The sequence below is a fragment of the Eleutherodactylus coqui genome, chromosome 2 (assembly GCF_035609145.1).
Source record: "Eleutherodactylus coqui strain aEleCoq1 chromosome 2, aEleCoq1.hap1, whole genome shotgun sequence".
Lineage (NCBI taxonomy): Eukaryota > Metazoa > Chordata > Amphibia > Anura > Eleutherodactylidae > Eleutherodactylus > Eleutherodactylus coqui.
The window spans coordinates 131,885,680-131,957,768 of record NC_089838.1 but is presented as its reverse complement, the minus strand read 5'-3'; the positions used below and the strand labels follow the sequence as shown (position 1 = coordinate 131,957,768).

At 44.5% G+C, this 72,089-nt stretch overlaps 2 protein-coding genes across 3 annotated transcripts in view; one reads left to right on the top strand and one right to left on the bottom strand.

The window, feature by feature from the left end:
* Window positions 1-29,363: 29,363 nt before the first annotated feature.
* Window positions 29,364-63,416, top strand: USP44 (ubiquitin specific peptidase 44). Of its 2 annotated transcripts, none has more exons than XM_066591553.1 (6): window positions 29,364-29,459; window positions 32,521-34,006; window positions 52,232-52,430; window positions 54,453-54,519; window positions 54,721-54,926; window positions 62,546-63,416. In XM_066591553.1, exons 2-6 carry the CDS (start codon window positions 32,591-32,593, stop codon window positions 62,707-62,709), a joined length of 2,052 nt encoding a protein of 683 aa, XP_066447650.1. In that variant the 5' UTR covers window positions 29,364-29,459; window positions 32,521-32,590; the 3' UTR covers window positions 62,710-63,416. The 2 variants fall into 2 exon arrangements, with proteins under 2 accessions (XP_066447650.1, XP_066447649.1); XM_066591552.1 differs by having other exon boundaries at window positions 54,411-54,519.
* A 3,982-nt stretch (window positions 63,417-67,398) lies between these two features.
* The window catches only part of METAP2 (methionyl aminopeptidase 2), a 13,601-nt gene continuing 8,910 nt past the window's right edge, over window positions 67,399-72,089 (bottom strand). Inside the window, exons 8-11 of the mRNA XM_066591551.1 lie at window positions 69,944-70,040; window positions 69,686-69,789; window positions 69,473-69,588; window positions 67,399-68,047 (exon numbers count right to left, since the gene is read on the bottom strand). Of these exons, the coding sequence (XP_066447648.1) occupies window positions 67,795-68,047; window positions 69,473-69,588; window positions 69,686-69,789; window positions 69,944-70,040 (570 nt within the window). The 3' untranslated portion in view covers window positions 67,399-67,794. The remainder of the gene's footprint in view (window positions 68,048-69,472; window positions 69,589-69,685; window positions 69,790-69,943; window positions 70,041-72,089) is intronic.

The following is a 72,089-nucleotide window of genomic DNA, read 5'->3' as shown; positions in this document are numbered from 1 at the left end:
CATCCTTTCCCTGCCCCTTGTCCATAGCCATCAATAGGAGGAGGTGGGACGGCGCTTAACTCCGCCACCTCCCATTGCAAAGGACGAGCAGGGAGGAGAGCAGAGGTGATCCTGCGATGGGGAGGAGAAGGGAAAGGGTCGACAGCAGGGTAGTCTCGGCGTATATGCACTGGGACCTATGCCATCTGAACGGGCGCACAAACGTTTGATTTGTATGCCCGCTCACCAGTTTTATCTCTCCCTACATAGTGTATATCGGACGATTTATGCTCGTGGCAAAGAAGCCTTATGCATATGGCAAAAAGACTGCAAGTAGTATTGCTGATGTAAAAATAAAAAAAAAGTTGTTATGGCTATGACTGGAAAGGCAGGAAGGTAAAAAAAAAAAAATCTGGTTATTTGAGCAAGTATAACACATTATCCGTCAATAAACGTATTAAATAACAAACATTGTGGCATACAGATACTCCTCTACTCCTTCTGTCATACCCAGACATGATATAAAAGTTTTTTTTTCCCAATTGGGTATTTTTGTGGGTGTAGTTAGATATCTTGGCTCATTTTCTGATTATGTCCTCATTTCACACGAAGGCAACTACTCTGGGAACCACAACCTGGAAATTGGATTAAAAAAAACATGTCCTTGCAGCAGGTTAAGGACGTGGAATTTCAATGTGGAAAGTCCGCACAGCAATTCTGCCCGCAGCTCCTAATCCTGGGATTAGCCAGCAAAGTGGACGGGATTTTGCAAAAATCTTGTGCAGACACTATGGCCAATCTGCTGCGGCCAAGCCACATGAAAACTGACATGCGGCGTGGAATTCAATTCCACAGGATGTCAATTCTTTTCTCGTTTCCACAGCGGCCTCTCTTCTCTCTATGGGGAGAGAAAGCCGCAGCTAAATGCCGACGGTGAAACCAATCCAAAACCCGTGGGTTTTGAAGCTTCGCTTATCCTGCGGAAATCTCGCTGTTTTTCGGTGCGGCCATTCCGCGAGATATCCGTCCCGTGTGACCCCAGCCTAGGGGTGAAGGCTGGGGAGATTCCTTACACTTTGCACCTCACTTTAGCTACTGTGAAATTGATTGCAACACAATATTTTTCTATTATATACAGTTATTGCTTATGCAGATTTTAGATTAATTTTTCTATTATGGACCGTTGAAAGTGTTTTCTTACAAAGTAGGAACATTCTAAATAACACTTTCCTTACTCGATAAATTCATATGAGAAGTTCTCAGTTGTGAGTCTACAATCTGAGCATTAATGGTTGAATAAACCTTTATAAATGACATGAGGCTGGAGAGTTCCAGTTCCTGTTGTATGACCGACTCCTTACATCAGTCTTGTAATTTATTAGCTTTACTGTTTTTGCAGAAGATATTAAGTGATTACATAATTGCACCCTCGTCAGTCTTCGGGTACTTAATCCCAGTCAGTACAAGGAAATAGTGATTGTGGAAATTTGTCTTAATTCCTTGCTGTTATATGGCTGGGTCAGTCCACTGTGGTACATCATTGCTAAGATACTAGATGTGCAACTGGACGTACATACTATACGTATGTAATATGTAGAACCATACCTGATTATTAAAGGGGTATTTCTATCTCAGCCAAACATGGCTGAGATAGACATACAGCCCATTCTCTATAGCCACTGGTAGCCAGAAGTACAGAAGCAGCCCAACTGGCTGTTCCAAGCGGTTCCTATAGCTCCCAAAGCAGTGAATGTGAGTTATGGACACAGGGTAGCCTAGTGCTATGCTGCGTCTATGACTATGGAATTGCGTAAACATCAGAGTTCACTGTGTTACGCTGTTTCCTAACTCCCATTCACTTCTATGGGACTTACGAAGGCAGCGTAGAACTCTCAGTTCAGCTATTTCTATACACTTAACCAACAGTGGCTGTGGCAGTAAGCCAGGATGGGGCTGTGAGACCCCTGTTCTGGCAATAACTGTGGGTTGTGAATACCCCTTTAATAAGGGAAAATGGCTCAGACTTGAACTGGTTAAAGACGGTGGTAATGTTTAGCTTTTTTATGCATTTGTCTACGTGATTATTATCTGCACAGAAAACTGGGAGGTACTGGGAGCTCATTCCTGAAGCACTTTGTCATGAGAAGGCATAGAATGTTTTTAAATAGGGTTATTTTTGTATTTGTTTGTTTTCCATGTAAATGAGTAGCAGACATGCATTCCTAAGACTCTCCGGGAATGTAGACAATATCCATGCTGAAATATTATTTTAGACTCCCTCATATCTTAATATGCTTACAAAGGGAAGTAGCTGAAAGAATCCAATGTCTTATGAAACACGAACTGACACAGTATGAAAGACCAGTCTTTAATATTTGTAGACTTATTCCTTGTAGGAAATGTGAGATTACAAGTGTTTTGAACAGTTTTGTGCTTCCTGAACTGTGTCAGACATATACTATGACATAATGATAATAATAATAATTACCGTAGTATAGTGTGCATGTAATGGATCTCATGGTTTGTGATATACCACTACTGCTAGTTTCCATGACTGTTGGAAATAAATCTGATGAGAACATAAGGGCTGGCCTTGAGCTGACGCACGGCAGTGTAGGTGGTACAGCTGTAAGGCAAATGTGTCCATATAGCAGCCCACCCTCATCTAACAGCAACATTTCCTGGAAAATATACTCTTCCAAGTGTTCACTAAAAAGTTAAAAAAGGGTCAAAGATTGAGGATTGGCTTTGTAGAATGGCCCAAAGGACTGAACATTTGCATATATTAGGCCCAGATATTTCTCGGTGTCTCAAAATATAGCATGAAAGGGGCAAGGGGATGAGATGACTGACAGCATAAAAGGAAGCATTGAAGCAACCAGTTTAGATGGTAGCAAAACTACATGCAGATATTTCACATGGGTGTTTTGCAGTGGTGCTGACAGGAGCTTCATCCAGGACCTTACCTCTGTACACCATGAATGGTCCCTGTTCATAAACAGATGCTAATGACCACTGATTGACAAAAGCCTGTTGGGCCAGTGCTTATCTTCATGTACACAGGCAGATTGTCTTCTCTATGGCAACCACAGATCGTTAACACAACTGTTCATACTCATACAGTTGTTACTGATCTGCTGTACATCTACAGCGCTCCTTTCATCCGTGTACACAGGTATTGGCTGCACATCTCCCCATTTACAGTGCTTGTTACCTTCGTATACATGGGCAGATTATCTGCTCTATGGGGATGTCTGATCATTACTACAATCAATTGTCTCCTTTTTTTTTTAAATCAATTTTTATTGAAATTTTCACAATAAAAGACAAAAGAGAATTTTACAGCGTACCGTACATATGTAGAACTGTAGAGAAGGATAAACATATGCATTAACAATCTGCTATATCTAGACATTACCGCGGGGCATGTATAGTATCTTTGAGTTAAGAAAGAGATAGAGGGGATCATCAGGTCTCAACCGAGGCCAGTATTGTGAGTAATTATTGCAAGGACCTGTTCAAACAGAACATACTGTGGAAGACAAAAGGGGGGAATGGGAAGGGTTAAGAGAGGATGGGTGAGGGGGGGGGGGAACGAGGGAGGGTGAGAGGAGAGTGAGCTCCCGAGAGGGGGGAAGGTTATTTCCAACGTTGGGGCTCTCACCAGCTGCGCCCCCAATGATGTTCCCGATGTCAGCTTCGTTCTAAGCCAGTAATGGAGGAGGAGGGAGAGGAAGGGTTAAGCGCAAGGATCCTCTGGAGCCAGTAGGGCTAAGGTAGTACCTGAGCTGTGAGGGATAGTGAGGCTGTCTCCCTCCTGTGTGTGGGCCAGAGAAATATTCCCTTCTCAGCCCGACTGCTGCATGTCGCCGGCACTGGGAGACCCTCCGACCACGTCGCTCCTAATAGCCCGCCATGGGCTCCAGATTTTTAGAAAATTATCATGGGTCCCCTTAGACCAACTGGAGAGCTCTTCCAAGTTCGCCAAAAGATCAGCTCTGTCCCTCCAGAGAGTCAGAGTAGGAGCATCTTGCTGCTTCCACATCAGAGGGATCAGGACTTTTGCTGTATCGATCAAAAGAGCAATCAGTTTGTATTTACGAGGGTGAAAGGCAGGGGATGGCCTCCACAGAAGAACCACCTCAGGGAAGAGCGCCAGATTAGGGGAAAGCTTTTTCAGCACCATCTCTATGCCCCTCCAGAAAGAAGTTATAACCGGGCAATTCCACCATATATGCAGAAATGAGCCAGTAGCAGATTCACATCTCCAGCACCTGTCCTGTAAGGCCAGCTTATGGTCAAACAACCATTGCGGAGTTCGGTACCACCTCGTCAGGAGTTTATAGTGGGATTCCTGTGAGGTGACACACGGAGACCGGCCGAACGCATAATTAAGGATGAGTTTGGTTTCATCTCTGGATAGAGCTATGCGGAGCTCCCTCTCCCAAGAAATGAGGAAGGCAGGTTTCGATATCAGCGGAGGGGAAATGAAATGTTTGCGAATATAAGCTATTCTCCTAGGGGCTACGGAAGCACCATTGATTGCAGATTCGAAAGGGGTCAGAGGCCTGGTCGATTTGTGCATCCCAAAAAAGCCCTTAAAGACTTTCACTATGTGAGTCGCTACTAGAAAAGGCAAGTTCCGGTTTGGGAGGAGGTCTTCCAATAAGGAGGAAGGAGGTTTATGGGAGCAAAAGAGGATGTCCTGAAAGCATTTACCTTCAAGGATCCTCCAAGCACCCGCCGAACATGGGTCTAGGGTTAAACCCATGAATTTATATAGCGCACATAAGGGGGTGCTAGGAGAGGGGCAAGGAGCCAGAGTCTCTCTCAGAGTCTCCCATGTCTCAAGAGGGCCTCTTAATAGGGGGTTGAGTCCACGGCCCCTATGAATTTTCCTGCCGGGAAACCATAGATCTTCTATGAGAGAAGGGCCATACGTTCTTCTAGCTAATGTCTGGATAAGAGGATCTCTGCTCGGACGGGAAAGTTCTATCCAATAATTCAATTGATTGGCAAGGTAGAACTCTCGAACACAGGGGAGATCCACTCCTCCCTCACAGCGTCGTCTGACCAGAAGATAGTGGGCCAATCTTGGTCTCTTTCCCATCCACAAGGACCTCGAGAAAATTGATCTGAGAGTCTTAAAAAAAAGAGGTTGGGATGAAAATAGGAAGGAGTCTGATCTTATATAAGATAATGGGGATGACATACGATTTTAGAATGTTTTTCCTACCTAGCCAGGAAATAAAGGGTAAGTCGTAGGAACTTAGTAAACTTTTAATTTTTGTTATTAGAGGGAGAAAGTTTGCCGTGAAGAGGTCTTCTGCTTTTTTAGTGAAACGTATGCCCAGGAAATCGATGTTTGAGTTAGACCAGGAGAAAGGGGAGTTGCTGCTAAGGACCTTGTATCTGGAGGAAGAGATGGAGATGTTGAGAACTGTAGATTTACTGAAGTTAATTTTAAAATTAGAGAGGACTCAAAATTCCTCTAAGAGTGACGTAAGTCTGGGGAGGCCCTGTTCAGGATTCGTGATGAGAAAGACTATGTCGTCCGCATATGCTGCCACAGACAAGGTCTCTCTGCCAATTTTCAGTCCCAGAATCAAGGGGTCCCTCCTTACCTTTTGAAGAAAAGGTTCCAGAGCCAGTATGAAAAGGGTAGGGGATAAGGGGCAGCCCTGGCGTGTACCATTGTTTATGTTAAAGGGGCGGGGAGAGTGAATTATTGATTTTAAGTCTGGCATGGGGCATAGCATATAGGGATAGGATTGCAGAGACGAATTTGGGTGGGATGTTAAAATGGAGGAGAACAAGTTCCATGTAGAGCCAGTTCACGCAATCGAACGCTTTTTCGGCGTCCGTGCCTACTAGCACCAAGGGAATATTATGGACTTGGGAATATCTTGCAGCGTGACAAAGTCTAAGGCAGTTATCCTTGCCTTCCCTTCCTTTTACGAAGCCAGTTTGTTCCAGGTTGACTAATTTAGTAATATGTTTTTCTAATCTTTTTGTGAGCAATTTTGCCCAGAGCTTCATGTCAAAGTTTATAAGGGAGATGGGAGATAAGAAATTGTCTCCTTAAGCGGGGAACAGTTGGATGCAGAAGGCAAGCGGACCGCTTGTCTTCTGCATCCTCCGCTCGGAGCGCTCGGCTGTATAACAGCTGGGTGCTCCGAGTGGGGAACAGCAGGGTGCAGAAAGCAAGCGGCCCCACTTGTCTTCTGCATCTTCCGCTCAGAGTACAAGGTGATTGCTCAACATTTGAGCGATCACCTTGCACTGTAAAGCAAACAACGATTATCGCTCAAAAGATTTTTTGAGCGATAATCGAATCTAAACTACGGTTTACAAGTGTTGCAGGCGATGAACGAGCATTAGCTCGTTCATCAGGTGATTGTTGATCCCTTTACGTGGCCTAATTGTCGGGCAAACAAATGTTCAGGGGAACCCGCGAGTTTCGATAACTGGCCCGTGTAAGGGCTCCTACACACTTGCGCTTGCGTTTTTTGTTAACGCGATTATCAATGGGACGTTCTAATGTTAAAAACGCAACGCAACTGCCTTTTTGGTGCGTTGCGTTTTTAACATTAGAAAGTCCCATTGACAATCGCATTAACAAAAAACGCAAACACAATTGTGTGGGAGCTTTCAAAGGGCCATTACTATGCTGACTTATCTAGAACTCCAGCTTTAATTTGTTATTGAATCAACTGTCCTCTAATGATGAGATGAATATTCCCGTCTACCCAGCACAGGAAATGTCAGCCTATGCAGTATATAACCTAAAACTGAATCTCTCAAAAACAAACCAGCTCATTAGAGATGAGTGAGCACCCAAATGCTCAGGTCCGCGTTATTCAAGTCGAGCTTTTCGTAAAATTCGAGAGCTCTACTCGAGTAACGAACCCCACTGGTTACAATGGGAGAACCGAGCATTTTTATATGTGGGACGCCGGGTCCGGAGCTTTTTTTTTTTATTTCTTGGTTCTCTCTCTCTCAGGCATGTCACAGTGGGGAGGAGCCAAAAACTGGGGCGGGGTCGAACACTGCGTGATGCTCGTTTGAGTAACGAGCACTATCGAGTACCCTAATACTCGAATGAGCATCAAGCTCCACAGAGTACATTAGCTCCACTCTAGTTGACAATCTAAGCTTTTCTTATCAAACACATTTTTACAGACAAATTAAAAATGCATAATAAATCATAAAAATAAACTGTTTGACAGGCTTTTACAGGGTCAGAATCCCTCTTTCTCCACCTGTAAGGAGCCAGTGGCAGGAATGTTGCATGCAGAAGTAAATACAATGCAGTGACAGTTGTCAGTCTGCTTGCTTCAAGAGCATCTGCTGCCTGTTCATCTGCGATTTCACATGGTTCTTGAGCTCACAGTGTCTTCTTTCATAGGCTACTTGCCGTAACAAGCTGCACATTCTACAGCTCTTTGTATATCCAGCCCTTCCAGATCTGTTAGTTTCTGAGACCTTTCAGCTTTCTTCTGCATCTCCTGTATATATTTCTACAGTATGTGTTTCATCTCTGCTGTTGACAAGCCTTGCTAAAATTGCTCTGGTGATTGCATGTGACTGTAGCAGACATTGGATAAGCTGCATTATCCACTTTCTACATTTAGTTTTTAAATAGAATTAATTCCATTTAACATGAAACCTGCAATTACTTTCCTGTAATAATAATGTAGTTAATGCAATTTCCACATGAATGAGAAGCTAAAAAATATACACAATTAGGCGGTATATTAGATAAGTGTATAATGGGTATTGCTCTAGCAATTACATAGAATTCATTCATCATCTGAGCCTTCAAAATGGTAAGACATCTATGAAATACATTATGCCAGCAGTGATATGCCAGATTTTCCCCTTTTTATGAGAAAATGTAATTTTGTAATACTCAGTGCATTCTATCCGGATGTTCAGACCTTACTGAGCTATACAGTATATGACCGTCTTATGGAGGTGCCTTATGCCTGACAAAGACCTACATACAGGTCGAAATGTCGCATTTATCTGCAATGGAGGAATAAAAATGTGAACATTTTCTTGCATCTACATTTGCTGCCACACGTCTTGATTTGCTGTGTGTACCTTTTTGGGAATGAAGGTCCGGGTCTCCGCTGATGTGGCTTTGCATTTTTCCGGGTCCTGCCTATATGGGGCTGGAGTGAGTGCTACTAGCAAATGTTTTGTTCATTGTTTTATGGAGGTACCTCATCAGCAGGTCCTTTCCTGTATATTACAGTAGTACTTCTATAAAGGCACAATAGGGTGGAAGTGTTTGTAAAGCAGAGCGGTCAACTGTATTATTTCAAAAGTTTATTACTGTATGTAATGTCTGCTTTTGTCTGTTCAAGGTCCCTCTGATTAGTAAAATATCATGCAAAATGTTGACACTATACAAATAAAGATTACTAATATGGAAAAAACTAAATAGCGCAATAGCTGCTACAAGCTACATTTCTGGCTCTGGATGAGTGCCTTTTAGGTCTCCTGCACATGGGCGTATTTGCATTGCTGAGTCTGTGGCGGGCATCCGCCTACGAACTCTACAGCAAATACAGACCCATAGCATTTAATGGCAAAACGCCATTTCATCTCCACGAGTGGAAATCGATTGCGATTACTCACTGCGGAAGTATTGTGGGATACGCGTCAACTCCCCCAGCGCCGGCGGCTACTGCGCATGTGCGACGGAGTTCCGGTGGGCAACAAATATGTCAACTTTCTATTATTTTTTTGTTATAAAACCCAATAAAAATTATTGAAATGAAAAGCGTCTTACAACTTACCGTAAATTTCTGATAAGCGGAGGTGCCACCTCTGAGAGATGGACTCTACTGAAGTCTATGGAAGTTAGTGTGGCTTCACATGGGACAACTAGGTGCTGAAAAATCACTCAAATTAGCAATTTTTACTGATAGTTGTCCAAGGTAGACATGAGTTACTGAGCAACAAGTCGCTCATTAGTTGGAAGTTGTTTCAATTCAGCTCACTTAGCAAAGAGACTAGTGACCGACTCCTCGCTCAGTGAAAACAAGCAATTATCTAATTATCGTGGAACGGCTGGTTGTTCACAGTGAATGGAAGCGATCTTCAGCATGCTCTGCCTCCATTCCAAACTATAAAAACCAAATCAAACATTGTAAAGAACTCGCTAATTGGTCTCACTGAATTATTGCAGTATACTGTATGTGCGATGATGATCACATGATTGCTTGTTCAAGTCTCTTCTGGCCACTAAAAAAAAAACAAAGAAAAGTAAACTTAATAAATCTTTTTTAATTATTAATTTAAAAAATATTTTAGAAGTATAACCTCACTTTTTTAAGTTGGCGCATAAAATTAAATTGTCCATAAAAGTTTAATTTTTTTAAGTATTACATATTAATCCTGTACAGTTAACACTGTCAGAAAATATATGCAATGCTAAAATTAAGTTTTTGGGGTCTTCCCGTCTTCAAGAAAAACTTGATCACAAAGCAACTAAAAAGTCGTATGCATCCCAAGATGTAACCAATAGAAACTACAGCTCGCCGTGCAAGAAAACAAGCCCTCACCCTGGTCCATTGATAGAAAGTAAAAATTTATGGCGGGCAAACGATGGCAACAATTTTTAAATAAAAAAATATTCTAACAAACAATAAAAAAAACTATAAATTTGATATTGTCAGAATCATACCCATCTACAGAATAAAGATAACATTTCATTCTTACTGCACTGCATGTGGCGTAAAAACACCCTCTCCCCCAAAAAGGGATTAATAGCTTTTTTCTTTTCAATTTCACCCTAATTCAATAAAGTTTTCCAATACACTGAAAAATAAAACTCCCCCCCCCCCACAAACAACAAAGCCTTCATGTAGCAACGTCACTGTAAAAGATATTAAAAAAGTTATGATTTTTTTTTAAAGAGGGGGTGGAAAAATGAAAACTAAAAAGGACTGTGGCAGAAAGGCATTTACAAGTACCGTCAAATTCACTAGACTAACTTGGCCTTAATACATAAAGCAATTTTACATCATGTAATGGAACTTTGAATCAGAGATAATAGTAATGCTCATTTTTATACTTTTCTACATTCCATAATGAATGCTTACACTTTGTAGTTGCTCTACATTGTTCATTATGAAACTAACAAACTAATATATAATATCTAAACATTTCAGATATAGCTAAAGAATTTAAATGTATTTGGTAAGTTTCCATTGCCCTAAAATAATCATACGGATTGTGACAATAAAGGTGAACTATAGCTCATCTGGCTGGTGAGGTTATGTCGCCACCTGGTGTTTAATAGTGGTTTTGAATAAAAATTGCAACCTGCCTATGTTCTGCAGATTTCTTAAGTAAACACTCAGATTGTTTATGTTTATTTTAGATCATTTTGAAAGTAAACATTTTATTAAATTTTTAAAATATTCAGCTTTTGGGGAAACTTTATAGAAAATATGTATGGCTACATAAAAAAATTATTTTGTAATATACTTAATATACTTATTAGCAGATTTCAAAAAGGGATCCTGGAAGTCATTTCAACACAAATAGGAGCTGCATATAATACTATTAGCTAGCAGTAGGATGCAATAGGAATTAATCAGAGAATCCCTATAGCCTAACATTAAAAAAAATATCTCCAGCTTTTTTTTTTATGAAAAAAGGTTAAATTATGAAATATAGCAAGTTTTCCTCTTGGTTCACAAGTTGAATTTTTTTTTTTTTATAAATTCTTTATTTGTAATTTTCATTTAACAGAAACACTTGCAATTGGCTATCAGTGGGGTGGCATGCATGTCTAGACAATAAACACTATGAAATTTGTACTTATGTCACAACATTTGAGTAAAATAAGAGGTATATCCATGAATCAACAGAAAAACACTATTTGCAGGCATGCCTATGTTTTCTTTATAGATATTATTTTAACAGTAACCTAAATCAAGAACGATGTATATTGGGGAAGAGTCAAAGAGAATTGAGGTAAAGTGGGTAAGGAAAGGTAAAAGGTTAAGGGTGTAACAGGGCAGAGAAATAAAGTAGGTAGCCAAGAGGACCAGCAGTTATATATACGTATTAGGCACAGTGTAAAGATCTAGATTCGGGGGAGTTTTGGAATTCGCTCCAATAAAACCATGTTTTCAAAAATTTGTCTTGTGTTCCTTAAGAGATGCCGTAAGGTCTTCCATCTCTCTGATTTCCTGTATCAAAATAAACCATAAGGAGAGCCGAGGTGGCCCTGACTCGCGCCAAAGCTTCAGGATACATGCCCGACCCGCATTCATAAGATAACGTACCACAGAGCACTTATAGATGGATATTGGAATGTCACTTAAGTGCAGCAAAAACAACAATGGAGATTTAGGTAATAGAAAATTTGTAAATTTGGGTGTAATGCGCCAGACCTCTGACCAGAGGCCGGCCAATACAGGACACTCCCAAAAGATATGCATCAGAGTACATCGTTCTCTCCCGTATCTCCAGCAAAGTGGAGATACAGAAGGCATCATGGTGTGGAAGTGGGAGGGCACCCTGTACCAACGAGAGAGAATCTTGACAAAAGTTGAATTTTAATAATGATAGCCCAACTTGTGGCCGAGTCCATCAGAATGTTTGCAGTTGTTCTTGTAGTAGAGAGACGAAAGTGAAGCATGGTGTGCTATAGCTGGGAAAGTCCCATTTTCCCCCCATCTTCTTGTAATTTAAGTTGAGACTTGGAGAACTGTATTTACATATGTAACATGTATTATACTAGTGGTAGTCACTATTCTGGTGAATTTTCAGCTCCTGAAGACCTACAGGCACTTCACAGCAATCCATCAAATATGTCATTGTTTACAAAAATTATAAAAGCTACCACTTTTCAAACTTAATTATAAAAAAAGAGTCAGCTTACATTTTTTTCTTACTGATACTATATGAAAGATAATTTTTTTCTCTATAAGATCAGGAAGTTTTCATTTTGCGAAGCCACCTATGCTGTTTAGCATGATATTACCACCTGCAGTGTTATTTGGAATGCCATTAAGCTTTGCATGTGCATAAAAAACCCCATACTTTGACAGAAATTATAACCACACCATAGGTGGCATTGCAAAATGAAAACGTACTGATCTAATAGAGAAAAAAATTAGTTTGGCTTCCCTCCTGACTATGCTACTTGCCTCATCCATTGTGCTGTAAACTGTGATTACTTGTTGCTGACCTATGGCTTTCCATCTGATCATCCCTTCCACCTTATCCATTTGTACTGCAACCCAGACAATAACTCCTGGCTATCCTGACTACCCTCTAGTGACCTGCATGGCTGCTATACCCGCGGCTCCTATCCAGCGCCGGTAAGACATTGCACTTTCCCTCCAAGGGTGCTTGATTTAGTATACTATAGATTATAGAAATACCTCCTCTTTGTAGTAGGTTTTGCAGATATATGGATTCATATAAAGTGAGTTTAGTAAGTGAAGGCAGAAGAGATAAAGAGTGGGTTAAATTAAGTCATGATTTGTTGTAGAGTATATAGCTTTGATCTGACACTAAATTGGAATAGAGTAGTTAGCTGGTTGGAATCCCACCAGGTAGAGAGGTAAATTTAGACTCTGAGGAAATTTGGGATTAGGAATAATAGGAAGCATAGGGTAGGGCAGTGGTGGCGAACCTATGGCACGCGTGCCAGAGGCGGCACTGAGCCTTCCCAGCTGTCACTCGCCGCAGTAGGCCGCTCACCACATTAGTAAATATCGGCAGGGGTGCCGGGATGTCAGTGTGCAGCCGGGATCCTCCTCCCCCTTCCTCTGATGTCTCATACTTGGTTCCGCGAGAGCAGAGAGGGAAGGTGGTGTCCGGCAGTACGTCACAGTGTGCTCCTGGGATCAGTGGCAGCAACAGCGCCAAGCAGAGGAGGTGTGTGTGTGTGTGTGGGGGGGGGGGGGGGGGGGAATTTGGGTCTCAGAGGGGGGGGGCACTATTACTACAGGGGCCACTGTGGGATGTCGCTATTACAACTGGGGGCCACTGTGGGATGTCACTATAACTATTGGCTACTGTGGGATGTCACTATTACTACTGGGGCCACAGTGCGGGGTCACTATAACCACTAAAGCCACTCTGGGGGGGGGTCACCATTAGTGCTGGGGCTGCTCTTGGAGCGAGCATTGCCTTTAGCGAGTACCTGCCCGCTCGAGACAGAAGGTTCGGGTGCCGGTGCGGGGGAGCAGTGAGTAGCGGCAGTCAGCAGGAGGGAGCGGGGGGGAGAGAGAGATCTCCCCTCCGTTCCTCCCCGCTCTCCCCCGTAGCTCCCTGCCCACCGCTGGCACCCGAACCTTCAGTCTCGAGCGGGCAGGTACTTGCTAAAGGCAATGCCCGCTCAAGCAATTGCCTTTAGCGAGTATACTCGCTCATCTCTACTAGCTATTCCTTACTTATAGCTTAGAACAATGGGGATAATGTGCAGCCTTGCCGAGTCCCATTTTTAATATATAATGGTTCAGACAGGAGGCCATTAACCCATACCTGGGCAGTATGGTTATTATATAAAAGCTAAAACTTTACTTAGTAACTTGGGACCTATACCAAGCTGTTCAAAGGCGGCACACAGGAAACTCCAATGGACACGGTTGAATGCTTTTTCACCATTTAGGGAGAGTAGGCAAAGTAGTTGTTTCAGGGAAAGAGCTCTTGCAACCTGAAGAAGTTTTATTGGTGTTGTCCTTGGCTCTCTGCCTGGTACAAAACCGACTTGATCGTTATGAATGAATGCGGGCAGGAGGAAGCCCAATCTATTTGCCAGGATTTGAGAAAGTTTAACGTCAATGTTGATCAGCGATATGGGGTGATAGCTTCCACATGCTGAGGGGTCCTTCCCTGGTTTGGGGATTATTGTAATATGGGCCATCAACGACTGACGGGTAAAGGGGAAGGAGAGGGACAACTGGTTGAAGCTCAAAAAATCTCTACTATTTTAATGGGATTGTGTGTTTTCCACCCAGACCTCTCATTAATAGTAGGTATAAAGGTGTGGCCTCTCCTAACATGTACAAGGAGTGCTAAGAGACGTTCGTAAAAATAATGTTTAAGCAGATCATGGGACATAGGGTATTTTTGATCTAGTATCTTCCGTAGCTCTTCTCTTGTGTTAAGGAGCTTCAATATGTAGAGAAGGCAGCGTCCACACTGCTATATTAAATAAAACCAACTTTATTCACCCCGGTCATCAGTGGCAACGTTTCGACTTCTAACTGAAGTCTTTGTCAAGCCCCTTGTGTTAAGGAGCTTGTTCAAAGCTGATTGGGAGCCAGAGTTATTATGTGGTGTTTCCAGAGCATTGACTTTAAATATGAAAATGTTAATTTTAGGGGAATTTTCTCACCTAAACCGTGCCCCGTGTATAAATAAAGACTCCCCCGTATAACGCATTTTAGGACTTCCTATTGTGTTGGAAAGGTTGTGGAGTCTGAAGAGCGTTGAAGTAGAAAGCACGAAATTGTACAATTGACGATTATCATTAAGCCTCCAGGTCCAGGCCCTAGTAGGAACCTCGGTAATTTTCAGAGTGAAAAGAATTGGGGCACGATCGGACCAAAGCATGTTACCAATGGAGGCCCTGGGGCTTAAGGTGAGGACATGATGACTCAAAAAAAATGACGTCAATATGGCTATATGTTTGGTGGGCAGGAGAGAAATAAGAATACTTTTTTTCCTGTGGGTGTAAGTTACACCAGACATCGATCAACTGGAGTTGCTGGAGAGTCCGATTAAAGGATCGTAACTGGGAAGAAAGAAGATTACTTTTATGTACAGGTATATGTTACAGTTCTAATACCAGACTGGGTGGGTGCAGTGTCCCCCAATGAACGTGACGAGAAAATGATTTTACGGTAAGTTATACCAAAAATCCTGTTTTCTCGTCTGTATCATTGGGGGACACAACAAGACATTGGGACATTCCAGAGCAATACCCAAGGGGGGGGGGGGGGGGGGTGATATACACTTCAACTGCGACTAGTGTTAACGGATGGCCCAGCATCCAGCATGCTCAGAGATGAAGCAGAACGTCTCGAGAAACGGTACCATCCATCCACCGGGGGAGAGCTGCTTACCAGGAGCTTCCGACAAGGCACACGACTTGTGTTGCCAGGAAGACCAGCAGAGAGTTAGTGCGACTGAAGAATGCAATTTGAGGTAATCTATGATCGACGCGTCTCTAAGACGAGCCGCCATCAATAAAAGTGGTGACTGAAGTCTTCATTGAAGTGAATCCAATGACCACTTGCTGTGAGGGAATATGCAACAAGTGGATAACGACCCTGCACTGATGACAAAACAACTGTAGAAAAGTATGCCTGATAGAGCCTCCTGCTCAGAGAGTAGACTGCTAGCCAAGGCAAGCTGACCTCAGGGCGTGCAACAAATTTGGCTGTTACACCTTCCGTATGAATAGGCATCCAGAAAAGAGCTGTGGTGTCATCAGCGGCAATGGAGCTGAAACCTTCAGAGCACTGGGGCCTGTCGATCTGGTTGAACGTCAGCCTCCACCGAAATCCATATCCCATAGTCCCATCATGAAGAAAGAAGCGGACCGATTCCAGATGCCAGAAAAGACTCATTGTGGTTCCCAATCGTGTTTGGTCACACGATGACCATGGCTGGAAAGCTGGAGGGGAGATGCTCACGGTTCTCTGGGTTGACTATCTTGAGGCAGTCGTACAAATAGCTGACTCCTGTCAGATTGTGGGGTACCTAGAACATCGGCACCGCTGTTCGGCCGTAGGCCGCACACCTGAAGCGCGGCATGGCCCTGATGCAGGGTGAAAAGGACTGGCCGTACTACTGTAGAACGGCGAGAAAGAAGTAGCTCACTGAAACTGTAACACTGTCCACAGCGTCCACCTCCTGCATGAAGCCTATGTGTTTTCAAAGAAGTCCAGTCTTAGGAATGGCGACTCCTTGGGTAGTCAACTAGGATTGGCCATTTACAAGATGTCAGAGCAAGCACATGACTCTAATCAGGCACTATAAAAGTTGATGTTACTGAATATTGCACAATACGTGAAACTTGCTGGCCGCCCTTAGAAACATCAGGAGCAGGGAGGGGCGAGCGCTAAGAATCGAAAGCAGTATAAGCGTATACTGTTCCACAGCCTCCTACAATCAACGATGCAGGGGGAAATAGCGCAGGAGGATCGCAGCGTGGTTTCGGATCCATGTGGTTGAAATGCTCTGGTTATCGGACGGCGCTGTATAAGGCGAAGTCCAAAAACTGAACCATACCTGTGCTGAGCGGAAAACTCACACCACCGGTGTCTCCCTGCCACACTGGTTGTAGAGGGGCTGTGCCAAATGAGAGGACCATGACAAATAGCATCTGTGTCCAGAGATGGTAACCCCAGGGCCAGTAACTCCAGAAACTTCCCACACGATTCGTCTTGCGAGGAATAAAAATGACCTGGTCAAAGCAAAGCTGCTTAGGAACCCTAGCAAATCTTCTGCTGATGCAAGGGAAGGTGAGTCAGCCATAGAGCGAATTGACTTACGTCAAATGAGACACCAGAGTATGCTTGCCATTCCAAAGCAGTTGTTGGACAGACTCCAAAGTCGGACCAGAACCCTACATATTGTACCTGCGTAGGAAGAATCCGTGGAAAATGCTCAAGGAGTGTAGTGAGGCCGACTCTTAATTACAGAGTACTCCTTATGGCAACAGTCCGGCCATCCACAATAGAGAATTCATGGCCCATTATGCAACCAAATTTGGTTCCGCATGGGATTCCATCCCAACAGATCACACTCCTGCATCACAGACGCCATGAGTGACCCACGGCCACATGGCTGATGGAACTAGCTGTCCTGTTCTTCTTTAAAGCAGTACATGATGCTTTGGTTGCGAAACTGCCTAGAGAGGGAACGGACTCATAGTGACTCAGCGTCCCAGGCTCCCTACCAGAGGAAGGAAACCCAGACCTACCACTATACGTAGACAGAACAAGGCTGTTCGTCTGAAGAAACAATATGTGATGGACGTCAATCTCGTACTGGTGACAGCCGACAGTATTATGCAGTTCTGGACGACCCCAGCCTGCGCCCCTCCTGTAATTGGAGATTGCGCCAAGCTGCCTGCAAGGGACTGCAGATGGCTCACCAAGGAGGCGGTAGCTGTTAGGTAAGCCTCACCCGTTCCATACCGGAGATGAGGGGCGATGAGTCCACAGAATTCCTGTGCATAGTACTCTTGCCACATGGAAGATACCACATGTGACAGCAATCCCGTAGTAATGCTGACCACCAGTTCGAACAAGGTTATTCGTTAGACGAGATATCTTATATCTGGATGTAATCTCGCACTGTATCAAGAGCGCACATAGTATGTGGCTCTGGCTGGCCTCTGTTCACGTTATCCTGAACTCGGAAAAATGCGCTAAAGTTGCCTGCACGGGACTGCAGAAGGTTGCGGAGCAAAGATGGGGAGCGATGTTTCTGCCGAATACCTGTGCCTAGTACTTTTTCCATATGGAAAGTCCCAAAGTTCTCAGTCAGCCCGGAGCCATACTAACAACCAGTTCGAACACTGTTGTTCATAAGATGTGATATTCTCTGGCTGGATGTAAATCTCGTATTGCAGCGAGAGCGCACCTAGTACGTGGCTCTGCCTGTCCCCGTCTGCATGTCGTGTCGGGCTCGGACACTGCGCTAAAGCTGTCTGCAGGAGACCACAGGATGGTTCTAGAACGGAGATGGGAATCAATATCTCTGCTGAATACCTGTGCACAGTACGCTTTCCATATGAAAGGTACCACAGGTCTCAGTCAGCCCGGAGTACTGCTGAAAACCAGTTCGAACACTGTTGTTCATGAGACATTCTCTGTTTGGATGTAAATTTCGTATTGTAGCAAGAGCACACATAATATGTGGCTCTGGCCAGCCCCTGTCCGTGTGTCATCCTGGACACAGACCCTGCGGTACATCTGGCTGCAGGGAACTGCAGGAGGGGCAACTGGGAAGCTACAGACAGGCAAGGCTCAACCCAGTTCAAAGCACGTGCAAGTACCCCTTCCATTATGGAAGGTATCAGGGGTTTCAGGAAAAACAGATAAACGTTGTTACTAACCGCCTTGCGACATCTAGTTTCAGCACCACACAAAAGAAAAGGGTCCCGGCCACAGGGGTGGTAGGATCGGCAGGGGAACTTGAGCCTGCTGAGATGGGAGACAGTCCACACAGCAGAGCTCACACTGACCGCATTAAAATATTGCGTTACAGCGAGCACAGGCGTAAACCTTGGCTCTGGCTGTAGCTTGTCCAGAACCTCCCAGTCTGGGGTCAGACATAATGTTGGCACAATACTGCGCACAGAGTTACTGGATAGTATTGGTATGAGGGGCTGCAGGAAAGGTACAGCCTAGGGGAAGGTGCCTCAGGTTGGGCCTACCCAATCCCAGGAGGGAGGGGCAGGGATCACAACTGGAGCTTCTGGATCATATCAGGGATTTTCCTATAGCAGCAGCAGCGTCATCTCTGTTCACAGACATTTCACAGGAGCAGAGAGGAATAACAGATGAGTGGGGGGGTTGGGGGAGAGAGCCTGGCCCCATGCAGCACCAGCATATGGGAAGAGAGATGGATGGCCCTGATTTGCAAAAGGCCCACCTCTCCCAGAGTTCCCGTGCTCCTCTAGACCAACCCCCTCATGGGCTTGGCCGGCAGTAGGCTCAAACCGGGACCTCAATTTATAGAAATCGGCTCCCACCTCCAGCATGCAAGGGGGGCATCCGGCGCGGCCCTGCGGACAGTGTCGCAGCTGCCACCTATGCCCACAACTGCGGGGTCCTCCTAGGCGCCACAACTGGCTGGAGAGAGAGCGGACCTTAAAAGCCGGGGGCTACATTTTCAGCAGCGCATCCGGCAAAGCCCCAGGGACGGGGCTACTGCCACCTATGCTCACAGCCGCTGTGAGGTCCCCTACAGCGCCACACTGGCTGGAGATGAGAGCGGGCCTAGCAGACCTGAAAACCCGAGGACTCAATTTTTAGCCGCGGCGCTGCCTCTGGCCGCTATGTCCACGGCGATCCCTTCCCTCAGGAGCTGCCTAACTTGCCAAGTGGCCACAAACTCCAGCGGCATGGTAGGCCCGTAAAACCGGGACCTAGAGTGACGGCACTGGCAGTGAAGCGCTAACCGCACTGCCACCTCCAGTGCGATCCCCGCAGCAAAGGCAACCCCAAGGGCAGCTGTGCCCATGAGGAAGAGCCGCCACTAGAACAGTCCGGCCATAGAATCTGAGGGAGGGGGAAGGCTTTCTCCCCTGACAGCAGCGTGCTTCAGTCAAGGGGAAAGGAGAGTGGGGTGAGGAGAGGGGACAGTGGATTATACTTACCTCCTGTATACTCACCACTCTTCCAGAAGATCCTACGGAGATCAGTCCCCAGTTGTGTCGACCTTCCGTCACGGCGCCCGTTTCCAGCAGTGTTCCCCACCGCACTCACCATCGCGGAGGATGGGAGTTGCTCCAGGTGGGGAACAATATGGCTGGCGGGCAGCGATCTATTGCGCGCAGGCATGATCGAGCCACCTTGTCTTCTTTGGGTTGGGTGTAATCAGCATGGTGGAGACACTGTACTGTTCACCCTTCCCTGGGAGTACAGGGAAAAGCCCTGCCTCCCTGTATTCCCATAAACGACGTCTTCCTTGAAGACCTACTCTAAACATGTCTGCCTCCTGCAGACACTTAGCTAAAAACTGAGCTAGCTTATGCCTGCAGGAGGGGTATAGCTAGTGGGAGGAGTTAACACTTTTATGCTTAGTGTCGCCTTCTAGTGGAAGAAGCTATACCCAAGGTCTTGCTATGTCCCCCAATGATACGGATGAGAAAACAAGATAGATCCAGCAGGACTTGTACAGGACTGCCTCTGAACAACACTGTCCCCTCATCTCTAAGCTTTCGGGAAATGGCCTCTTTCTTTAGATAGTGATGTACTCTGCAGACTTAATCTCAGGAATAGTTAGGATCTGTCGATTTGGAGCTCAGGGCCCTGTGAACTACGTCCAACTCTGAAGGTGTATCTAGAGGGACTCTAAAAAGACATGTAGTGTTTTGGCAAATCCCTGAGCTCTATCATCTCTGGCAGCCCTCTTACTCAAAGGTTATTGCGCCATCCCCTGTTCTTAGCACCATCCAACATATCCCAGAGGTAGTAAGAGTTGGATTGAGTGGGCGTCCAGGGTTGCCTGGACAGCAACAACCTTGTTGCTGGAGTTTTGGATCTCGGATTCAATGGATTGCACTCCATGTTCCATGCCATGGCCTCGTTATGCCGTGTAGTGACACCCTCCTCAACTTCTCTCATAAATTGGCGGCTATTGCCACCGGATCCAGGGTCCCAGGAGTTTTCTTTTGCCCACTCATTTCTTTTGGTTACCCATTCTTTAAACTGGGGTGTTAAAGGTATTCGGTTCCGGAGACTAGTGTAGGAGCTCAGACAATGTGCATCCTTATGCATCCATAGCTAGGCCACCTCCCCAATTTATAATATTTAATTAAGTTATGCAAACCAGATCCTCTGCAGTCACTCCCACACAAGGACTGGCTGGAAACCAGAAGTGATGCACAGGAAAATGGAGCTTTCAGCATATGTCCTTTTGTTCCTCCATGTCTGTCTGTCTTATTCCTTTAATAAAGCCTGAAAACTTTTAACCCATCGCTGGACTTTCTCCATTTTGCTGTGCATTTAATTAAGTTAGGTACAGAAAGGCCTTCCAGTTTGGTATTATAGTACATAACAGTATTTTTAATTCTAGGTCATTTGTGTGCCCAAATTAAACATAAAATGGTGCTTTTTAAAGCTTTCTAGAGCAGATATAGAAACTGGTATAGGGAGGCACCTAAAAATATATAACAAGCATGATAATGTTAAGAACTTTATAGCGTTAATCCTACCTATCCAGGATAATTTTGATAATTCTGATAATTTCTTAATTGAAGGGGGAAAATTCCACTTATATAGAGAGCGTAAAGAAGTAAAGTTCACACCTAAATATGATATGTAGTGTGGCTTATGTTGGAAATTGAAGTTGAAGTTAATTAATTTTACTAAGAAGGTTGGTGAAATAATAAATGTTAGCTCAGACTTATGAAAGTTTACTTTAAGGCCAGAGAGGGTAGCCCAAGTATCCAGCACTGATATCAGGTTCTGTAAAGAAGAGAGTCAATAGTAGATCATCAGCAAAAAGGCTTACTTTATATTCAGTGTTGCCAAGCTGAACCTCCTTCATATTAAGATTCGATCTAAAAGCAGACGCAAGAGGCTGGATGTCCAGTGCAAATAGTGCAGGGGACAAGGGGCAACCCTGTCTGCTACCTTGTCCCATTAGTATGGGGGTGGCCACATTACAAGGAATTTTGAGCAAAGTGGAAGACGAAGAATATAGCGACAGCAAGCCCAAGAGAAAAGGCCATCTGATTCCAATATAATGCAAAATATAAAATAAGTATTTACAAGACAAGGTATCAAAGGCCTTCCCTATATCTCGGGTTAAAAGAGTCATAGGAGCCTTCATCTTGGTAACATAATCAATAATACTTAAAACTTTGCGGATATTATTGGGGGCTTGTCTAGAAGGAATAAATCCTACTTGATCCCTATGAATTAGGGATGGGAGGAAACGGTTCAATCGAATAGCTAAGATAGATGTAAATATTTTGTAATCAGTATTTAATAGGGAGATCAGTCTATAGAGTTTAAGATATTGATGATCTTTATTATCTTTTGGAATGACTGTAAAATGGGAATCTAGAGCTTCCAGAGGTGGAGTCTTGCCCCTCATGAGGGATTAAAACATATCTTTGAATTTTTTTATAGTACAGAGCTGTAAACCCATAAGGGCCTGGGACTTTTCCAAGTTTAAGAACTTTTATGGCATGAGGGATTTCTTCGGAAGAAATATCTGCATTCAAAGAATCTCTTTGAGAGTAAGATAGAGTGGGAATGGGTATTGTTTAGAAATGTAGGTCCCAGAATTAAGACATTACAATCACGGGCTTTATACAGAACATTATAATAGTTGAAAAAAAAAACGTTTTGTATATCAGATGTGGACTGGATGTTGTGGTTCCTTGTGGAGTATTAAATTTAAGGACCATATTGACCCGTTCTCTATCTCGGACCTTGGATGCTAAGAGACTATCTGGCATATTAGCAAATTTGAAGTAAGTAGCCCCAGTCCACTGAAAAGCCCACTACTCCTGCTGGGATAAAATGGCAATAATTTGCAGTTTGGTGTCTTTAATTTCTTTGTTTGTAGCCAACGAGGTGCGTGGCTGGTGAAGGCCTTCTAAAAGGAAGAGTCATCTTTCTAAAGATGAAGGCTGAAAGGCCTTGATTTTTTTCTTGTTTCTTATGCGAGATTAATTTAATTAACTGCCCTCTAATGTATGCTTTGTGTGAGAGCCAGATCCACATAGCAGTAGAATCAGAAGTGGTATTGTCAAAGAATTCAAAGAGTGGTTGTTAAATTTGGAGGAGGAGCAAAAAGTCCCGTAGTAGTAAAGATTTATTTAGTCTCCGTCTAAACCTACGAGGAGGGATAGAAGACCATAGAATAGGCGCAATGTTGGGATCAGACCAAGAATGAGGCAGAGGTCTGCCAAATATGGAAACAAAGAGAAGACTAAGATATAATCTAGTCATGAATATGTACAGAAAATTGGAGAGGAATATGTAAAACCCTTTTCAATATCGTGGAGTTCTCCCCAACAGTCAGCTAAAGAAAGGGTAGATATCAGACCATTCTTCTCTTTGTGTTTTAGTGTTTTATACCACTGACGAAGGCTCTGTGCAGCCGATATGCGTCTGGTCCAGAGATGTGTATACCTGGCAATTTTAAATATGTCTAAATAAAGGAAGATTATATATTTTATTCTGCAAACAAGCGTGGATGACACTTTTTCCTGCATGGAATTCTCTGCTGTTTAAGCCCAGGACCGGGGGCAGGTGAAACCGCTTGAGCAAGCAGTGGATCGTGAGATATATGAAGTGAGCAAGCTGACAGCACAGCACACTATTTTCAAGTGTCTTTTTCTTAGATATCAGACCATTCTTCTCTTTGTGTTTTAGTGAATCTGTCAGGTTTTGTCACTGATCTCTCTAATATTAGAGAGAAACAAAAGTCACCTGTTCAGATTAATTTTGCTGAGGGGAATTGTAGGAGTTTAATACTAATAAGTAGGAGTAAAGTAAAGGATTTTATGAGGGAGCATATTCATTAATAATTGCCATCTGCTGATCATACAATTTTCCAGATAATATACAGAACCTGTCCGCTCCATCAGTATCTACTTGATCTATGTGAAGAGGTAGGGAGTTGTGAAGGAGTCAACACCCCTATGTTTTTTAGAAGCAGAAGCTACATAAAACCTGGAGTATTGTGGGTGAAAATAACGGGGGGCTTATGATTGAGATCAATGGGTTTCCTAAAGACATATGATATCCGGGCAGTGTTTCAAATAAGAAACGTGCCTGCTTCCTTTTCCGGGAAGATTTAAATCATGGAACATTATGGGAGATAATAAGTACCATTAAAGGAAAGTAGTAGGAGCTACAGTTAGGGCCAGAAATATTTGGACAGTAACACAATTTTTGCGAGTTGGGCTCTGCATGCCACCGCATTGGATTTGAAATGAAGCCTCTACAACAGAATTTAAGTGCAGATTGTAACGTTTAATTTAAAGGGTTGAACAAAAATATCTGATAGAAAATGTAGGAATTGTACACATTTCTTTACAAACACTCCACATTTTAGGAGCTCAAAAGTAATTGGACAAATAAACATAACCCAAACAAAATATTTTTTTTTCAATATTTTGTTGCGAATCCTTTGGAGGCAATCACTGCCTTAAGTCTGGAACCCATGGACATCACCAAACGCTGGGTTTCCTCCTTCTTAATGCTTTGCCAGGCCTTTACAGCCGCAGCCTTCAGGTCTTGCTTGTTTGTGGGTCTTTCCGTCTGAAGTCTGGATTTGAGCAAGTGAAATGCATGCTCAATTGGGTTAAGATCTGGTGATTGACTTGGCCATTGCAGAATGTTCCACTTTTTTGCACTCATGAACTCCTGGGTAGCTTTGGCTGTATGCTCGGGGTCATTGCCCATCTGTACTGTGAAGTGCCGTCCGATCAACTTTGCAGCATTTGGCTGAATCTGGGCTGAAAGTATATCCCGGTACACTTCAGAATTCATCCGGCTACTCTTGTCTGCTGTTATGTCATCAATAAACACAAGTGACCCAGTGCCATTGAAAGCCATGCATGCCCATGCCATCACGTTGCCTCCACCATGTTTTGCAGAGGATGTGGTGTGCCTTGGATCATGTGCCGTTCCCTTTCTTCTCCAAACTTTTTTCTTCCCATCATTCTGGTACAGGTTGATCTTTGTCTCATCTGTCCATAGAATACTTTTCCAGAACTGGACTGGCTTCTTGAGGTGTTTTTCGGCAAATTTAACTCTGGCCTGTCTATTTTTGGAATTGATGAATGGTTTGCATCTAGATGTGAACCCTTTGTATTTACTTTCATGGAGTCTTCTCTTTACTGTTGACTTAGAGACAGATACACCTACTTCCCTGAGAGTGTTCTGGACTTCAGTTGATGTTGTGAACGGGTTCTTCTTCACCAAAGAAAGTATGCGGCGATCATCCACCACCGTTGTCTTCCGTGGACGCCCAGGCCTTTTTGAGTTCCCAAGCTCACCAGTGAATTCCTTTTTTCTCAGAATGTACCCGACTGTTGATTTTGCTACTCCAAGCATGTCTGCTATCTCTCTGATGGATTTTTTTCTTTTTTTTCAGCCTCAGGATGTTCTGCTTCACCTCAATTGAGAGTTCCTTTGACCGCATGTTGTCTGGTCACAGCAACAGCTTCCAAATCCAAAACCACACACCTGGAATCAACCCCAGACCTTTTAACTACTTAATTGATTACAGGTTAACGAGGGAGACGCCTTCTGAGTTAATTGCAGCCCTTAGAGTCCATTTTCCAATTACTTTTGGTCCCTTGAAAAAGAGGAGGCTATGCATTACAGAGCTATGATTCCTAAACCCTTTCTCCGATTTGGATGTGGAAACTCTCATATTGCAGCTGGGAGTGTGCACTTTCAGCCCATATTATATATATAATTGTATTTCTGAACATGTTTTTGTAAACAGCTAAAATAACAAAACTTGTGTCACTGTCCAAATATTTCTGGCCCTAACTGTATATAAACCCTAAATGATTAGAAGGATATAGAATATCCACTAGATCTACCTGAAATATGGAGTACTCCAATGACCTAAAAGGTGAATAGACAGTAAACAACCTGCAATTCAATAACAGTAGGAATAGGTATAATGTAAAGTAAACACAGTGCGATCTTAAAACCCAGGATAGGATGACTAGAATCGTTCCTTTGGCTGCCTGTCCGCAGGTGTTGCGGTATCCCGCGGTGGATCTTCGCCGCCAGGGAGCCAGCAGACAGATCTCCGCGGTAAGCCTATCTGACAGCCTATCGGAAAATCGCGGCAATTCTCAGCCTGCTCCAATTTGCTGCCCGCGAGCGGAGAATCGCTATGATTCTCCATTCGTGGACAGGGGGGCTGCCCTTTCCATAGCAACGCCCGTGGACAGGCAGCCTTAACATCATGAGACTAACAGTCATCGTATGTAAAACATGGTAAGCCAGGCCAGATTAGTGCTGGTTACAGTATCATTGATAAGCAACTCAATTTAATTATACTCATGGACTTTAAAAGCTGTACTTACTAATGAGAACATAAAGTAGTTCACATAAATGTTTCAAATTGTTTAAAACTAAGACCTCCTGTCCACGGGCAATTCTTCACTGTGTCTCCAGCGGCGATAATCCGGCCACAGGAAAAGCAGTGAACACTTTCCATAGACTACTATGGAAAGCGCAGCCCCGCTGTCCATGAGCGGAGAATTATAGTGATTCTCTGCTCACGGGATTTAAATCGCAGCATGCTGCGATCACCCGCGATGAGACTATCTATCAGATTGGCTCAGCGTGGAGAACCGTCAGCTCTCCTCTGCGGCGGCTGCCACGGCGGAGATCCGCTGCTGGATATCGCTACGCCCGTGGACAGGCAGCCTAACAGCGCCAGACAAAAAAGGGGGAAAGATCAAACTGAGAGATCTCTTGAAGGAGCCATCACACCCATATCGTTGAAGAGCCCAACAGTTCAACAGACTCAGAGATCCATCACAGGTATTGGTCATCTCAAAAGACTGGGGCCGTCAGTCCTAGAGTGGTAGAGAAAGCAGATCTGGATATACGTCCAATTCACGTAAAGCTATGCCCCCTTTCTGGACTTACCAAACAAATGTTGAAAACACATAAATGTGGTGAAAAGCATGCAAGACAGTTTTCTGAGGAAACTTGTGCTAGAACCTGGCCCATTTTCAATAGGTTTCAAAATCTGCTCTACTGTGTAGAGTTTTGGGCACCGGTGCTTAAGGACATATCAGAGCTTGAGCGGGTACAAAGCGGGCAACTAAAGTAATAAATGGAAAGCGGACTACAATACCCAGAGAGGTTATCAAAATTACACTTATTTCGTATAGAAATAAGACTGTTGAGGGCAACCTAATAACTGTATGATCATGTGAGGGATCATGATTTACTGGACTGCAGTGTAGGGGTATGATCAAAAGGCAGAATTTTACCACCGATCTGCTGTAGAATCTGCACCCCATTACTTTCAATGAGAAGAAACTACGGTGCAGATTTTTTTTAGGGGAATCATCTGAGAACCTACCATAAGTATAGTGTCTGGAGGGTAGGAAATGCACTGTGCCAGTTTGCTGAGAGGACTACCTGAATTGCGAATGTGCAGCCCAAGTGTGCCCAGTGTTGCTGCCGCCCCCCAGTGTGTATTGTATACCTCAGTATTACCACCCAAGAGTTTGCCCTTTTGTTTGTAACAAAATGTGGCATCAACTCATTTTCCTACCAGTAAAACCAGTATTGACTCACATAGAATCATGGTCTGGCAGAAAGTAGATGAGGCCTGATATCCTGCGTGGTCTTAGGGCCCTTTTAGATGGAATGATTTATCATGCGAATGAATGAACGATGTCAGAGTTCGCTCGTTCAGCCTCTTTATACGAGGGGCTGCTGATAAGTCTTTTGCTTTGTGTTCTTTTTTCTTTCAATGGTAACAACTGTTACATCACACAAAAGCCTTATGTGTCTAATATAGGTTTTCAAAATTTTGTGTTTGTAGCTTATGGCAACAGTGATCTCGGCACGCGGGAAAACAAAATGGCGGAGTCTAAGGCGATATTCACAGCAAATGAGAGCAGAGGAGTGATAAAATTCTTGTTTCTGCAAGGAAAGTCCGTGAAGGATATTCATGGTGATATGCCGCAGACATTGAGGGATCAATGCCCTTCATATTCTACAGTTAAGAACTGGGTTGCCAAATTTAAAACGGGTCACTTCAGCACCAATGATGAGGAACGTCCTGGACGACGAGAGGTTGTTGTTCCGGAGATTGTCAATGCTGTGCACAACCTCATACTGGAGAATCGGCGAATTTCAGCTAAAGGAATAGCAGACATTATGGGGATTTCTCGTGAACGTGTTTGTGTCATTATCCATGAACTGATAAGAACTTCCTGGATCGACTGGTCACTATGGATGAGACCTGGAATTATTTGTATGACCCTGAAACCAAGGAGCAGTCAAAAGAGTGGAGGCACAGTGGTTCTCCTCGCCCAAATCAGCCACTAAGGTGATGGCGTCTGTTTTATGGGATAAGGAGGGCGTGCTGCTAGTGGACTACCTTCAAAATGGTTCCACCATCAATGCAAGGTATTACATTGAACTTTTGGACCAATTGAAGGCAGCTCTGAAGGCCAAAAGGCACGGCAAGCTGTCCAAAGGAATCTTGTTCCTGCCAGACAACGCCTCCGCTCACACTGCACAAGCGACCACGGCAAAACTGGTGGAGCTAGGCTTCTAGCTGGTTGACCACCAACCTTATTCACCAGATCTAGCTCCCTCCGACTATCATCTGTTTCTAAACCTGAAGAAACACCTCAAAGGTACCAAATTTCACACCATTTCTGATGCTATGGCTGCTACGGATGACCGGTTTAAGGCACAACTGAAATCCTTCTTTTTGCAAGGCTTACAGAACTTGGAATACCGATGTAAGAAGTGTGTTGGCATCAGTGGAGAGTATGTGGAATAAATGTAAAGTTTCATCTTCCTATCTCGTTTCTTTCTGGGTAAGACCAAAGACTTATCAGCAGCCCCTCGTACATCGTTCACTCGTTAAGTCATTCATATTGGCTGTATAAGGATGGGCCTACTGATGTGTATGTGGTGCATCAATGCCATGATCAGCAAAGATTAAATGTGCCAAGCTACAATGGGGCAGAGGGAGCAGTTTTACGCCTCTTGGGGTGACCATGACAAGAGAGGTGGCAGAGGGACCACTATTAGTTGGGGGAAATGCATAGATGAGCCACTATCAATTGGGGGGGAAGCACACTCAGACTATTACTTTATGAGGGTGCAGGGGGCCCCTATTACCTTCTCAGGAGCCCAAAGTGGATATTACTGCAGGAGGCCACAAATCTCGGCCCTTACTGTGCTGCACAGAGGATTCAATATTTAGTGGTTGGAACTACTATGGGGGGTGAGCGGAGCCGCTGTACTACAATAGCCGTCATATAGACATGGCGACGCTGATGTCACATGTCTTGGGACCCCCGGACATTTAGGCCCCTAGCACTGACCCTGGCTCACTTTAGAGCCGCAGCAATGTGACTGAGAGGGGTTGTCCGGCTAAGAAGAAACATGGCTGCCTTCTTCCAGACACAGCGCCTCCCTTGTCCAGGGCTTGTGTGTGGCATGAAGTGAGTGGCAGCTGAGCTTCAATACCAGACACAATCTTAAGACAAGGGTGGCGCTGTGTGTGGAGGAAAGCAGCCATGTTTTTCTAACCCTGGACACCCCTTGAAGGGCCGTGAAGCATTATGTCCCAACAGCCTCCATCTACTAGCTGTGGCGTCAGTCCTCCCTTGTGTGACTAGCTCAGGGCTGACAGGTCGTCATGGCTGCTGAAGATGATGCCGCCTCCTCCCGGGGACAGCAGCAGAAGCCCTTCATGAAGGTGATAGGGCTGCGGCCCCCCCATCGTATGCCGCCAGCGCTGCCCGGTAACGGCAGCTTCCCCTCAGCGCCGCACGCTGCCCTCACAGAACATGGCGCCGTGTGAGGTAGCCCGCCCTTTCTGTCCGCCGCACCAATCAGCGCTGCGGTGTGTTGTTGCTCGGCCTCATGCCCCGTCCCCAGGCGGCAGCGCTCCCCTCCTCCGTCCCCAGACGTCATCCTCCTCGTCCCCGAGAGCGGCGGAGTGTGCGCCGCACGTTGTTGTTATTGTGGTCCCTCCCCGGGGAGCTGCGACACGTCCGCGCGGTGAGTGCTTATATGTGTGCGGGCCGGACAATGGGGCGGATGGCGGCGGGCACATGTCACCCGGTGCCCGGGGGGAGCCGCTGCGGGGTCACACGGACAGACCCGGGGAGTGAAGTTACCGGCCAGCCATTGTCACCAGGCTGTCCCGGATGTACTGTCCCCATCATACCTTGTCCTTGCCCGGACTGCTGTGCTCTGGTGACCTGTGATGGTGATCTCCGCTCCACAGTGGGGCTGTAGGGGGCATTGTTTGTCTTGATGGCACTGATTGCTACAGGATACGTCCACAACTCTACGGGGGTCCCCTGTGTGGTGAAGGAGGTAAATACCTCCCACTTGGGGACATCCTATACACGCTGGGCCCCATCTATCTGGGGACAGCCCTCCAGCGGGGCAGCGTTAGGGGGTCCCAAGTGTGGAGATGGAGGTAAATACCCCCCACTTGGGGACATCCTATACACGCTGCGCCCCATCTATCTGGGAACAGCCCTCCAGCGGGGCAGCGTTAGGGGGTCCCCTGTGTGGAGATGGAGGTAAATACCCCCCACTTGGGGACATCCTATACACGCTGTGCCCCATCTATCTGGGAACAGCCCTCCAGCGGGGCAGCGTTAGGGGGTCTCCTGTGTGGAGATTGAGGTAAATACCCCCCTCCTCGGGGACATCCTCTACATGCTGCGCCCCATCTATCTGGGGACAGCCCTCCAGCGGGGCAGCGTTAGGGGGTCCCCTGTGTGGAGATGGAGGTAAATACCCCCCTCCTCGGGGACATCCTCTACATGCTGCGCCCCATCTATCTGGGGACAGCCCTCCAGCGGGGCAGCGTTGGGGAGTCCCTTGTGTGGAGATGGATGTAAATACCCCCCACTTGGGGACATCCTATACATGCTGCGCCCCATCTATCTGGGGACAGCCTCCCAGCGGGGCAGCATTAGGGGATCCCAAGTGTGGAGATGGAGGTAAATAACCCCCTCCTCGGGGACATCCTCTACACGCTGCACCCCATCTATCTGGGGACAGCCTCCCAGCGGGGCAGCATTAGGTGATCCCAAGTGTGGAGATGGAGGTAAATACCCCCCTCCTCGGGGACATCCTCTACACGCTGCACCCCATCTATCTGGGGACAGCTCGCCAGCCGGGCAGCATTAAGCGGTCCCATGTGTGGTGATGGAGGTAACTAACCCCCTCCTCGGGGACATGCTATACACGCTGAGCCCCATCTATCTGGGGACAGCCCCCCAGCGGGGCAGCGTTAGGGGGTCCCATGTGTGGTGACGGAGGTAGATAACCCCCTCCTTGGGGGCATCCTCTACACACTGCGCCCTATTCATCCAGGGACAGCGTAAGGGGATCCCATGTGTGGTGATGGAGGTAGATAACCCCCTCCTTGGGGGCATCCTCTACACACTGCGCCCCATCTATCTGGGGACAGCCCCCCCAGCGGGGCAGCGTTAGGGGGTTCCATGTGTGGTGACGGAGGTAAATAACCCCCTCCTCAGGGACATCCTCTACATGCTGCGCCCCATCTATCCGGGGACAGCCCCCCAGCTGGGCAGAGTTAGGGGGGAGGGGGTCACACTTATGTACAACACATGTAACTTATAACTGAAGTGTAGCAACCGCCCAAAAGATGCAGCCAATGTATCGGAGGGCTTTGGCCACTTGGCGCAACTTTTGGCCAACTTTACTTACATTGGCGTGTGAAATGGCGCCCAAGGTAAATACGATCGACGTCTTCACTGACGGCATGAAATAGGAATTTTAATTCTCCTCATCATTCTGTTGTATGCAATGGAAGAAATCTGTGTTCTCCACGGTCCGGCTGCCAGGACGACGCGAACGGCATCTTCGGTCTCCATACTGTTTCTGGACTCCCACGGGTCGCCCGTACTGATTAGGGCTCGGGTTACGTAACGCGATTGTCTAGGTCTGTGGTATTCGGAGTATCGGCGACTGCGCTGTTGTATTGTCTAAAAATACATCGTCAGGCTGTATTTACACGGTGAGTGCGATGTAGGTCCGAGAAAATCCGATCTATATTGTGCTCGTTTAGAGCTGACCTTCAAGCGTGTGCGATGCACTTCACGCTAAAAACACAACAGATGTATCTGCGTTTTACACATTGTTGCAATTGTTAAAATGGAAAAATAAAAATCACACTTGGCTCTGATAGACATTAATGGGCATTTTTTTTCCTCTGTGGAACTGCCCAAACATAGGACATCCTGCAATTTTTCTTGCACTTAAAACACTTGGGCTCTAGTCACGTGCGTGTTCTCTCCGTCTCGCGGCACGCAAAACTCACGTAAATACAGCCTTAGGTTAGCTTCAGACGGGTAAGTGCAATATTGGGCCGTGAATCTCAGCCCGATGGCGCGCACGCCAACATGCAATTTCCCCGCAGATGCGAGACGTTTTTTGTCTCAAACATCTCGCATCACTTTGGGCAGGCAGCGATCCTCCACCATGGCTGTCAGCTGCGGTGGAGGATCGCGTAGTGATTCCCATGGGAAGCATCGCACTCGCGTGCGCCTAGCATGTGGTGCGATGCTGCCGCCAGCCACATTAAATACAATGGACGATGAGGTAGGACGTGCCACGATTTGTTTCCTGCATCGCATCACGGGAAAACATTGCTCATGTGTATGACCCCATTCAAAAGAATAGAGTTCGTATTCGTGCGAGATTTGTGCGTCTCGCAATGCACAAATCGCGCATGATTTTCTCGCCCGTGTGAAGTCAGCATTAGGCTACATTCACTCAGGTAAGTGCGATATCAGGCTGAGAAACCTGGCCAAAGCATTGCTGTAAAGTCTAGGATGATAATGCTGCGGCCTCTGATTGGCCGTAGTGGTCACCTGATTTCCGCCAAACATCCGTATCGGGAGCTGATGCCAGGGCTCAGCTGTGTCCTGGGGATCTGTAGAGAGGGCAGTATAGTTTTTTTTTTTTTTTTTTGCCAAGCCCGGCTGTTATTTTTTTCTTTAATAGTTGATCTGTAGTGCTGTATTGCCTTTATTATATGTCTGCACCAATATAACATGTCATTGTTGACTTGTAGGCCAGAATGTACACACAGAAAGCCACAGAACGCTTGCAACGCAGCTGACCCTTAAATCTGAAAAGTCAAGATGGATAAATGTAGGCACGTGGGCCGGCTACGGCTTGCTCAAGACCATTCAATATTGAACCCTCAAAAATGGCATTGCGTGGATTGTAACACTACAGAGTCCGTGTGGGCCTGCCTGAGCTGTGCCCATGTGGCATGTGGCCGATACATCGAGGAGCATGCACTGCGACACTTTCAGGAAAGCAAGCATCCTATGGCACTGGAGGTGAATGAACTTTACGTATTCTGTTACCTTTGTGATGATTATGTTCTCAATGACAATGCCACTGGTGACCTTAAACTCTTACGGAGCACACTGAGCGCAATCAAAAGTCAAAACTATGACTGCACAACACGTAGCGGTCGGACATTGCGGTCAATGGTAGCTGTGGAAGACTCGTATAGTTCTCATCAATGTGCTAAAGCACTTCTTCAAACCGAAGACCTCACGTTTACAGCTCTTTGGCATCGAAGACACGCTCTCCTAGGGAAAGTGTTTCGATCGTGGTTGGCTTTGACGCCAAAAGGTAAACATAAGTTAGAAGAAGAACGCCTCAAGGAAGAAGCTGAAAGAAAGCGGGATGAAGCCAAGAAAAGGCGCCAACTGCAAAAGCACAAATTAAAAGAAGAGATGGAAAGTACCCCCCCAAGAAAGAGTTCTCGCTTGCAACAGCAAATGCAAACACCTCCTAAGATGGTGCCACCAACAATGCAGAAAACGTACCAAAAAACTGTACCTGCCACAAAACAAAAAACATCACAACCTACCTCTAATGATGTCGGTGATTCTCCAATAAAAAGGAAACCCACTGTGACCCCCGGGGTGACAGGACTGAGGAACCTCGGGAACACTTGCTACATGAACTCTATTCTTCAGATCTTGAGTCACTTGCATGTGTTTCGGGAATGTTTCTTACAACTTGATCTCACTCAAACTCAGGACTTATTGGCAGCAGCAGCCAATGGGAAAACACGATCCTCCAGCCAAATCCCTCCTACTGCAGACTTGACTAGAATAGCAAAAAAGCACACAAAAGTGGAGAGGCATTTGGTAAAGCGCCAAAGCTCTTCGTCTGGCCTTAGTGGCGGGGCATCCAAGAGCCGAAATATGGAACTCATTCAGCCTAAACCTAGCTCAACGCACATTTCTCTTTGTCACGAGTTGCATACTCTCTTCCAAGTCATGTGGTCGGGTAAGTGGGCATTGGTCTCCCCCTTTGCCATGCTGCATTCAGTCTGGAGGCTGATACCGGCCTTTCGTGGATATGCACAGCAAGATGCTCAGGAATTCCTATGTGAACTTTTGGACAAAGTACAACAAGAACTGGAGACAACTGGGACCAGATACCCAACCCTGGTTCCCTGCTCTCAGAGGAAACTCATTAAACAAGTCCTGAACGTGGTCAACAACATTTTTCATGGCCAGCTTCTCAGTCAGGTATGTTAATTAGCAGTGACCTAATTAGCAACATGAGGTGAACTCGGCTTACTGTGGACAGTAGTTGAGATGTTGCGTCTTGTCTCTCCATAGTGCCACATGCATCGTCTTAGTGCATGGGCTTTTTGAGAACATAGAGTATTTTGTTCTTGGCAAATAAAGCTTCGTGATCGTGTAATGAAAAGTCAGAGATTCTTCTCATATGTTGTGTAGTAATTCCTCACCATTCTCAAGATCTCTGCTTGCTTTCACTCAGTAGGAAACCGAAAATCTCCGGTACGGTGTATCAGGGCTATTCTTTTGTAATGACTTGTGTGATCGGCAGAATAGATTTGTGGAATTAAACATTCTTGGTTGTCCTACAAAAAGAACTTATGTGGATATAGGATAAGTATCTGATCAACAGGATCAGACCACTGAGACCCACGCAGAGCTCAAGAACTTGGGTCCTGAGCCACCCTTGAATGAATGGAGCGGTAGTCACACGTGCGCACTACTGCGCCATTAAAGGGGTACTCACATCTCGGCTTTTCATGGCTGAGATGGGAAAACCTGGAAAACAGCTGAATGCCTAGTACAGCGCTGATTTTGTAGCACTCATTACAGTGAATAGGGGCTAAAGAAATGGCGCTGTGCTAACCGCTTGGCTCTTTCTGTTGGCTCCACCCAGGTGACCAATAGCAGTTTCTTAACTTGCCTATGAAAAGCCGAGATGGTAATACGTCTTTAATTTTTTGGGGACTTCTGGAGATGGCCGAGCATTTATACTCTATTTCTGACAGTCCTATAAAAATGAAGGAAGTGTAGTGATCATTCCACCTCCCAAAAATGAATAAAAAGTGATCAAAAAATTGTATGTACACCAAAATTGTACTAATAGAAACCTCAACTCATTCTGCAAAAGATTTGGCCCCACGCAGTTCCGTAAGCCTAAATTTAAAAAATATCTAATATATAAATCTAGGTCTCTGTATATAGCGATGCACAAAAATACATTTTCAGTGAAAAAGGCTCTTAATCTGCAAGCTTATTAAAATAAATTGCAAACGATATAAATTCGGAAGCGCCATAATCGTACTGACCCACAGAAAAAGTTTGATATGTCATTTATAGCACATGGTGACTGGCATATGAAAAAAAGTTAGTTTTAATTTTTCTTAGCTCCCAAGAAACATATAATTAAAAAATTATCAAAAAGTCGTCAGTTCTCCGAAATGGTACCGATGAAAATGTCAGTTTCACCTGCACAAAACAGGCCCCTCTACAAAGCTTTGTAGACAGAAGAATAAAAAAGTATGACTCTCTAAATATGGTGATGCAAAACAATATTTTTTAAGCATAAAACCGTTTAAATTGGGTATAACGTTAAGTCCTCCAGCCCTGAGTGTGAGCTGCACGCGGGAGGTTCAGTCACAGCTCACAGGTTTACATAGAAACGGCACATTGACATACATTGGCATGTCCTAGTTCTTGTTCCTGAAATGGATGGATGAAGGACATTCCATGAGTCTGTTTTTTAAAAAGTTGATCTGCACAGCTTTATAGGCGCATACTAGGGCTTTGTGCTGTCCATGGATTAACACGGGCAGTATACGGTCCCTAATATGATGGTGTGCGCCTAGCCTAATAGTACTGACCCACAGAATTATGGTAGCAGGTCATTTACTCTGTGGTGAATGCCATAAAAACGAAATTCATACAATGACAGAATTGTTTTCTTTTTTTTTAAATTTTTTCTTTTTGAATCCCTCCTCATCCAAAAAAAATGCCATGATGTACTCTGCACAGTTTACCTATGCCTCCATATTATAAAGTGACATGCAAGTAAAACCCTAAACAAAACTACTACCGAGGCCCAATGTCCACGGCACGCACGGATTTTCAATGCGGATCATCTTAAAAATGATTTTTGAATGGCGGGTGATCGCGCACTGTGTGTTTTTCATCTCCCATAGAGATGAATGAAGTCACATCTGCAATAAAGTAGAGCATGCTGTGACTTTAGATCCGCGCAGGGCATCCGCAAAGCACCTAAAATTCAAATCCACAGGGTTTAGTTCAGTTGCGGGCGCCGCATTGTTTCCAAGGGGTGGCTGGAGCTGCGGATCTCCTGCACGGATTTAATAAATCAAATCTGTACGTGGACATCGGGCCTTATACCCCTAGATGAATAGGCCAAGGGGTATAGTTTTCAAAATGGGCTTTCACCGTATGGGGAACTTAAGAAGCTCTGCGAATGCAACATGACATCCAAAAAGTATTCCAGCAAAATTTGTGCTCCTCATGAAAATGAAACCTTTAGGTCAGGTTCCACCAAACCTCTGTGGGGTCTAAACGCTCACTGCACCCACGAGGTATATAGCTTGTTTAATTACTTGAGGGCATAGTTTCTAAAAATAAGGGCACTTTTTTTTTTGGGGGGGGGGGGGTCCAGTGTCCTGGGTACCTGAGGTGCTCTGCTAATGTGACATGATGCCCGAAAATGATTCCCACATAACCTGCACTCCCTCCACTCTGAGCCCTGCCATGTGTCCAAACAGCAGTCTATGTTCACATATGAGGCATTTCCGTGCTCTGTGGGAATTGTAGTGTGCTTCCTTTTTTTTTTTTCTGTCGCCTTTTTATGAAAAGGAAAAACTTGAGGCTAAAACTGTGTATTACTGTAAAAAGTGTAATTTTTTTCATGGTCCAATATTTTGTTGTTAGCCTTTTTTTTTTTTTTTTTTTTTTTTTACTACACTCTGCGACCCTAAAGGTGAGCTCCCTCCCATGTTTTTCGGTTTTGCACGGCTTCTCTCAGTTATGTGATATCCATGCCAGTATCAGTCATCGTGTTCTTCGGCGGCCGGGTCTTCTTTTGCCATGGATCTGTCCAAGCATTATAGATTTTTCTAGCGACTCTGCTCGCATTGCATATAATCCGTGAGTCTGAGCCCGGTCATCTTACCCTCCAGTGATATATCGGGTCTTATACAATTCAAGACTTCTCTGTTGTTACTCTAGCTGTCCAGAGCATATGCAGCAGCTTTCACCAGCACCACAGCTCAAACGCATCAATCCTCCTTTTATCAGCTTTTTTCGCAGTCCAGCTGTCACATCCATACATGGCTCTGGGGAAAATGATGGTCTGCACTATCCTACATCTGGTTGCTATACCAATATCCCTGCTTTTACAGATTTACAACTAATATCTAAAAATTAAAAGAAAACATCCGCTCAATGAGGAGAATAAACAGCCAAATAAAGATAAGTGTATTCTGTGCACCGACTAACCTGGGACACGGCAGAGAGACATCCAAATAATACAAACAAGTCCAGAAGCAGAAAAGGTAATGACAGGCGCTTTATTAGTCCTCTAAAAAGATTTCCAAAAACGTTCTCCTATGTTATGAATAAGGACCTGCATCTAAACAGACCCATCTCCATTATGTGAAAAACCTCTGAGGATTAATAAAGCGCCTGTCATTACATTTTCTGTTGTTTGACTTGTTTGTATGGTAACTACTGCCAAACATCTGTAGGGTCAAAATACTCACTACACCCCTAGATGAGTTCATCTAGTTTCCAAAATGGGGTCTTCTGAGGCGAGTGTCTTATGTCTTGGCACCTCAAGGCCTCTACAAACCTGAAATGGTGCCTAGAAAACGTCCTAATAAAAGCCCCAAAATCCACAAGGTGCTCCTTCATTTCTGAGGTCTGTGTTACGGTGCTCACAAGGATAATGTGGGATATTTCTGAAATCTGCAGCTTCAGGGCAATAATAGAGAAAAAACCTTTATCTCCGGCTGTTACTGAAAAAATGGTTTAAAATTTGCAAGAATAAAAAATGAAATGTTCAAATTTCACCTTTACCTTGTTTTAATTCCAGTGAAACACCTAAGGTCGAATGCCCACGACCGGGTCGGATTCTCCAGCGGAATCTGATCTGGTGCCCGGCCGGTGACCCCATTGTACTTGTCCGCAGTGTTCTTGATCGGTAATGCGGATGTGCCGACCGGCGCAAAGCGTTGGGTCTAAAGTGTTAACAAACTTCCTAAATGCCATTTTGAGGTGTGCAGTTTATGAAAAGGGTCTTTTTAATATATGGGCCTCTCGAGGTCACTCCACGACTGAATTGGTCTCTAAAACATAGGTTTTGGGAAATGCTCTTCTAAATTCGAACATTTCTTACTAAACTCATAAGCCTTCTAGCATCCTGAAGGGATAAAAGGATGTTTAAGAAATGGTAAATGTTATTTACTGCTTTGTAATGTCTGACTTCTCTTACAAATAGACATTTAAAATTTATAAAAATGCTAATGTTTCCAAATTTTCTGTGTTCATAAAAAAAACTAAAAAACTATATTAACTAAAACCACTAAAATAAAGTACAATGTGTCTGGAAAAAACGTTTTTAGAATCACTTGGATATCTAAAAGCAATATCCAAGCTATGAACAAGTAAAGTGACAGGACACATTTGATAAGAGTTCTTAAGGGGTTAAAGGTAAGCACAATTAGCAATGTCTCCCTTGCCGTGCAAATGCCTCTGTTCTGTATGGGGCTGACATGGCGTTCCGCGGGTTCCTGTAGGCCTGTGATTCGCGCTCTACCACGTCTTCCTTTATCACAGCGCTGACGTATTGGGATGTGCGGCCTGCTTTGTGGACAGGTTCTCTTTTGTCGCTGCTTACTGCCTGTTGTGTGATGTCAGTTTTGCTGTCCATTCTGTGATGTAAGATATGAGGACGTGTTGCAGTGGTTCGGTTCTGGTGTAGCATTGCCCCCCATTCGGGTACTATGGCAGGCTGGCTTCTGATGGATATCCTTATCACAGTGGTGTTTTCAGTAATGTGTCATCATTGAATGGCTTGAGACCCCTCAGGACAGAACCTACAGGCTATACCTCCCATTTATGTGTGTTCGCCCTGTTTTATATGTTGTATGGTCCTGGCCTTTTATTTCTCCCCCAGCAGCAGTGGATTTTAATTGTTTAACCTTTTCCTTTTGATAAATAGCTCAGTGGAGTCCCTTCTTTTGTGCCAGAATGGTCATTGGGAAGAAAGTTGTTCACATGCATCCAAGCATAACAATGGAATCCCACAAAGGGCAGGCTAAATCAATGCAAGTATTCCGAACAATATGCCAGTATCTCCCCCTTTACTTTGTGACACTGCTGGAGGGGGGTGTGAGCGCCACTTTGATTTCTAGTACTCCTAAATCATGTATAATATTCTCTCTGGGTCCTGTGTATAAACAAACATTAACTTCACACACTTTCAGGAAACTTTAAATTGATACTTCACACAACAAAACCATTGAAAAAAGTTAATGGGGATTTCTAGTCCAATACTATTGATGAGCCATCATTGAGATAGCTCATCAATAGGTGATTGGCTGGGGTTTGTCACTTGGTACCCCGACCGATCAGCTGAGCAGGCGCATGCTGTCAGTGCCGCAATAAGGCTGGGTTCACACGGGGCGGATTTGCTGCGGAAATTCCGTCCGGAATTTCGCCGCGGCAAAACCGCCTTTGGCCGCTAATCCTGGGATTAGCCAGCCATGTGGATGAGATTTCTCAGAAATCTCGTCCACACGGGACGGCAAATCCGCCGCGGGAAAGCCGGCAGAAGCCGGCACTGCGGCGTGGATTAGCCGGCCGCAGCATGCTCATTCATTTTCTTCCTCCGCTGCAGCCGTGCTCTCCTCTATGGGAGTGCCGGCCGAAGCGGAAGAGCGAGCGGCCGGGCCGCTTCAAAACCCGTGGCTAAGTGCCGCGGGTTTTAAAGCAGCGCTTCTCCCAGCAGAAATCTCGTGGTTTTTCGCTGCGGCCAAACCACGAGATTTCCGCCGGGAATCCGGCGTGTGAGAGGCTAACAGAGGTCAGAGTGGAAGCCTCTGCACCGACTTACCATGTAGTGGCTGATGCTTGTAACTGCAGGCACGGCTCTCATTGAAATCAATGAGAGCCGAGCCTGCAGTTACAAGCGCCAGCCACTACATGGGTGGTTGGTGCAAAGACTTCCGCTGCAAATACAGAGGTCAAAACAGAAGCCTCCGCGCCGACCTCCTTATAGTGGCTGTGGCTTGTAACTGCAGGCACGGCTCCCATTGATTTCAATGAGAGCTGTTCCTGCAGTTATGAGCACCGGCACTACACCGAGGTCGATGCGGAGGCTTCTGCTCCGACCTCTGTGTTATTGCAGCACTGACAGAATGCGTCCACACAGCTGATCGGTCGAGGTCCCGAGCGATGGACCCCAGTTGATCAACTATTGATGACCTATCCTGATGATACGTCATAAATAGTATTTAACTGGAAAACCCCTTTAAAGGGGTTGTCCCGCGGCAGCAAGTGGGCTTATACACTTCTATATGGCCATATTAATGCACTTTGTAATATACATCGTGCATTAAATATGAGCCATACAGAAGTTATATACTCACCTTCCCTGCGCTGGCGTCCCCGTCTCCATGGTGCCGTCTAATTTAAGCGTCTAATCGCCCGATTAGACGCACTTGCGCAGAAGGGTCTTCTCCCTTCTGGTCAGTCCGGGCAAGAGCGGCGTTCTGGCTCCGCCCCTTTCTACACGTCATCGCGTAGCTCCGCCCATCATGTGTGCCGATTCCAGCCAATCAGGAGGCTGGAATCGGCACGCGTGACGGGGCGGAGCTACCTGATGACGTGTAGAAGGGGGCGGAGCCAGAATGCCGCTCGTGCCCGGACCGACCAGAAGGGAGAAGACCCTTCTGCGCAAGCGTGTCTATCGGGCGATTAGACGCTGAAATTAGACGGAGCCATGGAGACGGGGACGCCAGCGCAGGGAAGGTGAGTATATAACTTCTGTATGGCTCATATTTAATGCACGATGTACATTACAAAGTGCATTAATATGGCCATACAGAAGTGTATAAGCCCACTTGCTGCCGCAGGACAACCCCTTTAACTTAGTTTGCTGCAGCTGTGCTTTTTAAGTGTGAAGTATCAGGTTGAGGTTTGCAACATCCGTATCATATAGGACGGATTGTATCCATTTTTTTTTTTTTTGGGTCTTCTTTTTTCTGCCTTTTACTTGCAGATTGAAATAACTATTTTGTTTCCCAGAGGTACCTTTTGCTTGGGGCAATTATTGCCCAAATTATTGCTGGAAGTGGCCGCCAACAGGGCAACAAGTGACAAAGAACTCGTTTGTTGGAATCACTTGGTTTAGCTTTCCTAATTACCAAGTGACTGTTTGGCCGTGTACGCAGGACTTACTCGATCTTCGAGCGACTGCCTGTCTGTTTACTGTGGTTGGAGGCGGACTGGATGGAATGATCTCCGGACGCTTCGCCTCCATTCACAGAATGACTATCACTTCTGTGGAAATCATAGCAGCGATAGTCGCTGGTATGGCTGTCGGATGTTAATGCGCCCGTACAGTGTGCAGTAACCTGAGGGTTCATTAGAGGAAACATAATGAACTGTCTGAGCAGCAGCCAAACAAAAAACAGTTCAGTTCCCATTGAGATCAAAATAAACCTAAAACCAGAAGTGCTTTATTGCAGCTCCGCTCCATTTTATTTCTGTTTATTAATTGGAAAGAATAGTGCAGAATACTATGTTATTGCTTCTGTGAAAAAAATGAAAGAAGGTGGTTAAAAAAGGATACAAAACAGATTCTTTAAAAATGGATGGAAATGGAAAGAAGCGGATAGAAACTGTCCTTTCTTTAACTGATCCGTCCATTGGGTCTGTAATAAATAAAGGAGCCGGCTGCTGTGAAAGATCCCTGACATCATACAGCGGTTAGATCAGGCTAGAGCGGCCGTATGCTGGTCTGTACAAGAAGTGTGTCATATTCTAGTGTATGTAGAGCTTTAGATCAATGCTTGTTGCTTACTTTTTTCTCTAATTTTTCTTTGTTTAGAGGGAACCTGCACCGTAAACTAATTTATGAGGCTGTAAGTTGATGTTTGATTTTGTTGATGTTTTTTAGTTGATGGTGCTGCCGTGTGGGGACGTGACAGGTTCCCTTTAAAACAGGAACTAATAACCTTAGTTAAAAAAACAAACAAACATGAAAACTGTCACCAAACTAGCCAGATAAGTGTGAAGAGCAACATAATAAAGAAGTGTTTTAGAGGAAATGCATGATTTTCCCTGTGCAGTAAGATAATTCTGCATGGCTAAATGACTTTTTTTTGTAAAAAGGTTGTCAGCGACCATCTGGAACCCCTACAAACACATTTCCCACTGTCTCTAGGACACTGATGATCTCACACCTTTTACTCCCAGTTTCTCGGCCTGATACCGCGCTCGCCTGTGTGAATGAAGCCTAACAGGAATTCCAGAGCGTTGGGGTTCCAAACACTTCCTAGTGTAGCTACTGGGGTACATGCACGGGCTTTAACCCCTTGAGTGGCACGCCCGGAAATTTTCCGGGGACGAGCTCCACTGCTCATAGTGACATAGCCCGGAAGATTTCCGGGCTATGTATCACTATGGGAGCTGCAGAGCACAATGCCACAAGCTGTGACAGTGTGCTCTGCCTGCACAGACCCACATAGAGCAGTGCAAGGGCTTTGAAAAACCAGCAGAAGATATTGCCGGCATATCGGCAACCTCCTGCTTTGTTTACAGGTTGCCATAGAGACCATCGGCTTGTCAGAAGCAAGCCGATGGTCTCTGTGACAGGGAGAGCTTGGTGCTTGGCTGTGAGAGGACAGCTAGGTACTAGCTCTTACAGCAGAGATCAGAGAAAACCTCCGATCTCTGCTGTGTTAACCCTTTACATGCTGCAGTCTATGTGACTGCAGCATGTAAAGGGCTGTCACTGCAGCATGTAAAGGGCTGTCACCATCGGACCCCCAGAATGTGATCAGGGGGTCCTGATGGGTCCCTGTGGAAGTCCCCTAAAGGGACAAAAAAAAAAAAAAGTTTAAAAAAAAAAAAAAAGTTAAAAAATTATTTAAAAAAAAATTATAAAAACACTTGTCTCCCTTTACTTTGTAAAAAAATCAAAAATTTAATCACACATGTGATATCTGTGCGTCGTAATGACCCAGAGAAGGAAGTTAATACATTATTTAACCCCTTAATGACATGGCCCCTTTTTTTCTTTTTTCCCCCATTTCTTTTTTTCCTCCCCCCTGTTTAAAAAATCACAACTTGTCCCGCAAAAAACAAGCCCTCATACGGCCGTGTCAATGGAAAAATGAAAAAGTTATGGCTCTTGGAACACGACTTCAAAATTAGTTCAAATTCAATGATTAGACCATTTTAAAAAACCTGCCCTGGTGGGCACGACAGGGTGGTAGGAAACCCGCCACTCAAGGGGTTAATCTGCAATCGTTTGTTGTTAGCCATTTATTGGCTCAGGCAGCAGGCTGTGTCCTCCTTCAGTCATAAAATGATGATATATGATGTGGAAGAAAAGTTAGTCAACCTCAACCGCTTTCATCTCCATGGGGCTGTTGCTCATTGCATGAGACTAGGCATGGAAAATTGTCTTCTTTGCATATAAATTAACTATGCATGCAGTCCTCTTTAGTGAATTTGTGATTTGGCCATTTATATTTGTGTGTGTATGTATGTATGTATATATATATATATATATATATATATATTTTTTTTATTTTTTTTATTTATTTTTTTTATTTTTTTTATTTTTTTCTGTGGTCTCTAGCTTCTGAAAAGCATTATACTAGCAGAATCACTCCGCCTCACACGGGTCGATGTTGTGTCACTGCTGTTTGTGTATGTGGTTAAAAACTTTGTTTGCTACAGATATGAAGCCAACATAATAAAGTACAATGTGTTCATGGCGAGTAAACAAAAATGTCTGGATTGTTATGTGCGGAAATTAGATGTCTCACCAGTGGCGTCCTGAAGAGATTTTTAATTAAAGGCTTTGTACGGTTACTTGAGACCCCCGCTTCAATAGGACCTCCTGTAAAAAAGAAAAAAAAAAGTGAACTATACTTACCTCACCACTGAGACCCAGTGCTGCATCCTTGCTGTGCTCCCAGTGATTGCTGTGACAGATGATCCCGGTGGCCACAGAGAGAGTAAGTATAGTTCACATTATTATTTGAATACAGGTTGTCTTATTGAAGCGAGGTCGCCCAGTAACCGGAAAACCCCTTTAATATTTGTATTAAATATGTGTTGACAACTGTTGGTCCTAGAGAGCTGAAACTTCAGAAGTGACTGATATTTTCCTATTTCGCAAATTTGGCACACATTGGTCCAGTCATTTAGCTGTCCGTAAAGAACAGACAACAGATACATTAATAACTGCATGGCATATAAAAGCCCTTTACGTGGGTAAGGTGGCAAAAGCAATGGGCGGCGGAGATGCTACTTTTTTGTTCTAATGGCCTTTTGAAGACTGACGGCTTGACTCTGACTACAGTATGTGTACGTCTATCATCTCTGGGCAAACCGACTGCAGAAGTTTGTCGGTACAAATAGCGAGATGCTGGGCTAAATCTAAACTGTCTTTTGCCCTCCACATTTGGTAAAGAATCATTTTGGAAGTACCCATTGGTGAGCAGAGAATCTGCCACTCTTGGGAAACCCACGCCTCAAGAGGTTTTTATTTAGTTTTTTTTCCAACTCCATTGGACAACACATTTCACATTTTTTCAGCATGACTAGAAGCATCAGGTGTATCTCATATTTTACCGCAGGCGTAGGTGCTCAATGAATATTTATGGAGCTATCCCAATTAATTATGGATAAACCGCACACTATAGCGCTCGTGGATATAGGCCTAGAGGAAGCTGGCAGATTGCACTCCTCCACATCTAAAGCTTCGTTTAATTATTGAACATTGTTATATAATGACCTGCAACATTCCCATAATATATAGTCCAGAGGATTGGGAATACCTAACATAAATCCCAGCCCGCCTTAGGATGTGGCTGTGTAGTACAATGTAGAGCAGCTGGAAGTGTTACTGTTCATACTATTTGGTGGAATCCCTTTTATTTAAAAAGAAAAACAAATGGAACGACATGAAACGCATGGAATTACATTATACATTGCCAAACCGTGAGGGCCAAGATGTGTCCAGACGCTTAGAAACAAAACTGGAGCAATAAAAGTACATGAAACCAACAAAAGGGGTCTGGAGGAAAGTCTGTCCGCATTACTAATGTACCATCTGTTAAATGTATAGATTCTAATACAAACAGTATAAAGTAATAAAACACATAGCTGGATGTATCCACTCACTAGAATTGGCAAAATGTAGCCTGAAAGTGGATATTTTTGACTGTTTTCAACTTTTCTTATGTTTATGTATTCTATTCTTTTGTGGTAAAGAAAAGCATTACATACCACACTTTTCTGTCCCACCAAAAGAGTATCGAGATGTTTAATGTATACATTTCTTGAACCCTTTTTTTTTCCTTACATACATTTGTTAACAACTACAAGGAAGCTTATTGGAAAGCAGGAGTGTTTTTAACGTGCAAATAGACACCTATAGAAACGTATGGCTATCCATTTAGTGTATGTGTTATAAAATGTACAGGTGTGCTTAGAATGGTATACGTTTTGTATAAGTGTTTTTCATTCATGGTTACGGACACATTAAACGTGCATGCAAACTTTTCCAACTCTTTCATTTCTGCAAATATTGAATTCCTCTATAAGGCCTTCTGCACACGACCGGGTTTGATCCGACATGCGGGATCTGACCCTGTGCCCGGCTGGTGACCCTGCTTAGCTGTCCGGATTCTTCCTTATCTGTACTGCGAAAGCGCCAGCCGTCGCGCATGCGCAGTACAGATAAAGCCGTGCCGTACCTATGCTATGACGCAGATCCCGCAGCCTTTCCGCAGGGATTATTGCGGGCTGGACGCTTCCATTGACTTAATTGAAAACCGTCCAGGTGGAAACTGCACAGAAATGGAGCGTGCTGCATTTTTTGCAGCTGCGGTAGATTTCCGCTCGTATGCAGGAAGCAGCAGTTCTCCATAGGAGGCTATGGGCAATATTTGCTGTGGAATCCAGTGCACCTGCTGGCCCCGAATTCCGCAAATTAAATCCGCCCGTGTGCAGGAGCCCTAAGGGTATGAAAACTATTGATCAAATAGTGAAGTGTAAATGAGGCTTTCTACAAGTTCTAAGTGTGCAAGTGTAATGAAGTTGTAATCTAGCGCCTATAGACTTCTGTGATGCCCTACTGTACCTCTATATGCCTCAGATTTTATATAGAGGCCTAAACAGATTTTTTTTTGGCGAGTGACATTACAGAGCTATTGTTATCATTGTTTCAGCACATCGTGGAGCACTATATGACAGCACATAGTGTCTTGGAAGGACTGGATGTGTTCTTCACTGCTCTGCTGTAAGCATGGGCCTTACTAGTGACCTGGAGGTCTGCACCAATTATGTTATCCTCTACTGCAACTAGAAATTACTGTTCAGTGTAAGCGAATTATCGCTTGTTATTCAGTCGGGGCGTGCAATTGGTTATCATTCGTCGTTCAGCTTATGCATACGTGGAAACTGAATGACGATCGGCTCATGTAAACAGGCAGGCTTTCATTTATGCACAACTGCCTGTTTACTGTGAATGCAGTCGGGTGGGCCGGAATTAACTCCATCCCGCTCTGCCTCTATTCACTCAGCAATGTAAAAGCACATGGACGATTATGGCTGGGACAACCAGAAATGGGGCTCATCCCTATTAAAAGTCATCTGAAAGTGCGGCAACGCTTTTGAGTTTGCATGTGATTATGAAGTTGTGCCCTGAAGGCTGGAAATTAGATGAAGTTTCTAACCTGTGCTCCATCGTAAGTCTGTCTTTTGTTGCCCAGCTCTCCTAAACCCCTTCTCGGTAGTAAATGCGGCACAGAATCTGCATGGGGTAAAAATCTGAAAGTTGTACGCTGTTCCCTATTCCATGCACGGGGCACCATGTTGTGAGGCTTCATTGACACAATATGAAATTGCATCTGAAAAGTTCAACATGGATTTCACTGTAAATATGCAACAAAAATCCACAGATTTCTGACATTGATTTTCATATATACCTAAAGGGTACATTTATTTACACACGGCGGAAATGCTGTGAAATGTCCACAGTGGCAAATTTCGCAGCATTTTTGCATTCGAAATAGAGCCCAAATCCACACCATTGGTGCAAATGCCTGTAACTGATTTCAGCAGATACAGCACTCCTCGCCTCACAATGCTTGTGCTGATTTTGAGTCAAAATTTGCACCAATGGTGGATGTTGAATTTGCTGCGGTATTCCTGCCCCTTGTGAACCTACCCTAAGGGTAAGCATACACGGTCAGGTTAGGATGTAGTTGTGATGCGGCCGAGTCAGTTTTTGTATTGTTTGCTATGGTAATTTTGATGTGCAGCATGGACGGAGCTCAGGGTAAGATGAATGTCTACATTTTCATCAACTCTGACCAGTCTCTGCTTCCAAGTAAAGGGTTTTTCCACGGAGCCCGGTGTGGACCGGACAGTTGGAATACGTTACTGTGTTGCAGGCAGGGTGTAATCGGTGCTCCCTGATGTTACCTGTTCCTTGCTCTGGAGTTGGTAGTGTGCGGCGTCCGTCTCCCCCATGTTGCTATGTGTGACATTTTGTTCTGTCATCAGAAGTATCATTTTTCCTTAAAGTCTTGGTAATCTCCTTGGAAAGCAACAGCTGGTGTTGTGCAAGGCAGATAGGAGTGAAGTGTTGGGGTGTGAGAATGCTGCCGGTCAGCTGTTGTGAGGTCGTCTCTATCCTACTTGACATTCAGGGATATGTAGCAGGATGACTACCGCTGGAAAGTCAGGTCTTCCGAAATAATGCTCTCTGCAGCACATCTACCAGTCTTCTCTGATGGCATGGGCCTTTTAGACATGTTTCACTCGTTCATTACATCAGCTGAATGTCTTTGCCAGTACATCAATATGCTTCATTTACATCTGTGGCAGAGGTTCTCTTTATTTTGGGGGTCCCTGTTGATTTCCTCTGGGTCCATTGATAATTATCGCTACAATTTAACCCTTTCCACTCCAATTTGTATCCTGGTTTTCCTAGGGGGGCTTACTCTTTTTCTGCCGTTATACAACAGCGCTATCTGCTGGATAAAATAAGTACTGCATGAGGTGACACATTGGATAGGCTCCGACAGCAGAGAGGCTGGCAATATACAGTAAGAGAACCCCGACGGATGTCTTCCAACATCGGAGCTGTACAGCCTTAAATTGTAATGTATTCAGAGGTCAGACAGTGGAGTGGAAAGGGTTTAATGAAAAACCCAACTGAAATCTAGGGTGGAAAAGTAAAAAAAAAACAAACAACTAATAAATAATGTGGTCACATAAATATGCACACCCTAAGGCTCCCTGTCCACAGCCGAGACGAAATATCGCTAGCGGTATTCCGCCGTGGGGGAGGAGGGGGGAGAGCTGTCAGGTCTCTGCGCTATCTGCGGAGAATTGCAGCATGCCACGTTTTTAATCCCACGAGCGGAGAATCACTAGGATTCTCCACTCGTGGACGCCGGCGCTTTCCATAGCAAAGCTTCACACCGCGTGATCCGCCGGTAATTTATCTCCGGCGAATCATCGTCCGTGGACAGGAGCCCTTAAACTAATACTTTGTTTATGTACTGACTTTGTCAGCATTCAGTATTTTTGGGTAGGTGTCTATCAGTATGGCACATCTTGACTTGGCAATCTTTGCCCACTCTTCCTTGCAAAGTGCTCCAAAATCTGTCAGATTGCGAGGGCATCTCATGTAGTGCCCTCTTCAGGACAAGCACAGAATTATCAATGCGAGTCAGGTTTGGGCTCTGGTTGGGCCGTTCCAAAACTTTGATCATTTTCTGGGGAAGCCATTCTTTGGTGATTTGAGGGTATGCTTTGGGTCGTTGTCATGCTGAAAGGTGAAATTCATCTTCAGCTTTTTAGCAGAGGGCTGAAAGTTTTGTGCCAAAATGCACTGATATTTGGAACTGTTCAAAATTCCCTCTTGGCTTGCGAGAGGCCTATAGACATGCATTAGGAAGAGTATGGTTTCTCCTTAGGGAGAGCACATAGAAAGTGTTTGAGGTGACTTATAGGGCTATGCATGCTTTTCTGGGGAAAATGCAAATGGCAAGATGAAACAATACCTCTGCAGCGCCACCTATTGGATGGCAGCATTCCTGGAAGTCAATGTCACTAGCCAAGCCAGAAATCTACTGCACACTGGCAAAAACCCTGAAACAGCTGTCTGTGTATAGATTCTGGCTTGGTTTACAATTCCCAGTCATTGTTATAAGGCTTATCTAAAAAGCCTGACATTGACTTGCGGGAATGCTTCCTTCCAATAGGTGCAGCTGCAGAGGTGTTGTTCCATCTTCTCATTTGCATATTTCCCAGAGGAGCATGGATTGCCTTATAAGTCACCTCGCACCTTCTAGATGCTTGATTTTTCTGACAGAGTGTAACACTCACAAACCCTTTAAACTGTTAACCACACAGGATGTACAGTGACAGTCTGTACATCTGGGGATTGTATGGAGGGGGATCAGGAGCGGAATCCGCTGCATACAACACTGATGCCGGCCGTTTCTTACAGCTGATACCTGCCAGCAACAGAAGCTATCAGCGTGAACACTCATGACTAGGGATGAGCAAGTATACTCACTAAGGCACTACTCGCTCGAGTAGTGTGCCTTAGCCGAGTATCTCCCCGCTCGTCCCTAAAGATTCGGGGGCCGGCGCAGCTGACAGGTGAGTTGCGGCGGGGAGCAGGGGAGAGCGGGCGGGGGAGAGGGAGAGATCTCCCCTCCGTTCCTCCCAGCTTTCCCCCGCAGCGCCCCGCGCCGGCCCCCGGATCTTTAGGGACGAGCGGGGAGATACTCGGCTGAGGCACCTTACTCGAGCGAGTAGTGCCTTAGCGAGTATACTCGCTCATCTCTACTCATGGCTGCTAACCCTTTAAATGCTGCTGTCAGTTTAGACATTGACTTTTAAATCCCCCCTATTGAAATTTGGATGTCTCAAACAGCTATATCCCCCCGCGATGCGTTTGCTAGGTACTGTCCAGTTGCAGCCTGTCATGGCTTTTTGCCTACCAAGCCATGCTTGTGGTGTGGCTTGGTAGAATGCCTGTCAGATTGCAGTATAATGTAATACTATAGTATTACATTACTGTATGGGCGATCAAGCAAACGATTGTAAATTCAAGTCCCCTATTGAGATTTAAAAAAAAAAAAAAACTGTAAAAATTAGTAAAAAAAACTTTTTATTAGAAAAAATAAAAGGAAGTAAAAGCTAAAAAAAAACTTTCCCCATCTTTTTATAATAAAAAATCTAAACACTTAAAGAAACACACATATTTCGTATCACTGCATCCGTAAAAGCCAATCTATCAAAGTAAAGTTTTATTTGTCCCACACCGTAAACCTCGTAATAAGAAAAAAACAGCACCAGAATTGCACTTTTTTTTTGGGTCACCCTGTCTACAAGGAAAAATGTAATCAAAAAGTTGTGCATGTGCTCCAAAATGGTACCAATAGAAACTACAGGATGAGCCCTCACACAGCTATGTCGACGGAAAAATAAACGTTATAGCGATCAGGAGATGGTGGCAGAAAATATATATATATTTTTTTTTATTTTTCTGAAGATATTTTTTTTTTTTTTTTTAAGTAGTGCAGCAAAAATAAAAAGTGTAAATTTGGTAACGTCTTAATCGTACTGACCAAATAAAGTTATGTTATTTTTGCTGCAATATGTACCCCATAAAAACCAGACCCACCCAAAGATGGCGAAATTGTTTTTTTTCACCCTATTTCACTCCACTTAAAAAAAATGTTTAAAGTTTTTTTGGAACCCTACATGATACATTAAATAGTACTATTGAAAAATACAATTCCCTCTGCAAAAAACAAGCCCTCCGATTACATCGATTGATAAATAAAAGTTAAGATTTTTTGAAAGTGAGAGGAAAAAACAAAAATGAAAAAAGGGCGATCATTAAGGTGTTAACCACACTTTTCTGTTTTCCCTAAAAGTTTCTGTTCCCTTCAGTTAATGTCTAATGGGGACTAAGGCCTCATGTCCACTCGAAAAATACAATCCGCGCAGAATTTGCTGTGGATTTGCTTTAAATGGGTTTTTTTTTGCATGCAGATATTCGCACACATTGCTATCAATGTGATAGCAATGTTGCCAATCCGCTGCAAAATGGATTATGCTGCGTTTTTTCTCCCGCGCGTGAAAAAACGCAATTCTTTTAAAATGCCACCTGCGGGTGCAAAAAAAAAAATTTAAAGGGGTTGTCCCGCGCCGAAAGGTTTTTTGTTTTTTTTTGCATAGGCCCCCCCGTTCAGCGCAGGACAAACCCAAGGGATGTGTTGAAATTTAAAAATTTTACTTACCCGAATCCCCTCTCTGCAACTTCTTCCTTCTTTTCCTCCAAGATGGCCACCGGGATCTTCATCGACGATGCACCGCGGGTCTTCTCCCATGGTGCACCGTGGGCTCTGTGCGGTCCATTGCCGATTCCAGCCTCCTGATTGGCTGGAATCGGCACACGTGACGGGGCGGAGCTACGCGATGACGCCGCATAGAAGGGGGCGGAGCCAGAACGCCGCTCGTGCCCGGACCGACCAGAAGGGAGAAGACCGGGCGATTAGATGCTGAAATTAGACGGCACCATGGAGACGGGGACGCCAGCGCAGGGAAGGTGAGTATATAACTTCTGTATGGCTCATATTTAATGCACGATGTACATTACAAAGTGCATTAATATGGCCATACAGAAGTGCTTAACTTAACTTGTCATCGCGGGACAACCCCTTTAATGGACCGCGGATGGCCAATGATTCCCTATGGGCAAAATCCACAATTCCATTTAGCTAGTGGACATGAGGCCTAAAGTGATCTCCAGTTGATGCATTAAAGTCTGTGGTTCCGTCCAGGTTCCATCTCAATACTGTTTTCGACCATTCTGGCAGAACCCTGGAACAGAAACCTACAGTGGAAACCAAAGCGCTGCATGAAGCGACCATTATGTGTGTTTACTGTCCTGTTTCGGGCCTCAGTCACACATTGCAGTTCTGGTTAGTATTTCACATTGGGATTTGGTAGCCAAAATCCGGACTAAATACATACATAGTGCAGTGGCCGAGCATGGTATTTCTCAAACTACTCTAAGACATAAAATCTGATTGGTTGCAACAAGCACAGCCTCACTCTTAAACGGTTTTGATAAATGAGGCCCAATGTATTTCTTTTTCTGTTTTTCTATAGGTCACTTGTCTTGCCTGTGATAATAAGTCTAATACAATAGAACCCTTCTGGGATTTGTCGCTGGAGTTTCCTGAGAGGTATCACTGCAATGGCAAGGAGACCGCCTCCCAGCGCCCTTGTCTGCTGACTGAGATGCTGGCCAAGTTCACGGAGACGGAGGCATTAGAAGGAAAGATCTACGCCTGCGATCAGTGCAACAGTGAGTAGCTGCAGTATGTATTCACAAGGGTATTCTGCTCCTAACGTTCTGCACCAGATGGCGTCCCAGGAATTCTACTTAATTCCTTGTTTTCTCTCTGCATTCACACGGGCGAGAAAATCATACAAGTTTTATGTATTGCGCAACACACAAAACTCCCGAAAATACAATCCTTTATTTGTAATGGATTTATTGACATGAGCGACTATTTTCTCTCGCAGCAAAATCTTACAGTATTTGCTATTTTTGTGCGAGTCTCGCATGAGGATAGAACATGCTGATGTGCAGAGAATGTCCGTGTGCAATGCGAGCCGCACCTGAGAATGTGTAGTGCGGCTTTCACCTTGAGGCCGCTCTCACACAGGCGCTTTTTACCACGATTAATGCAGCATTTTGAACGCTGCATTAATCGCGGTGTAACGATCCCACTGAAATCAATGGGGCCTCGCTGACATGCCGTTCAATCGCGGCACTGGACGGCACTTTCCAGTGCCGTGGTTTTTGAGTGCTGTCTGCTCTATCTTTGGTTGTTTAGTGCACCTCATCACCCATCACAATGATGGGATCCGCTAAAACAGAGAACTGCGGCCGAAAGCTACATCGCAGCGTTTTGCCGCATTCATGTGTGAGAGGACCCTAAACCTGTGACGGAAATATAGCTTCAAAACTAAAGGGCTTGTTCAAAATTCGAAAAACATGGCTACTTTCTTCTAAAACCAGTCTCTCTTTTGTCCACAGGTTGTGTCTGGTATTGGAACTTGGTTCCATTGTAGTAAACAGGACTGAGCTGCAATACCCCACACAACCTGTGAACAGGTGTAATGTGGTCTTTGTAAAACGTCGGCCATATTTTTTTAATGCTGCACATCCCCTTTTAAAGGTGATTTGCCAATAAAATAGAAATCTGTGACAAATATTGTGACGATTATGAAGGACAACACAGCTGCATAACTCATTGAAGAGGCGCTAATCAAGTCGTCTGCTGTAAAAGACAGTCGTGTGTATTTAAACAACTTGCGAATTAATTTGCATGAAGATCCACCTCTACGATCAATATGTCAGCAAAGAAGTAATGAAAAATCATCGCATTCAAACAGCTGTCATTCATACACATCCGTGACATTTCTGAGTAACTATCTGAACGATAGTTACTCAATTTAAAGCTGCCCCAAGGGTACGTTCACACGTGGCAGATTTGATGCAGATGCACCGCAGACTTAACTCCTTCAATTGTGTGAAGTCTGCTGTGGATATGCTTCAAAATCCCCACCAGCATTGCAGATTTTTACGTGGTTTCTGATGTGGATTTTCTGCTGCAGAATAGTGAAATGTCACCATCCAGTGAATTGGCAACTACTTAGGGGCACCAGCCCATCCTTACGGGTGATTGTGCCCAATGCTGCAGCTTGTCCATTCACTGGAGCTGCTGTACCTGTGTAAACCATCACCTGGTAGCACTTGGCGAAGAGCTCTGACCCTCACGTGCTGATCGGCGGAGGTCGGCTCCTCGCTAATCAAGCCTTGATAGCCTGGCCTAAGTCCCGGAAAACCATTTTAACAGACAATGAATCATACTACTGAAATGGGATATAGAAATTGTCCTAATTCATGTGGGTACGTTACAGAAAATGTACTGAACATAGTTTTTTTGAAAGTATGATACTTTCACTATCAAAGTGAAGAAAAGCGTTGTGTGCTGAAGGGGTTAAGCACATCCATTTGCTTTAGAAGATGCTTGAAAATAAATATTCAGCACTTTAAAATCCCCGTTTGGTTAGTGTGAAGCACTTCAGAGATTCTGTATGTTGTAGTACTGCAGGTCACTGATGTGTTCGGTATGCTGTCACTGGAGGGATGAGACTTCTAGCTGCCGCCTCACCAATGAATGAAATGACATCCTTATTTTGCTGTCATATGGGAGGAAAGTGTTCTTGTATAAGGCATGCAATATAAAATGAACATATTTCATGTAATTTACAGCAAAACGCAGGAAATTTTCATCCAAACCAGTTGTCCTTACAGAAGCCCAGAAGCAGCTGATGGTGTGTGGACTACCTCAAGTTCTGAGACTGCATCTCAAGAGGTTCAGGTAAAGGAATTCATAAGAACGACAGTCGACATCATACTTGTGTTCGACTACCTTGGTCCTCAGTCACTGACTCGGGGTCCATGCTTATTTTCATCCTTGGCAATATAACCTTTAAACAATTTCCGTTTTCCCTATTGATAAAAAATATTATGTAGGAAAAGCAAGACCGATGACATTGTGCTTTTTTTTATTTTCCCTTAGGTGGTCTGGTCGCAATCATCGTGAGAAAATTGGGGTGCATGTCCGGTTTGATCAGATGCTAAACATGGAGCCATATTGCTGTAGAGAATCTACTGCCAGCCTGAAGCCAGAGTCTTTTATATATGATTTGTCTGCTGTAGTGATGCATCATGGGAAGGGATTTGGTTCAGGACATTATACAGCCTTCTGCTACAACCCCGAAGGAGGTAAAGTGAATGCCCCCTGTCTGTCCTCTCCAGTAACAGAGTACTTGGCAGGATTTTGTTACACTTCATACAAAGTATACTTCACACATCTGTCTTGTGTCTTCTAGTGAACTCATTCCATATTCTGACATTTTTGCCTTCACGATCATCTCTATAGCAAATTGTCTGATGATAGAATTAGACTCACAAGAAATCTTTCAAACTTTTAAGAGGTGTTCCAGGACTTTTCAGAAACTGGCTATGGCCGAGGAATGGAACAAAGTTAGTATCCGGTACTCCTCCATTAAAAGTCCTGCTTCTCCAGCGCAGCTGTTCTCGTCTCCGCAGCATATACCATTCATCATTTACTTGCCTAGACTGCCAATTATTGGCCTCAGCAGGCACATGTTGTACACGATGCCACTGAAGCCAGTGATTGACTGCACTAGTCATGGCCTGTGACTGCTGCTGGAGTGTTGGAGACTAGAATAGCTGCGCTGGAGCACTGGGAGCTTTAATTGGCGAGTATTCATTTATTCCATTCCCTGTAGACCGTTTTTGAAAAGTCCCTGAAAACCCTTTTTACGCCTCAGATTTCAAAAAGCAAGTCTGTCCACATTACGTTCCCTCCCGCTATTGTAAACTAGCAAACCAAACATTGTTATAATGATGCACATACTTTGGTAGCAGTTTCCTCTCTCATTAACCTTTTTAGTGACCAGGCCAAATTTTGCAAATCTGACATGTGTCACTTTAGCATGGAAAAACACCAGAAAGGTTTTGCATATCCAAGCGATTCTGACATTGTTTTTTCGCCACATATTGTACTTCATTTAGGTGGAAAAAAAAGACCGATAGAATTTGTGTTTATTTATTAAAAGCGCCAAAATTGGGAAACTTTTGAAAAAATCGTCATTTTTTCACATTTCCAACTGCAATATCTCAAATATGTGCAAACATAATATAGAAATTTTTGCTAAGATTTATATTTCCATCTGTTTACTTTATTTTGGGGCACATTGGAAAAACTTTTTTTTTTTTTTTTTAACCATTTAGGAGATGTACAAATGTAACATTACTTTTCAGCATTTTAAGGAACACTTTGTTTTCCTACACCAATCCAAGATTGGAAAGGCTCATAGGAGTCAAAATGATAGATACCCCCACAAGTGACCCCATTTTAAAAACGACACCCTTTAACGTATTCACTGAGGGGTGTCATGAGTGTTTTAACCCCACAGTTTTTTTTCAGGAGTCAATGCAATTTAGAAGAGAAAAACTAAAATTTCATATATTTGCAAATATGTCATTTTAAAGACAGGACTTTTTTCTATAGTACACATGAAAATTAGGATTTGCACCCCAGAATGGATACCCCTGTTTGTCCCGTGCTCAGAAACATACCCATTGTGGCCCTAATCTTACGTCTGGATGCACAATGGGGCCCAAAATGAAAGGAGCAACCGGTGGCTTTCGGAACAGAAATTTTGCTTGAAGGAGATTTAGTCCCCATTGCCCACTTGTAGAGCCATTGAGTGACCAAAACGATGGAGAACCCCCACAAGTGACCCCATTTTGAAAAGTATACCCCCTAACGAATTTATCTAGGGGTATGATGACTTTTTTGGCTTCACAGTTTTTGAATGAATCTAAGCCAAGCAGAAGGAAAAAAATTATGATTTTTCATTTTTTTGGCAATTGTGTCAATTTAAAAACTGTTTTTTTTGGACAGTGTACATAGGAATGAAGACGTTCACCCCAAAATGGATACCCCCGTTTGTCCTGTGTTCAGAAACATACCCATTGTGGCCCTAATCTACTTAAAGGACACATGGCTAGGCCTATAATGGAAGGAGCACCCATTGGATTTTAGGGTACAACGGAATAAATTCCAGTCCCCATTGCCCACTTGTAGAGCCATTGAGCGGCCAAAACGATAGAGAACCCCCACAAATGACCCCATTTTGAAAACTAGACCCCTTAACAAATTCATCTAGGGGTGTACTTTGTATTTTGACCCCACAGTATTTGAATGAATCTAAGCAAAGCAAAGGGAAAAAATTACGATTTTCATTTGTTTGTCAATTTTGTCAATTTAAAAACTGTTTGTTTTTTTACAGTACACATAGAAATGAAGACTTTCACCCCAAAATGGATCCCCCGTTTGTCCCGTGTTCAGAAACATACCCATTGTGGCCCTAATCTACTTACAGGACACATGGCTAGGCCTATAATGGAGGGAATGCCCATTGGATTTCTGGGCAGAACTGAATAAATTCCAGGCCCCATTGCCCACTTATACAGGAAAAAATTGACATCCTAAAAATACCCCCCCCCCCCCCCCCCCCCCCCCCCCCCGCCATCCCCATTTTTTTGGCATTCCCTAAATATTAGATAAAGGTAATAATATAAACTGCGTTTTATTTCTGAAGACAGGGGTAATTACGGAGGCTGCTTGGGATGGGCACATGGGGCAAGAAAACCGGGTATCCCCCCCTCCTCTCATGTATTTTGGTGGGTATTTCGTAACCTCAGCGGCGGGTATGGGGTGTAAAAAGTGGCGCTCTGTGAGGCTTTGTAATTTTGCTGCGGTGCGGTGGTCTCACAGACAAGGCGCACAACAAGCTGCTCCTGGAACTGCAGGAAGGCGAGCGTTCCCGGGGCTTCTTGTAAATTACGTATTACAGGTAGCGGTCTGAATAACGCCGGGCTCACGCAGCCTTAGGCGGAATCTGCTTGCGGAGGCGCACAGCGGATTCCAGCTGTGAGCCTGGCTGTGACCCTGCGTACGGCCACGTAATGTACTGCGCATAACTGCCTACTCACACAGGCGGTTTTTTGTTTATATTTCCCGTGCCGTCGCTTAGAGATGACCCGGGTACCCACAGCCCGTACACAATGTGTTTGTATATGGGCTGCGGGTATATCCGCGGTCATAGAGCACAATGGGCTCTAGGTCGCGGATATTCGCGGTAAAATATAGCATGCCGTGTTCTGTTTCTGCGAGTGGATTACGCAATTCTGACCCGCTAATTAGGGGGAATTGTGTAATCCAATGCATGCGGTTGATCCGTGGATTACCGCTGATCAAGCGCATGCAGAACCCGTAATTCCTCTCCGGTCATATGTGACCGGCCTAATGTTAGTTCGCTACTTTATCACGTGACCGGGGACCACTCAGCGAGGCCGCCGGTCACTGCTCCAAGCACTCAGCGACCGTTGGTCGCTGGGAGCAAGGAGATTTAACATTTCCTGGGCTCCCCAGCTCCTGCGAATGTGTCCGGCATTTTGCCGGCGGGCGCATACCCAGAAGCTGTCAAGATCCATGGAGGATAATCGCATCTGGATTCAAATGCGGAAGCCTCCGAGAAGATGTTTCATCTCCCCCCACCGATCGCATCGTTGAGGGGAGATGAAACTGCCACTTTTTAAAGAACTTTTACGTGATCGCCATTATGCATTGGATAACGGCGATCACGTGACCAGTAACCGCATACCGCGGCTCCCCGTGACATCTCCAGGCTCTTGGCTACCTTTGGTAGCCAGCAGCAGGGAGATTTTACATTTCTTGGGCAAGCTTTCACTTTTGCGCATGCGTCCGCCATCATGCTGACGGGCGCATGCGCGGAAGCTGGGGTAAGGTCCACGGATCAATATCCCACCAGGGAACAAATCCGGGACCTTGGGTACGTAATTTCATCCCCCTTACGGATACGATCCGTAAGGGGAGATGAAAGTTTAACTTTTTAAACTTTTTTTTTTTTTTACTTTTTAACTTTATATGATAACGGTGATCATATGACTGAAAACCGCATACAGCGGTCCCGAGTGATATCTCCCTGCACTCGGCTATCTGTGACAGCCGGGTGCAGGGAGATTTTGAATTTGCTGGGCTCGCCGGCTTCTGCGCATGCGCGGCACATCGCAGAAGCCAGCGGGGGGTCCCGACACCGGCCGGAGGACATCGGCGGACCTGAGGTGAGTATTTTCACCTCCCCTCATGGATCCGATCCATGAGGGGAGGTGAAACTTTTCTTTTTTTTTTTTTACACTTTTTTGCACTTTTCCGCGATTGCCGTTATCCATTGTATAACGGCGATCGCGGTCCCCGCTGACATCTCCTGCCTCCCGGTTACCTACAGGAGCCGGGAGCCAGATTTTAAATTTCCTGCACCGCAGGGCCTTCTGCGCATGCGGCTGACGTAATGCCGCCTGGCGCGCATGCGAAGAAGGATGGCTACGGGGCCCGAAGCGTCGGGACAGCAGGGAGCCATGCTGCGGACCTCGGTGAGTAATTTCAGCTGCTCCCATGGATCCGATCCATCGGAGCAGCTGAATCTTTAACTTTTTGGGCACTTTTATTTACTTTTTTGCGATCGGCGCTATCCATTGCATAGCGCCGATCGCAATGCCGGGCGGGGGGGGGGGGGGGGGGGGGGTGTCCCGGGATGACAGCTCCATGCTGTCAGCTACCTGCGGACACCGACAGCATGGAGCTGTCACGTCCACAGCCCGAGGGGCTTTATTCTCTGCAGGACACATGTTTTTACGTCCTCAGAGAATAAAGCCCACTTCGGGAGGACGTAAAAACACTATGGCCCGGTCGTTAAGGGCTTAAGGTAGAAGCTCAACAGGCTCTGGCAGCACATTCTAGTTGGATTTCTAGTTTATTATGGATCATGTGGGCTTACTGAGTTGAACAGTAAGATTTTGATAGGAAATATCCAGTGATCTAGACTAAGTCAGACCCTGGATATACATAAGCAAGAGCACTGCAAACTTTTCTATCATCCAGAATTGGGACTTTTTTTTCCCTTAGTGATGAAGCCTGTTTGTGCCTTAACCCCTTTCCTCCCCATGACGTAAGAGTACGTCATGGGAGCGGGGTACTTCCCGCAAAATGACGTACCCTTACGTCATAGGGATAGCGCGAGATCACATATGATCTCGCGCTATCCCGCAGCGGGAGCCGGCTGTCTGTCATAGCCGGCCTCCCGCTGCAACAGCAGGGGTGAATTGGAGATGCGCCCCCGGCTGTTAACCCCTTCCCTGCCGGGATCTATGTAGATCGCGGCATGGGAAGGGTTCACAGAGGGAGCGCGCTCCCTCTGAAGTTGCCTGGCTCTCGTGATATCGCAGAGAGCCCCACCTGTTGCCATGGCAACAGGACGCCAGACACTGGCATCCTGTGTTGCCAGTGCCTGAGATCGTTGTATAAGCGATAAGGCATGGCAGGGCAGTAGCCCTGCCATGCCTTATCACAGCGATCATCAGGGCAGTTTTGTAAGTCCCCCAGAGGGACACAAATTGTGCTTTAAAAAAAAAAGTTAAAAAAAACCCTTTTTTATGCTTTTTCTCATATTAGCATAAAAAAGGTTAAAAATTAAAACCCCACATATTTGGTATGGTTGCGTCCGTAACGATGCGTACAATAAGCTGCACATGCTTTTGACTGTGCACGGAAAAAAGCGTAAAAAAAAAAGCTAAAAAACTGAGGCAAAATGCTAATTTTTAGCTTTAGCAATACAAGTGATCAAAAAAGCAGTATGTACCCCAAAATGGTACCAATAAAAACTACAGCTCGTTTCTCAAAAAATAAGCCCTCATAGAGCTCCGTACATTAAAAAAAAAAAAAAAAAGCTATAGGACTTTGAATGCAGCGATTTAGAAAAAAAAGTTTCCAAAAAAAGGGGTTTTATTGCAGAAAAGTGGAAAAACCTAAAAAAAAAGTAAGAATTTTGGTATCGTTGCAACCATACCGACCCGCAGAAAAAATGTATTGTCATTTATGCTGCATGATTAACTCTGTAAAAAAAAGAAAATCTATGGCAGAATTGATGTGTTTTCTCTCCCTGCGATCATTAAAAAAAAAAAAAAAAAAGGTTTACAATATAGTCAATATACCCTACAATATACTACAGTCCGCCACGCAAAAAACAAGCCCTTATACGGCTGCGTCGACGGAAAAATAAAAAAAAGGTATGACTTTTGATAAATGGAGAAGAAAATCCGCCAAAAAATCGTTGCGTCCTTAAGGGGTTAATGACCAATAATTTTTCAGTTTTTGCTTTAGCATTTTTGCCTTTTTTGTGTGTGTTTTTGAACTATACAGATTAAATAATGTATTAACTTTTTTTTCCCTCTGGGTCATTATGAACACAGCAATACCTGTTCTTTTAGGTTAGTAAAGGAAGAAAGTAAATTTTTAAAAAATACACTCTAACTTTTTATTTTTGTCCCACTAGGGGACTTGATTATTATCAGCATCTTTGGCTGACGCGCATAGGCCACTGTAGCTGGCAGACCCAGAGACTATATTCAAGCCTCCAGGTGTCCTAACAACCCATCGGGACCCCGCGATTACATTGCCGGGGTCCGATGGGTGATAGTGAGCCCCCTCCCTCTGTCAGCATTTGACATGCTGCGTTCGCACTGACGATGGTGTGTAAAGGGTTAAACACCGGAGGACCAAGTTTCTTCGGTCCCCGGTATTAGATCAAGTGTCCAGGCTGTCATCCGACAGCACGGGAGGCCCGTATAGGCTTCTGATGTAACCACCGTCAAGGCATATGGGCAGTCGTTAAGGGGTTAAGTAAGCATTCCAAATTATCAGGGTCAGAATCGGTACACATTTAATATTTAGTAATTTCAACCCCCATCACCACCGACCTAATTTTATGTTGGTGAGAAGTTGTGTGTTCAGGGATGCTTTTATGCAGACTGCGATGATGATGGAATTTCTTAAAGCTGGGTAGTAAAATGATTTTGCTGTTTGTTAGGAAATAAACAAGCACATTCTTTCTGCTTACAGTGAACGGCTCCACGAGAAAATGAAATTCAGAACTATTATTGGACGATATTTGCATCAATATCCAAATTGGGAAAAACCTTTGTCAGTGAACCTGTTCTGGGGAGAGTCTCCTCACTCACCGTCTAGGTGCTCTCCCTAAGGAGAAAAGATAGCGTTTCTGACCCCAGTTTCGCTGTAGCACACTCAGAGGGAGGGATACAACAGGTCTAAGAAGTGGAGTTGTGTACCCAACACTGAGATGAGATGGCTAGCAGCACTGAGTATAGGGAGAGGGGTACAGACAGATTTCTATAGGCAGCAGTTGGAATTCCTCAGTGCACGGACCATCCATCTCATCACTCACTGAGAGCGAGACTGGGCTCAGATGGCCGTAACTTGCTGCCAATGAGAAACACAGCAAGTACACAACGACTGTGTACCAACATAACTATCTTGGCGTGTATGCCCGCATAATACACACCAAAATAGAACATGCGACTTTCCTTGCACGTGTATTTTGGCCAACTCGTGTGAGTGGCAGCCTAGGGCAGATTGATGCAACATATTAGAATACGCTGTAGCGATACGTGAGATCGCCCTGGGTCATCCGTGCAGGAGGGAGGCATTTTTCTGTAATAAGATATTACAAGGTTCCTTATGCTGAGTTTGTTAAAATAAGTGACTCTTTAAAAGGGAGGGGGACACTATGACTCCTGTGTCAAAACCCTTACTAGGCTACACCCTGACCTATTTAACTCTGTCATAACCATGTATGTTCCCTTTGAGCTATATATGTATAGATTACACAGATAATCCTTGATAATGACAATGGTTTCTTTTTCCCTATCAGGCTTCTGGGTCCACTGTAATGACTCCAAGTTGCACGCTTGCACAGTTGAAGAGGTCTGCAAGGCACAAGCTTATATTATATTCTACACTCAGCGTGTCACTCAGGAGAATAGGCCTTTGGGTCGTGGCAGCCCATCGACCAGTCCACCGTCCACACCATGCTGAGATAATGTCTACAGGAAACTGAACCTAATGGCAGCTTACAGTCTGTGTTGTGTGTAATGAACTTTACCTGGGCACGTGGGAGAAACAAAGTTTAAAGGGTTGTCCAGCTTTAGCCTGTTGATGGCTTGAATTCAATGGGAGCTTTGCCAGCAGTATCAACCCGGATCACTGCAGTGAAACTAAAGCTGCAACACAACAACTCTGTGCAGCAATGTACCATACCAGCAAACAGCTGACCACTGGGGGTCCTGGGTGGTGGACGCCAACCTAACGCCATGAAAGGTCATCAACACAGTAAAGTTAGACAACACCTTTAACAAATAAATGCTGCCCCGTATGATCTGGGCTGAACAAATATTTGAGTATTTTAATACTTTCGAGCATTTTTGATATAGTAAATGCAACAAAACCACCTTAGCAGAAGGTGTCGGCACCACAAACGGAAGAATGTGATATTTCTCATGTACAATATGTTTATACATTTTTGTATGGTATTAAGCACTCTAAAATAGAACATAATTTTAACATTTGTATATTGGCAATGTATAACTTTTATCAAACTTTTTTACTGTCCCCATGTAAATTTTATAGTTCATACCTCAGGCTGCGTTTTTTCACTTTTATGTGATTTATGAATGTCATTTTCTGGTTTTAGAAGTTTTATTTCTCATTTTCATTAATACATCATGCATTGTATTTTTACAATACCTGTGCTCCTGTCTGTTCTTGCGTGAAGTCCAGTCTGATAACTCACTTGTTTCACAGAATCATCACTTGTTGGGAACTGGATCCAGCCAAGACATAGTTTGAATTCTTATGACAGATTGTAGTCAGTCCCGATGCACACTGACAGGTTACAGCTCTATCGTATGGCATCCATAGCCTGCAGGGTGTCCATATTATACATCTATGTGCTTATGACTTCTGCAATGAAACATGGGGGTTTTTTTCCACTGGCAAGTGAGATATCTGGCTGCAAATCACAGCCCCCATGTCGCCCTTGCCATCCATGTAAAAGCTCAGTGGATGCAGAGATGAAGGGAATCTCCCACCGCGGCAGAGAATCACAGAGTTCTATTGTTTTCAATGGGGCTGGCGATTGAAAACAATATGGCTGCGCTAGATAGAACATGCCATAATTTGTTTCTCTCATCGCAGGGCCGTGCACGAAAACACTAATATGTATAAGCCCATTCAAAAGAATTGGTTTCATATGTGTGTAAGTTTCATGCCAGTGTTAGGGCAGCCTTAGGGTAGTTTCCCACGGACGATTGCAATATCAGCATGGCAAAAAACTTTTTTTTTTTTTTTTTTAAAACAATCACTTCCTGTAATTTTTGGGCGTCGGCGCTGTTTTCTCACAAACTCTGGCGCCTGTGGCTTTTTCACGCGAAAGTCAATAGGACTGTTTAATGTTAACATTCATGCTTTGTAATGCGATCTATATAAGGAAACATGGGAGATAAAAAATAGCACAGCACAATAGAGCATGCCATGAGGTTTTCTTTTCTTGCAACATAGCATCAGTAAAAGCATCACTAATGTGAAGGAAAACATTGAAAAGCAAGGGTTGCACAAACATGTTTTCTCACGCTATCGCATCACCAGAAAACTGCGATTTTTGACGCCTGTGTGAAACCAGCTTTAGCGTGCTTGCTAATCTGAATACATCAAACCTTAAATGATAAAGGCAAATTAACCTTTTATGGCAGAAAGAGATTACTTTGTTATGAAGCCAGACCGTTCGATGACAGTGCTAGCGAATGCAAGCGCTCCATGCTGCATGGTCGGAAGCCTTCGGTTTGGCTGTGATCATCTTAAAACACACAAAAAGGTGCCATGTTTATATAAGGCAGTGGTTTTTTTTCTTTTAGGATCAACTTCTGTCTTCTATTTTACATTTACATAAAGTTAAAAAAAATTACGCTGTGGCAAAAGTAGCTGAATCAAACCGTTATTCATAAAAATTAGAATTCAACATAGAGCCAGGTTGAAAAACTTACAATGTGTGCATTTCAGAGAAATGTAACTTCTACCATATATGTACAGTGCGTGTGTGTGCGTGCGTGCGTGCGTGCGTGCAGGCCTCATGGAGTGGGGGCAGGAGCAGAGTCCACTCCATACATGGCTGATTGCTGGCAGTGTTACACAGCTGACAGCTGGGGTCGGTAATAATTCCACTCTGTACAAGGAGATCACAGACCTGTTCTAATCACGAAGTGTTCTGGATATTTTTTTTTAAACCTCAGCGCAGGGGCAGCTTAGTATACGGACTTCTTCCACAAAACTATATCAAGCTAAATTTAAATTACATTCTAAGTTTTGCATTTATTCCAGCATAGGCCTGTTCCAAGTGGGTGAGGCTTGTCAGGAGCGGCAGGCGAGCCTCAGCCTAACTTTTAAGTATAGTCTACGCCAGAAAGCTCCTACAGCTCAGAGCTGGCATCTTTTATTGTTTAAGGCACACAGATCGCCCAAGATGTGTATATTCATGCATGAGATGCGCCTTGTGCTTTTTGCCCCGTTTTTGAATTTTGTTATTTCTAAACCTAGGAGTCTCATAATGGCCCCCTGCACATGGGCGGAAATTCTCGCAGAATTTCTGCCCGGGCCCGCCTGTATAGGATTGCATTACAAAACGCAATCCTATGCAGATGGCCGCGATTTGTCTGCGGAAAACAAACTGCGGCATGCTCTATTTCTGTGCGGGTCTTGCAGAAGACCGCACAGAAAGGTCACTCCCAGCGCCCCGGCTCAGCTCATGTGGCGACTGGCCGGCACATCACGGAGCTGCGGGAGAAGGTGAGACCCGCACTGGTCCCTGCAGGAACGTGGGTCAGGTCCCTCTGCGAGATTTCTCGCAGGGGATCCAACACGGCTGTCTGCAGGCAGCCAATGTCTTATTACCTACTTTTCAAATATTTTTAATCTATATATTCAAGATTTTCACTTTCCCCACTTGGCCTTCCATGTGACTCTGGCTAGGTTATCAGTTGCTCGATAGGGGTCCATGTCCATTAGAGGATAGTCCGGCCTGCTGGCAGAACACTGCTGGCCTCACTCCCCTTGAAGTCAATGAGAGCGCCGTACTTCTATTATCCATCTGTTCTTTATTTCAGAATAGGATAGCTGGTCAGGACCACAAGAGGCGCAGGAGGTGTAGAAGAGTGGCACTCCCACTGATTTTTATGGACATGGGTCCTGAGAACTGAATCGCTGGTGATAAACTACTGATGACCTATCCAAAAGGTGCAAACTACCCCTTTTAATTATAGATACAAATCAGAGTGCACACCCTGAACACATGCTCTGAAGGACGCCTGTTATGTCTGAAACACACAAGTCCACTATCTTTTTTTCCCCCTTCAAATTATGGAGTTTAACATTTTCTACCAGTAAAGGTTAGATTAAACTACTCCTAACATTGGATGAAAGTTTCAAAATTCCCATATTACCCATTATATATGCTTGGCAAGGAGAAGGGCTTTGGCACCGGTACTGAGGCTTCATTAACTGGTTGTTTTCCTTTGCGACTGTATAATGTATGGTGCATCTTTAAAAGGCAGTATCTATACACCTCTGTATAAGCAATACACTAGTGAAAGCTCTTCCTATACCTTTATTATGCCTGGATGTACAGACACTAATTTATAAAAAAGAGCACATTCATACTTTCCTGGATTAGACGCGCTTGCGCAGTCTGCCCTTTTCTGTCCGGCTCCGGCATACTCGCACCGCAGAGGTCTTCTGCGCATGCGCAGAAGACCTGTCCGGCGCGAGCACGCCGGAGCGGCCCCTTCAGCGGGACAGAAGCAGCAGACTGCGCAAGCGCATCTATTCCAGGCAGAAGAAGGCTTCGGTCGGCGCCATGGAGACGGGGGCGCCAACACCGGAGGGGGTAAGTGTATAACTTCTGTATGGCTCATATTTAATGCACGATGTATATTACAAAGTGCATTAATATGGCCATACAGAAGTGCTTAACCCAACTTGCTTTCGCGGGACAACCCCTTTAAGGTGTAGTAAAAGTAGATCATAACAGATGCATAGGTTACACGCTGATCAACACCCTAGCTTACCACAAGGTATAGGCAGACATTTATCCATCAAACTACTTATTATAAACTATAAAATCTTTATGAAATGGAAACGCATATTTTACATAAAGTGTGTGACACACAACTGGGAAAGGCTGGGAGCAGTTTTTCAAAAAAACGTTAAAAAAAATTTTTTTTTACATATATTAATTACATCTTTCTATTTAAAAGGGTTTACCAAGCAGTCTGTGATATAGTAGCGGAAGGAGTTAGATATAGAAACAAACACACTAATAGTCACACTCACCCACCCTCCTTCATTGCCATCTGCTCCCCCGCAGCCAACTCCAGTCTTCTAGCTGCAGCAATCACATTAGTCATATGGCCAAAAGGCAGCCTGACCGACAGTGATGTCCCAGTAACCTGCCCATGGATTCTACATTAGAAGTCCTTGTGACAGTTTTATGGGACGTTACCGGGCCTTCTGGCTGGGTGATGGCACCTTTCAGATAACGTGTCATTGGAATGCCAGCACCATGGTGAGTAGATTCCTTTGTCTATAGCTTTTGTCACTGGGGCCCAAAACACATTTTTTTTTAACTTATAAAATGCCTTTAACGTGATCATGATTCATCCACTCAAACGTCTCAAATCAACTCTGAAAATTCTTTATTTTTTACAAAATGCTCTCCAGGGAATTAAAATGCAATGCTAGTATTTGCAGAACCAAGTTTGCAAAACTTGTAATTTAGGTGAATATAAATATTTCAAAAGCCTCTTAAATGCAAAATAGTTTTAAAAGTAAACTGCAACATTACATAGTTCCCTAAATCAGAAAGCTAAAACAATAATTATTTCTCCTTTAGAAAGGTCTGAACTTGAACCTTGCCAGATTGTTAGTAAAGCTATACCTTTAACCATATTCATTCCATTTCTTGATCTAGGAATGACATCTGGTAAAGCCTTTTTTCCTTCGAATTATTAGAACACAACAGGCTTCAACAGAAGCAGTATTTAGAGACAGACAGCACCGAGTTCTACAATAGCTTTAATAGTCATCTCCTCTGCTCACAACTTCCTTGCAGGTTGGGCGCAATAGTATTGTGTGCTCAAATTGTGCTGTGTAAGAGCCTTTGATGTCACAGAGTGGTGGGTAGGGGTCTACTATACCCAAATCACACAGGTTCTTTAGTGCCATTAAGTATTTACTCTCTCCAAGACGATCGAGCCATCTACGGCAGAAAGCAAGAGTGCCAAAATTCTCATTAACGACATTCAACAAGTGTTTTGCTCGTGGAAGCCTGGAAATGAGAAGAGAAATGTCAGCAATATACATAAAGTATGAACATAAGCAGTCAGCATTTTCACTGGTAACAGACCAGAACTTTGTAGACTTTCCTCCACCCCCCCAATTGCATGGCATCAGCAACAACTAGTCAACAAATGTGTCGTACTATATAAAGGGGTTTAAAGTACCACCGGTTAGATTATAGTTGATGGGCAGGATTCCACGAGGCTTACTGTTCTTGTGGATAGAGAAGGAAGCAGACGGCTCTGTCCGTAGCGCAGTGGCCCAGGTTAGTAATGTGGGAGTATCTCCCATTGAACGCAATGACAGCTGTACCTGCATTACCTAACTAGGCTGCTGCACTACAGACAGACCTGTCCACAACAACGGACCCGATATTAGCTGATAACTGGTCTACTACTCAGGATTCCTGCTGATCAACGACTGATGTAGTTTCCTAAGGATAGGTTATTAATAGTAAAGTCCCCAAAAAACACATTAAAGGGGTTGTCCCGCGAAACAAAGTGGGGTTATACACTTCTGTATGGCCATATTAATGCACTTTGTAATGTACATTGTGCATTAAATATGAGCCATACAGAAGTTATTCACTTACCTGTTCCGTTGCTAGTGTCCCCCTCTCCATGGTGCCGTCTAATCTTCAGCGTCTAATCGCCCGATTAGACGCGCTTGCGCAGTCCAGTCTTCTCCCTTCTGAATGGGGCCGCTCGTGCCAGAGAGCGGCTCCTCGTAGCTCCGCCCCGTCACGTGTGCCGATTCCAGCCAATCAGGAGGCTGGAATCGGCAATGGACCGCACAGAAGACCTGCGGTCCACCGAGGGTGAAGATCCCGGCGGCCATCTTCACAAGGTAAGTAAGAAGTCACCGGAGCGCGGGGATTCGGGTAAGTACTACCCGGTTTGTTTTTTTTATCCCTGCATCGGGTTTGTCTCGCGCCAACGGGGGGGCTATTGAAAAAAAAACAAACCCGTTTCGGCGCGGGACAACCCCTTTAACTATCTGTATTATACAAAATAGGCAGAGCTGGGTAAAGACACTGCACTTTGGACTATGCATATACACTTTAGTAGGTACGAGATCCATCATTAGGCCATAATACCAGCCCGCCTAGTATAAAGGGCTTGACGGATATCAGGGTATGTGCACACAACCATTTCAGTGTCTGATCTGTGACAATCTGCAACAGAAATTTTAAGACTGAAACTTTGCTTTCACGGCTATCTCGGATTCACACACAGATTATCTCCAATCAATGTGTGAATGACCTGATGCACTATAAATATGGGGGGGTGGGTTCCAGTCAAATGAATGAGATGCAGTCTTGAGGGTGAAATCCATCACAAAATCTGCCGTGTGAACAAGGTCTGTGTCTTTATAAAAGGAACAATTAGTATTAGTCAGTGCAGTTATACTTTACCTAATGGGCACATGGCCAACATCAAAGTTCTTCATGTAGTGAGAACATTCCATGTCATCGTGAACAACTCCTTTTCCAGTACTACCAAATGTTTCAATTGCATACACCTCACCTTCCTGAAAGGCAGAAAATGCTCTACTGTAAATACTGGGATTCAGCTAATGCAAAGATATTAACATTATTGGGTACAGTTCCAACTCCACCAGCCTGTACCTCCATTCGTGTTGCTTCACCACCTTTCACAATGGGTACAGTTTTTCCACCATGTATTCTATAAGGTCCAATGGAATGGCCGTTCAAATTCCGTATGGGTTTCACTAAATTCACATTGATTAAAAAGAAGTTAAGCCAATATATAAACGTTACATAGTTCATACAAGTTTCATGATTTTTTTTTTATTGCCACTGCTACTACACCATGACTGCACAGAGCACAGTGTGCAGATTTACAGATCACAGACCGCCGCTCACCTTGATAAGTCTTGCCATCGATTTCAACCTCATATGACTCCATAACTTCTTGAACTGATTCACCGACATCACATAAACGCACATCAATGCCAGAACACTAAAGAAAAATATCCTTATATTAAGCTTAACACTTTGGTGATGTATTACAAACTTAATTTTCAAGACTCAAAGTGAGGCTTCATTATTGAAGGTATTGAAAAGTGCATCTGGTATGAAATGCTACAGTAAAGATATACTGAAAAGAGCTGACAGGCAGGGCTCTCCACTATATTCTTCCTCAATGTCCTTTTCAGCTGAATGCCAGGCACAGTACAAAGTCCTTCTAAATACAGGCATAGAGCTGCAGAGTGGAAGCTCTTATTACTCTGCAGTTCTATGCCTTCAATACAACCATAAAGGGTTAAACATTTTCATATATTGACTATGGCAAGTATCTTCTTTGGATTTTAACTTAGTGTGTGCATCTTATAGATACTAGGCACTTGAAAATACTGGAGAAATTCCCTAATATTATAACCACTTATTTTACACAGAGAATTAATTCGGGTAATAAAGCCCGGCAGAGAAATATGTACATTATTGAACTTCAGATAACACAATTTCCCACTAGAAGTGTAAAGATGACCTTCAGCTGAAACACCGTATCACCTCCACCCGATTGTGCGTCCCTTTTATTCAAGTATATTACTCTCACTTCTTTGCAATGCAGCCTCCTACTTCTGATCTGACATCTTGAGTTTTAAATTTCATCCCATTACCCCTCCCTGTATACGGTGCCATCAATCCAATGATGCCTCAGCAGAGAATCACATGGGTATCTAGATCCAGTACCATCTTTGTCCACTGGGAGGACGGTGGAATTATCTTCCCCTCTATATACTCTAAACAGGCTTAGGATGGCTTTAGGCTGGGTTCATACGGGACGGATTTCTAGCGGAATTCTCGCGGACTGGCCGGACCAAAAACCCGCGAGAATTCCACTGGAAAACCACAGCTGCGGGTTTTGGAGCGGCTTCACTGCCTGTATTTACGCTGCGTGGCCATCTCTCCCCATAGGGAGGAGAGAGGCTGCTGCGGAATAAAAACAAAAAGAATTGACATGCTGCGTATTTAATTTATACGCCGCATGGCCGTTTCCGTACCGTTTGTCAGCAACAGATTGGCTGCAGCGTGTGGACAAGATTTTTGCAAAATCTCGTCCACTTTGCTGGCTAATCCTGGCATTAGGAGCCGCATGCGGAATTTCTGTGTGGACAATCAGCAGGGAAATTCCACAGCAAATCCGTCCCATGTGAACCCAGCCTTACAAAGATCTATCAGCCGAATAGTCACTTAACCGAGTGAATGGAGGGATTGTTATTTCATGCAAATATGGCCACCAACAGGGTGGTGAGCGATAATTTGTTCGCTAGTCATTTTGTTTCAGTTCACCTAAAAATAGTTACTGCTGGATCAATCATCTGCTGGTGTAAAAAGGCAATTGTTTGTCTTTCAACAACTAGCCAATAAACTTTGCAGGATGGGGTGCGCTTCAGCAACAATCGCTCTGTGTAAAGGCACACAAATAAGTCATTAGTACACTAACAACTTGCGGTAGCAACTAATCAGTTACCCTGTGTAGACCCACTCATAGGCCCCATTACACAGGATGACTTGTCAGGTGCGGATGCCCGACAAGTTCTTCCGGCAATAATCGTTCCTGTGCTTTTACATAACTTGTGAGTGGAGGTAGTGTGGGCCGGGGATCATTCCGGCTTTCCCCCGTCAATTCACAGTAAACAGGCAGTTCATAAGTTTTCACAGGCCAATCCCTTGTTCAGTTTTTGCATGCATAAAGTGAATGACAAACGAGCAGCAAATGAATTCTCGTTCATCGTAAAGTCGAGGCATGCATAAATGATAATCGTTGAGATTTCTGCTAGATGCGGAAATCTGAACGATTTATTGGCTTGTGTAAAAGGTCGTAATCTTCATTATAACTATGTAACAGGAGTTATATAATTATCAGCAAGGCTACTTCCACCTTAAATCAGATCTACTTCACATCCGAAATGTCCGTCAGGATGATCTAAAGGCTCAGCCTGCTCTGCCTCCATTCACCAGCGATCCTGGTTCCTGTGTAAAGGCACAGGAACAATTATCGCTG

Excerpts from the sequence above, each read along its gene's own strand:
- USP44 (XM_066591552.1), top strand. The coding sequence starts at position 32,591 with ATGGATAAATGTAGGCACGTGGGCCGGCTACGGCTTGCTCAAGACCAT. Across the intron at positions 34,007-52,231 it reads ATGGCCAGCTTCTCAGTCAG|GTCACTTGTCTTGCCTGTGA; the intron begins GTATGTTAATTA and ends GTTTTTCTATAG. Across the intron at positions 54,927-62,545 it reads CTGCTACAACCCCGAAGGAG|GCTTCTGGGTCCACTGTAAT; the intron begins GTAAAGTGAATG and ends TTTCCCTATCAG.